The 72089-nt window shown below is 41.3% G+C and overlaps 2 protein-coding genes across 2 annotated transcripts in view; both read right to left on the bottom strand.

Moving 5' to 3' along the window:
• Positions 1 to 22801, bottom strand: part of CUNH3orf52 (chromosome unknown C3orf52 homolog) — a 26371-nt gene extending 3570 nt beyond the window's left edge. The window contains exons 1-4 of the mRNA XM_042676903.1: positions 22643 to 22801; positions 14108 to 14237; positions 5894 to 6021; positions 2100 to 2170 (exon numbers count right to left, since the gene is read on the bottom strand). Coding sequence (XP_042532837.1) covers positions 2100 to 2170; positions 5894 to 6021; positions 14108 to 14237; positions 22643 to 22780 — 467 coding nt within the window. The 5' untranslated portion in view covers positions 22781 to 22801. The remainder of the gene's footprint in view (positions 1 to 2099; positions 2171 to 5893; positions 6022 to 14107; positions 14238 to 22642) is intronic.
• A 4837-nt stretch (positions 22802 to 27638) lies between these two features.
• Positions 27639 to 60190, bottom strand: Tmprss7 (transmembrane serine protease 7). Its single transcript, XM_042676986.1, has 18 exons — positions 60143 to 60190; positions 57718 to 57970; positions 55862 to 55992; positions 50423 to 50490; positions 49181 to 49374; positions 47898 to 47936; positions 46789 to 47017; positions 44733 to 44863; positions 43443 to 43555; positions 42065 to 42171; positions 38638 to 38774; positions 36901 to 37008; positions 34851 to 34961; positions 33639 to 33755; positions 32106 to 32277; positions 31424 to 31692; positions 30032 to 30168; positions 27639 to 27809 (listed from the first exon to the last, which is right to left on the bottom strand). The coding sequence occupies exons 1-18, from the start codon at positions 60188 to 60190 to the stop codon at positions 27639 to 27641; spliced, it is 2535 nt and encodes an 844-aa protein (XP_042532920.1).
• Between the last annotated feature and the right edge of the window lie 11899 nt (positions 60191 to 72089).

Raw genomic sequence — 72089 nt, 5'->3', positions numbered from 1 at the left:
CTATAATCCTAGCTACAGGAAAGGTAGAGATTGCAGAGGGGGAAGATCAAGGTTCAAGGCCAGCCCAAGAAGAAAAGTTTGTGATCTGGAGTCAAACATGGATTGAAGTTGTGGAGTGGGAGGGAAGAGAGGGGGAAAAACAAAGGAGGAGGTAACAATGCTTGATAGGAAATGTACTCATTATCTTGCTCACGTATCTGTAACCTCTCTGTACAGTATTTTCACAATAATAAAACATATTTAAAAAAAGAAAAGTTTGTGATTCCAACTATGCACAGTGGCATGCAGGTGTCATCTCCAGAGACAAGGGGGAACACATGTAGGAGGATCACAGTCCAGGCTAGGTGGTGCAAAAAGCAAGACCCTACTTTAAAAATAACTAATGCAAAGGGCTGAAGCCCGACTCAAGTGGTAGAGTTCCTGCTTAGCCAGCATAAGACCCTGAGTTCAATCCCTTAACACAGGCAAAAAAGTGTGTGTATTATATACACATGTATATAATATACAACATACGTATATAGTGTATATGTGTGTCTATATATAATGTACAAATATGTGCAGATACACATATATAAATATACACATATATGGACATCTGTGTGTACACATATGTATGTATGCAGAAAAATGGTTAATTTTGTAGAAGAGAATGCTAGTGGGGATGCAGGAGAAAGAAAGCAGAACATAGTTATCCTATGTGTCTTTATATTTTTAATAATATTCAAAAAGAATATACTCTTGAATTACTTGTTCTCCTTAAAGGCAAATGGAAGCACATGAATTGTCACTTCGATCACATCACTATCTGACATCTATTTCTACTTTTGCCTTTATTTTATTTGGGCACCTGCTGTTAAGCAGGAATTGTTCGTGTGGGACCTGCTTCTGTTCTCTCCACTGTACCTGAGTTGAATCTTACAATCTGGGTTTCTCTAATCTGGTTTTCTCCCCCCTTTTTTTTTTAAGTATGAACTCAATGTTTTATTAAACATAGATTTTTTTCTGCAGAGCATATTTGCTTTCTTTTTTATTATTATCGTAAAGTAGTTGTAGAGAGGGGTTGCTATTCAACAAAGTTTATGAAAACTGCATCTGGATCAATGGTACCCCTTTCAACATCCTCCCCATCCCTCCCAATCCAACCCTTCCCTAAATTTCCTTAATTTTATAGGATATGCATTGCATTTTTTTTGGAGGGGGGGTCCGGTTGTAGGGCCTGAACTCTGGGCCTGGGCACTGTCCCTCACCTCTTCAGCTCAAGGTTAGCGCTCTGCCACCACGCCACTTCCGGCTTTTTTCTTTTTGCTTATGTGGTGCTGAAGAATAGAACCCAGGGCCTCAGGCATGCAAGACAAGCACTCAACCACTGAGCCACCTTCCCAGCCCATATGCATTGAATTTTATGACTGCATTCTCCACACACTCTCTCTGTATTACCTTCCTCTTTCCCTCTCCCCTCAATCCCACTCTCCCTCTTTCGAGTACCTGCCTTCTGGTGTTTATTTTGTTGGACTGTGAGTTAGCCTTTCTAGATAATTACAGTTTTGAGTTCTCCCCTGAATCTACTATAATTTGGGTAATACACTTATGTACACTTGGATTCCACCCTGAAGCAATTATTTGTATTTTTATAAATTAATTCTAGGTTCCACATATGAGAGAAAATATGTATCCTTCATCTCTCTGGGTTTGATTCATTTCACTTAACATGGGTTGTTTTTTTTTTTTCAAAATCCTTCCATTTCTTTGCAAATGATGCAATATCATTCCTTCTAATGGATCAGTATAATTCCACTGTGTATATATACCACATTTTCTTGATTCATTTGTCCATTGAGGGACATCTGGGCTGATTCCATACTTTGGCTATGGTGAAAAGTACTACAGTCATCTTTTCTTTTTGGTAAAAGAAGAAAGTTGAGCAAGGTGATTCCCAAAGGACATCCCAGGATTGATGCTGCGTGATTCTATGGTTGGTCCCTTCCTGCTTTGAGGCTCAGGGGAGTACTCACACATAAATAGTGTGGGGCAGACAGATTGGTGGGTATGGGTGGTGTTCTTTCCAGAAAAGAGCAAAATGTAATGCTCTACACTCTTACCTGAAGTCTGCTATTTCAGCCAAGATGAAATATCGACTCAGAGATGGTGATTTACTGTACACCTCTGTGAGCTAAACAGGAAGAAAATAACCATGTTACTTATGACCATCATACATATCACCTGGCAAAGTAAAACTACTCTAGAACAAGAAAGATCTCTCTCTTGCTAGGAGTTTACCTTTCTAAGGCTCTGGATGGTATAAGTGAGCCTACAACAAACCAAAGCTCCAGTTCTACTGATTATAAAGAACCTCATTAATAAGGTCCAAGTGACCTTATCTTATGAATTTATCTTATGAGTTGTACAGACACTTCATGGCCTTGGTTCTGAGCATGGGCAGTGATCGGCAGCTAGAACCCACACAGGCCTCATAGGGAAAGGAGGGGAAAAAAGCATGAAAGAGGCTGTGAGAATGGGACATAAGGACAGGCCGCTGAGCACGAAGGCAATCATGGCCATGCAGTCTTTCTGCCTTCTATTAGAGCTTCATTGAAAACAGAAGCAGCCATGTTGGGCCACAGATGCTACTCTGTCCTTGCCAAAGGGATAGAGCAGGGGCTGCAAAGATATAGACTTTGTTTTATGCGTGAAATATTGCACTTATCATACAAATAGTAGAATATGTTAGGAGCATGCCTTTATATTTTACTATACAGGCAGATGACTTTGTAATTTATGGTATAGTTATTTCCCAAAAAGCTTATTGTAAGCTGAAAAATCTCAAAAACTGAAAATACATTTAATACACATAACTTACCCAACACTATAGCTTAATCCAGCTTACATCACGCATGCTCAGAGCATTCATATTAGCCCAAAGTAGGGAAGAGTCACCTAACACAGCCTATGTTATAGTAAAGTGTTGAATATGTCATATCATCTATTGAATACTTTCTGGAAGAAAAAACAGAATGGCTGCATGCATGTGCTATCACACCACCATAAAGACTGAAAATTCACAAACTGAGAGTGGAGGACTGCCTTTGTTAACTTTTTTTTTGGGGGGGGGGGTCCAGTCGGGGGCCTGAACTCTGGGCCTGGGCGCTATCCCTCAGCTCTTCAGCTCAAGGCTAGAGCTCTACCACTTGAGCCACAGGGCTACTTCCAGCTTTTTCTTTTTGCTTATGTGGTGCTGAGGAATCGAACCCAGGGCCTCATTCATGCAAGGCAAGCGCTCTACTACTGAGCCACCTTCCCTGCCACATCCTTTGTTAATTTTTTACTTTATTTTAGGAAACAAATTAAGTGGCTCCAACACATTATTTGATTTTTTCTCTCTCTGTCCATCAACTAGTAGTAACTCACACTTTCTTAGCATCTATTTGTAAATTACTGCTTCTTTATGTAGACATGACAATATATTATTTTCCTTTTTGTGTATAGTAAGGTAAAAGGACTTTCTTCTAAGACTTTGTTATTGTTGTTGAGACAAGGTCCAACTGTGTTGCCAAGGCAGGTCTCAAACTCAAGTTATCCTCCTACCTCAGTCTCTTTAGCAGCTGGGACTAAAAGCATAGGCCACTGTGCCCAGCATGAGATTTTCTTCTCCTTCTTTGCTCAGATTCATTTATAAGATGCATCTCAATGGAGGGAAGTCAGTCAAACTCCTGCACAGATTCCATGAAACAATGATTGCAGCTCATTACACCCCTTTTGATGGCTCTCTGCCTGGCTTCCAAGTTTTCCCGAGTACAAACTTTGCTGAAGCAATCATCTTTGAATTCCCCTCTGCTCCTTTCATTGTCAGTGTAAGAGTTTCCTGGGAGCACACATCAAGAAAAAGGATTGCTGGCTCCAAGCAGCTCAGCCAAGCCATGCCAATGCTCTTCATTGTCCTTTCCTCCCAGCAATGGAGACATGTTCTAAACTAGCCACATCCAATTGCACTATGAAGGTGCAGTGCCATCACTTTATCCAATAGCAAGCATTGAGACATACCAACAGCAGCAGTGTCCTATCAGAAGCTTGCTTTGTCTCTTTCCCAGACCCAAAGGGAATCTGCCATGCACTACCACTCATTTAGCAACTCAACAGCTGACAACTCAGTCTCTCAAAGGTAAAGAAGATGGACTAATAGAAACTCCAGAACTGGGAAAGCTCAGAATGAACGATGAGGAGGATGAAAGATGTGATAAAAAGATAAAAGCTGAGAAGGAAAGACACTGTAAGGAGATAACTGCACTTTTGCTTAGCAGTGCAAAACCCCTACATGAAGAAAGTAAGCAGGAGGTTTCCTCTTGCTTGTTACTGAGCAACTTGTTCTGGGAAGTAGTGGAAGGAAAGAAGGGAACAAGAAGGAGAAGGAGGAAGTTAAACTTGGACTGACCACCATGGGATACAGACTCTTGAGATAAGAGGAGAGAGGAGAAGGAGGAAGAAGTGAAGGAAGAAGAGGAGAAGGAGGAAGAGAAAGAACAAGGTGAAGACGAAGAAGAAGAGGGAAGAGGGAGAGGAAGAAAGAGGAGGAAGAAGAATGTAGAAGAAAAAAGGAGGAGATGAAGGAGAAGGAGGAGAAGAAAGAAGAAAAGGAAGAGAAGGAGAACGAGGAGGAGAAGAAAGAAGAAAATAAGGAGGAGGAGGAGGAAAAGGAGGAAGAGGAAGTCATTAATGAAATTCTAGGTCAGGTATGAACTACCCTGCCAACAGCCCTCATGCTCTGGCTTCAGCACATCAAGGCTCATTCTCCTTCATTTCCCACCCCACAAATGATGTTGCTATCCATCTACCCAACCTCCCACCTGGAGCCTTGGAATATAGTCTCCCTTACCCCGACTCAACCCATCACTGAGTCCCATTGAGTGAGCGTGCCTCTTACATCTCACTTAAATCCTCTGCTTTCCTCTCAACCTTGCCTTAACTCAAGCCTCCCTCGTCTTCATCTGATGGCTATAATACATTCTACCCGGTCTCTTCCTCAACTCTTTCCTACCATTACATAGAAAGGCTAAAACTAGAATCTAGCTATATCAGTCAGCTAATAAACATCTTTTAACTACCAAAGAGAAGGAAAATGTGCATGACTTGACCCCTATTTTCCTCTTCATCTTCACCAGCAAAAGTCCCACCAACAGCATGCTCAGGTACAGCACACAGCTTCACAGAACTCTGTGTGCCCCACATTCTTTGACCTCGAGCATTCCAGCCTCACATTATAGAACTCATCCCAAATACCACCTCCTGCAAAAGGCCCCGCATGCATTCATCTCCACCTCACACAATTAGACACCCCTCCTCTGAGAATGTAAACACAGCAGGCACATCAATAATAGCTTACACTTGTAATCCTAGCAACTCAGTTCGAAGCCTGACCAGGCAGAATGATCCATGAGACTCTTATCTCCAATTAACCAGCAAAAAGCTGGAAGTAGAAGTGTGGTGGTTCAAGTGGTGTAATACCAAGCTTTGAGCAAAAAACCCAAGTGAGAATTGGGCCTTGAGTTCAATCCCTAGTACTGGCATCATCATCATCATCATCATCATCATCATCATCATCCATACTACATTTCCTCACAATGGTTGAATCACTGAGGATACAAACCCTATGCTCTGGCATTTGGTGTGCTGCCTAGCATGTCATAGATTCTCAATGAACACTACAGATTGGAACAGCATGAAAAAACAAAGCACTGTCAGGAGGCAGACAGCTCAATGCCAAGGTTCTTTCCTTCTTACTCTATTTCTACTAAAGTCTAGGGAAAGAAATGAAGCTACTCTGCAAGTACATGCAATTAGTCTAGCAGAACTCAAAGTGTACTGCTAAGAACTCTGTAAATGGCTTGTAAGGCATACTTACCCTTTCAGTGAGCAGGTGAGGCAATCCCTCTTCAGCAACACACTCCTCCGGAATCTTTAGCATCATGAAGAAGGTTTTGTTTGATGATAATTCAAGTGTTTCATGTTCATCTTCATCTACATAAGTTACTAAAGAGTGGGAGTGAGAATAAAAATAAAAGTAAGCACAGAGGAGAATTCATTTCTTTATCCCTCTGGCTTTGCTACTTAAGCCTAATGATGAGTACTCATCATTAACCCAGCAAGCAAGTATACACACAAATGTGTTTTTCACTTCATAAAATGTAACAAAGATAAGAACTGCCTCCTCCATTATGATAATAAAAAAAGCTTGCTGGTTTTGTTCAAAGGGATCTCAGATACTATTGTATACAGGTTGAAGAAAAATCCAGAAGGAAAGACAGGAAAGAATAAAATATTCCTTGTTAAACTGAACCTGTGCCTTAGCTATGTACACAGGTGTCACAGCAAGTGCTGGGAGACATCAAGGGTTGGTGTCTTAGGAAAGTGATAGCCAGCACTGTCACAGAACCACCTTCCAGTTCTGTGTAATGGAAGCGCATGGGAAGAAAGTGGCTTCAATTAGAAAAGGGACATGACAGCATATGCCATGATGACTCCCTAGGAGACAGGGCATGGACATGAAGTCATCGGCTCTACCCTAGGCCCTAGTGGAGTGGAATGTTGACTCACTGTTTGCAGAAAGGAAGCCAAACTGTACTCAGAGCCTGAGGGCCTGCAGAGATTACGTTCGTGGGACCATGGCTTCTGGGTTGCATGTGTTGGAATGACTATTCAGCTAACTGATTTTAAAGCAGTGAGTGTTGGAAAGAAACCACACTCAGCAGAAGCTGGCACTGGTGTGCTCATTCCCCTCCCTGGGCTTCACGCCAGCCTCATACGCTAGGGGGCTGCCTCTCTACTCTGAGAAAGGCGTAGGTGGGAGCAAGGGACCCACGGCCTTTCCCCTCAAGTTCCAAGATTCAAAACTAGCAAAATCAGCCTCTTTCCACGGACTATGAAAAACTATCATGGAATAAGTTGAATGTTTGTAATGGCAAAAAAAAAAAAGAACTATATTTATTCCCTGAGAAACTCTAGAAATAAAAGGTACTAGGAACAAGGGATATGCAGAGAAGAGTTAACTCAGAAAGCCTGAGAATGCCGGCCTTCCCTGAGGAGGGTGGGCCATTTCCTACTTCCTTTCCTGGAGTATGAAATTCGGCACATTAGGCAGAGGCTGCCTCTGTGACCCCCCCCCCACACACACACACACTGCAATGACAACCTGGATACTAGGTATTACCACAACATTATCTCCTATGTGTTGTTGCAGCTTATTGTTGTAAAAAAAAATTGAGTCCTGTTCAACGCCACTGGGAAAGAACTCTATAAAGCTGGCACCTAGTTTCCTTTGGAAGTTGCTGTAATGAAACCGTTGAGTTAATGTATCTTTTTACTGGGAAAAATCTGAATCATCAGCTTAACTTCTGCTAAGTCTTGTGAGCTCTAACACCTCACTGAATCTAGGACTTTCAGGAACCTCAAGCATGGAGATTTATCCTTACATCCTTTCTTGTTGTATGTGATTACATGACTTTGTTTGCTAGTAAGACTTGGACTTTTGTAGAAGAAAAAAACTGTAAACTATAAAAAGCCTAACAACAAAATAAGCTCTGATAACCCTTTGTTATGTTTTGAATCTTAGTCATCCACCAAATGTTCACATATTAAGTCTTCTGCTCTGGCGGATGATGCTTTTGGCAGGTGGTGGAACCTTCAGGAAGCTGGGCCTCTTGAAAGCCAGCCTCCATGTCTGCTAACAGCTTCATCAGATTTCTCAGTCTCTAGAACTGTGAGAAATAAATTTCTTCTTTCTAAGCTACCGGATTTATGGTACTTTGTTATAACAGCCCAAGGAGAGTAAGATGAGATACAAAGGAATAATAGTTTCATACAGTTAATGATTGAGATGATCATAGTTATTTTTAGGTAGAGATTCTAACAAGGAGTATCACTAAAAGAGGAAAATTATGCAATTATACATCCAGGAATTCCCTCCTAGAGGGTAGAGATGCTGCCTTGGTAGTCAATAAGCTTTCCAAGGGGAAAAATGAAGAATGTAATAGAATTGAATCCATGCCTCATGCACCCACCATGAGGAGATAAAAAAGGAAAAATAACAACAAAAAAGATCTGAAGTCCAGGAGTTAAGTACAATGGAGCAAACAGAGAGGAAGAAAGAAAATGGGGGAAAGGTTGGAATTCACAATCAGCAATTGCTAGTACTCTAATGGATTTGATAAGCACAAAATAGAAGCCAAGCATCCATGTTCCATCCTACAATCCTAGATACTCAGGTGACTTAGATCTGAGGATTGTGATTCAAAGCCAGCCTGTGCAGGTAAGTCTGTGAAATTCTCATCTCCAGTTCACCACCAACATGTCAAAAATGGAGCTGCAACTTAAGTGGTAGAGTGCCAACCTTAAGCACAAAAGCTCAGAGACAGTGGCCAGGCCTGAGTTCAAGTGGGCTAGCACAAAACTAAAAACAACAACAAAAAGAACAATGTAAGAGTAATGGATGCAAGAGGTTTAGGAGCAAGCAGGAGACATGATCCAAATATTGATTTCTTTCTAGACGTTTTCTAGTGAAAGGAGTGAGAGAAAACATCTAAAGGAAGAGCAAAATAAAAAGTCCTGCAGAAAGCTTCTTTGAAGGTGAGATGATGCCAACCTCTTAAGACCTGAGAATCACCTACAGATGTTCAGAGATGGAGAGACACCTGAATGTTGCACTGGAAGCTGGAAGAGATTCTGTTGAGGAAAGAGGGAAGGACTTCAGTCTTAGAGAAAGGGAAACCCTTCAGATATGTAAGAGAAAAATGCCCTAGTGAAATGGTGAAGATCCTCCCACGTGGTAGGTCTACAGAATCACCTGAAGAACTCAATAGGATAAAGCTTGTTAAAGCAAGTCTGCTGGGATTTCCCCATGAGTCACCCTGCACCAGGAAGCATGGCCAAGTGAAAACTGTCAGTGTAAAGACTGATCTGAAGGGATGTAGTTCTTCTTCTCAACTGAAAGGGAAAAGAAATCCATTCAACACATTACCTAGAAAGTCACTACTTATACCTCAGTACCATGTCATCTATTTTCATGAGAACACTGTAATTTATTGAATGAGTCAAGCATGTATATATATAATATTATATTTTGAAGTATCTACTGGTTTGTCACAACACTTTCTTTAGCAAGGTGTTTACCTAGAGTATCCCTACACCCAGGCACAGAGAACCCTTAAAGAAGCTGAAATGGGTCTCCAAAATATCCAAAACACACACACACACACACACACACACACACACACACACACACACACACACACACACACACTTCAGTGTCAAGCCAGGCATGGTGGCTGTAATTCCACCTGACTTTTTCAGTGATTTGTCAAAATGATCTCAATATAACCTCAAAACCATAGAGGTAAGCTATAGGATTGTTACGACTTAGATATGGAAAAGCTACACATAGGCTCATGTTGTTGAAGGCTTGGTCCCCAGCAGATGACACTATTTGGGAGGTTCTGGAAACTTCAGAAGATGGAACCAAACAGAGGAAATAGGTCATAGGATGTAGGATCTTTGGGGGTATCTTGTCCTAGGCCTCTTCCTGATTCTTCCATCTCTCATGAAGTAAACAGCTCCCTGCCCCCACAAACTCCCACCATCACGATGTTGTGTCCAAGCACACCAGGCCAAGAGAATATGGACTGGACCTTCAGAAACTGCCAATCAAAATAAATCATTCTTCCTTTAAGTTGTGTGTGTCAGGAATTTTGCCACAGCAATACAAAATTAATTTTTTAAAAGACTATTTCAAAAATCTGATGTTAAATTATTTTTAAAATGCAAGAAAGTGATGAAAATACAACAAAATGTTTCATGTTAGATGAGTTACAGGTAACTGCACATGCATTGTTTTTAAATCCACATTTTTCATTGTACTATCTCTCTCCATGAAGGCCCAAACAACTGAAAGCTGAGATGCCAAGTAAAAGTATTTTCCTGATTTAAGAAAAAAATCACCCCCAGGGGCTGGGAAAGTGGTTCAGTGGTAGAGTGCTTGCCTTGCATGCCTGAGGCCCTGGGTTCAATTCCTCAGCACCACATAAGCAAAATGAAAAAAGCCGGAAGTGGCGCTATGGCTCAAGTGGTAGAGCGCTAGCCTTGAGCTGAAGAGCTGAGGGGCAGCACGCAGGCCCAGAGTTCAGGCCCCACAACTGGACCCAAAAAAAAAAAAAAAAAAAATCACCCTCTCTTACATAAATTCACAATCAAATTAAAAGTGCAATTGCACTGTAAGTATTAAAATTTTGTTCCCTTCCAGGTGCAGATGACTCAGGCCTATAATCCTAGCTACTCAGGAGGCTGAGATCTGAGGATAATGATTCAGAGCCAGCCCAGGCAGGAAAGGCTGTGAGATTCTTATTTCCAGTTAACCACCAGGAGAGTAGAAGTGGCACTGTGGCTCAAAGTGGTAGAGTGCTAGCCTTGAGAAAAAAAGAACCCAGGGATGGGGCTGGGAATGTGGCTTAGTGATAGTGTGCTTGCCTAGCATGCATAAAGCCCTGGGTTCCATTCCTCAGTACCACATACACAGAAAAAGCCAAAAGTGGCTCTGTGGCTCAAGTGGTAGAGTGCTAGCCTTGAGCAAAAGAAGCTCAGTGACAGTGCCCAGGCCCTGAGTTCAAGTCCCAGGACTGGGGGAGGAAGGGAGAAAGGAACCCAGGGACAGCACCCAGGCCCTGGGTTCAATCCCCATGATCCCTCCCCCCCCCAAAAAAAAATTCATTCCCTGAATACTACTGTGAGACTTTTCATGGCTCAGGAAAAACAATCAAGAGCAATGGAGTTCACCTCTACAAACTGTTCTTTGTGAGCTGAAAAAGTCAGATGATTTTTTGAGAATGGAAGACAGATCTAGGCTCTTGGGATTTCGCTCCTGAATATTAAACTCCCTAGATCTGTTTTGTGAGGTAAATCAGCTAGCTTTGAGGATTCATCCACTAGTTGAGATAGGACAAGAGTGCATGGTGAGTCAGCCTCAGTTTCAACAACCCCATGTAGGAGGTGATGTAAAGAGGGAGTGGCCATGATCATAACAATCCATGCCTTCAGTGTGACAGAAGGAAAAGCGTGTTTTATTAGCTCTGCCCAGCAGATCCTCCAACCCACTTAGAAACTAAATAAGCATGGCTCCTGCCTGAGAAACACATGGGCTGTCCTACAAGTATTTAAGAAGTACCAAATCTTGGGGCTGGGAAGGTGGCTCAGTGGTAGAGCGCTTGCCTTGCATGCATGAGGCCCTGGGTTCGATTCCTCAGCACCACATAAGCAAAAAGAAAAAAGCCGGAAGTGGCGCTGTGGCTCAAGTGGTAGAGCACTAGCCTTGAGCTGAAGAGCTGAGGGACAGTGCCCAGGCCCAGAGTTCAGGCCCCACTACCGGACCCAAAAAAAAAAAAAAAAGAAGTACCAAATCTTGAGACAGGAAATTAAGGAATAATAGGAGATTGAAAGATCATTGTGGTCACTCAGATCTGTCCCTAGAGAGACCCTGGAGCTCTGAGTCCTTGCTGTCACTTAGTGACTATATGCTACTGAGAGACTCAGTGCATTCCGATCCCCTCCCCACGGAAAGCAAGTTTCCTTCTTCACTCTTCAGAGATAGAAACAATTGCCCACTGGAGGGTGCTGTGTTTATTAAGCATCATATTTTTTAAAGTTATTAGACTAAATTAATTATTTAAATGGTTTTAATGTGATATGCATATAATGTGCTTCAATCAAATGCAACCTATCTTACTCCTATATATTACTCTTCTTAATGCTTGTCTTCCTCCTTCTCCCTCCTTTTAACAGTTTTCAGTGAGTTTTATTATTAATATATTTTAATCACCTCCACCCACCATCACTCTCTCTTTTTTCCATTCTTTCCTCCCACTGGTCTCTCTCCTGGAAAGTCCCCCTTTAAAATGACATCATGTAATTATTATTTTAGATATAGATTCTACATTTGAAGATAATGTACCACAAACTCCTTCAAAAAGCTAATAATCATTTTTAAAATTGGAAGCACCCTAAAGCAAGGCTACATCCTGCAGCCATTAAAAAATATTATATTCAGCCAGGTGCTGGTGGTTGCACACCTGTAATCCTTATTACTCAGGAGGCTGAGATCTGAGGATCTCTGTTTAAAGCCAGCCTAGCCATGAAAGTCTATGAAACTTATCTCCAATAAACTATTCAGAGAAAGCCAGAAGTGGCACTGTGGCTCCTGGTGGTAGAATGCTACCCTTCAGCAAAGGAGGCTCAGGCCCAGAGTTCAAGCCTCAGGACCAGAGCTCAAGCCTCAAGACCAACTCCTTCCCCTCACCCCCTCCCCAAAAAAAAGGTATTCAAAAAGAATTGTGAATTGTTCCATGTAGCAATAAATAATGACTCGATATGAAATTAAAGTCCTAAAGGTAGGTCATAGTCCATTTCTTAAAAAACTGATCATAAAGTATTTTAAATAATTTAAAGTTAATTAGTTAAAAAGTACTTTGGAACTAGGCACCAGTGGCTCATGCCTGTAATCCTAGCCACTCAGGAGGCTGAGATCTGTGGACTGAAGTTCAAAGCCAGTCAGGGCAAAAAAGTCCATGAAACTCTTATCTCCAATTAACCATACACACACACACACAACAACAACAACAACAACAAAACAAACAAACAAAAAACCCTAAAAGTAGAGCTGTATCAAGCCCCAGGACTGGCCAAAAAAACAAAACAAAACAAAACAAAAAACACTTTGGACTTTTTAATGTAAGAAAAAGAATAGAGGGGGAAATGTTGATAAAACTATTAACTATATGAGTAGGTCTAATCAGTAATTGAATATGTGTTGTCTTTAAATTCAAAATGAATAGTAAAATGAAAGAATATGTGAAGTATATCCCTAGCGAGATTTATTTTTGTTTCATACACATATACAATACAAATACAATTATTTCTAAAAATAAGTTAAAATAATGGCAGCTTATAGACACTCTACAGAATGTTTAAACTCAATATATTACTCATTATTTTATCATATACATTACATGAATGTCATAATCTTTTTCCTACTTACACTAGGATTTCAACCTAGGCAGGTGCTCTATTACTTGATCCAGGCCTCTAGACTGTTTTGCTCTGGTTATTATTGGGAAAGGATCTCATTTTCTGTCCAGGATTGCCTGGACAATAATAGTACAAACCAGGGATGACTGGTGCATAGCACCATGTGCATATTTTTCTGGTAAGATGAAATCTCACCAACTGAACTGCCTGAACTGGCCTGAACCTGGATCCTCCAGATCTCAGTCTTCGGCATGGCTGAGATGGTAGGCATGGACCCCTTCACCCACATGAGACAGGCTCTCATAGACCTTTTCTCCAAGGCTAGCCTAGAACTGTGATCCACCCAATCTCTACTTTTCAAGTAGCTAGGATTACAGGCATGAGACACTGACACTGGGAGAGTTATTTTGACTGAAAAAAAAAAAAAACCAGAAGAAGAAAAGTTCACATAAACAGGTACTAAAATGTAATCATTCAAGCCAGAAATAGTAGGGAACTCAGGAGGCTAAGGAAAGATGGCTGTGAGTTCAAGAAAGGCCAGACCTTACCAGGGTGCCAGTGGCTCATGCCTGTAATCCTAGCTACTCAGGAGGCTGAGATCTGAAGATCACCATTCAAAGCCAGACTGGGTAGGAAAGTCCGTGAGACTCTTATCTCCAATAAATCACTAGAAAACTGGAAGTGACTCAAGCAGTAGCCCGCTCGCAACAACCACCAAAACCAAAAAAAAATTTCAAAATCCAATGATCAGACTACCGTCTCCATACTTCTAGTTATAAGACAAATAATAAACAATATATAAAAACAAAACATATATATATACACACATACACACACACACCACACACACACACACACACACACACACACACACACACACACACACACACACACACACATGTCCTATCCACACAACATAATCAAAGCCAGGTTTCAACTCATGGTATAAAGAGAGAAATAGCAATGAGTGCATTCTTCATTTTAGTGTAAGTTACAAGCATGAAACAAGTTCTTTAAATATGGCAACTTAGACAAAATGAAATTCTCTTACCTCCAGTGAGAAATAGGCCCAGAATGATCACTATAATGAAGCCTACAAAAATGGAGACGATAGCCATCCACAGTTTGCACCGTCCAACCAGGTTCCTGTTGCAGGCACTCCAGGGGCTCTTCTTGGTAGCCTAGGAAGCAAAGAAAGAGAGTGAGGCCGGCATGTTGTTACAACAAACATTCTCAAATAAACAATGAACTGTTGTCAACCAGTTACCCTACTGTGATCACAACTATTCTTCTACTTCTATGGAACCAAAGGATTTTACCTTCCACGTGTGAAACCTTGCAATATTTGTATTTTGTGTGTGCATGAAGAATAAATTTAAAGACATGTCAATCCCAGGAAACAGAGTCTTTAGTGTTGTTTTATAATGGCACTGCCAAAAGACTAGCCTGAATGTGGATGTCAGAGACAAGTAATGAAAACTAAGCTTGGAGAATGGAGGGTTGGCACATATTCCAGAAGATTTATCTGTATAAGTCAATTTTCTCTCACTGTCACAAAATACCCAAGAAAATTAGCTGAAAGGAGGAAAGGTTTAGTTTGGTTTATGGTTGAAGAGCTTTGACTCCATGGCCTCCATTCTCATGGATCTGTCTGTGGTAAGACAGTACATCATGGCCACTGCAGTGTGTGACAGAAAAGGCTGCCTTTCTCATGGTGGCCAAGGAAACAATGCAGAGGGAAAACAAAGCCAAGGGTTGTATGTCCTTCAGGGTAAACCCCTAGCAACCTACTCCCTACAGGTAGGCTCTACCTATGACTAATAATGCCAGGAAATTATGAAACCATCCATGAATCAACCCATTGGCAAGATCTGAGCCATCATAATCCAATCGCTGTACAAAAGCTCCAGTCTGAATACTACTGCAATGAGGATGAAACCCTCAATATGAGACTTTGGGGGGCATTGAGAGCCAAGCCACACCAGTACAACTGTGGCCACAGAACGTTGGGCTTCATTTCATATGTGCTGGTGACCCACTGAGGGTTTCTCTTAATCAATAGAAAAATGATATGTATTTAAAAGCTAAAAGACTGCTGTAGCCAAAATTCTATGTAAAGCAAGGACTAGAAAGAAAAACAAAGAGACAGACTCAGGGAATAGTAGAAAATAGTGATGTAGTAGAGGGTCATAAAAACAAAAACAAAAACAAACAAAAAACTACTCACAGTTGTAAGGTCCACCCTGGGAAGGCAGAGCAGACTCACCCCTCTTCTTGGTTAAGTCTCTACCCAGTACCTGTGTCACCTAGATAACTGACACACTTGGAGGCAGTCACCCCCCCCCCCCCACCTCCCTGAGGTCACATCCACATCCAGTGTGGCCATACCTTCTTCCACCCCTGGCCTTGATAAGTCTGGCTTGGCTGTGGTTTGACCCTTTTTTATTCCCGCTGCAGGGTCGTCCAACTGGACCAGAGGCAGCCTGCAAATAAACCTTTCCCTGCTGCTCTCTTTCCCCGGCTGCCAATTTAATTTACCTAACAACAGTGGCTATGGTTCATGGAGTACCCTGTCACTGAACCCCCACAGCCCTTTGAGGTCTGCACCAGCTCATTTCAAACAGGCAGCGAAGACAGTCGGGATTCATCCCTGTGGTGTTATTACTGCAAACTTTTCATACATTCCCTTTTGCGCACAGCCTCCCAGCATCACTGGATAGATGGCCCAGGTCATGGCATTCCAGGTCATGAGTGTGCCTGGCTGCGTTGAAAAGGCCAGGCAACTCTGTGACTCTTGAATGGCTCTAGGACTTCCCTACTTCCCACTAAGCCATTAGGTGATGCCTACAGACAACCATGGCCAACACCCGGATTCTGATTCAAGTACCTCTTAAAGGTAGACTTCGGGCAAGCTATGAACACCTGCAAACTCTAGTGGTCTTGTCTTTAAAATATAGATGTTTCTTAGTGGGATAATATCCCACAAAACCCACCACAAATTGAGAACATTGTAGATGAAAATTCATTTGATGTAGCTACCCTGATGGCCATCATAGCTTGGCAACACAGCATGATGTGGAATATCAGTCGTTCATGGGAGATGTGCCTGGCTGTGGCTGCCCACCATCGCAATACACTACCCATGCTCTCCCGGCACTAGCGGAGGAAAAGATCAGAAGTCTAAACTCAAAGTGCCATTTCTACTGAATAGTGATGTCATTTTTCCCTCATGACTCCTGTTGCAAATTTACAAATGAAACCATGGAAACTTATGGCCCACTCTATATAAATACTGAAATAGGCTCACATGTCCATTGTAAAAGCTACAGATAATATATACAAAGCATCTGCTAAGCAAATACCCAGGGGGTTGGAAAGACAATTGCTTTTCCAGCATTCTTAGGAGAGCTCATGTATCCCACAAAGTAACAAGTACTCCAGAAGGTTCACTGTTGAACTGACACTTCCTTTCTTTTCTCTCATCTTTACTTCGGTGGAGACCATCATTAGAAACACTAGGACTAACTACATTTCACACTGTCTCAGAGGGTTTTTCAGTGTTGGCACACATCAGAATCCCTTGGGGGGCGGGGGGGAATTTTACCAACAGGCACCTGCATCCAAGGAACTAGAACAAGGGGCAGTGAGAGCAATCCCTGGATTGTCCTTTTAAACCTCCCAAGTGAAGCAACTACCAGGGTGGAGACCCCTGATCTCAAGCCTCCTCACACTTTATGGCCCAATGCAGGCTTCCTCCATTCCCACCCACCCCATTGCTGTCGCCACTAACATTCCTGTCTGGTTTAATGTTCAAATACAAACAGAGACCAGCCTTATCTTCCAGGGTAAATTGAAACCACTTGGAGGAAGGAGTGTTCTTGAACTTCCCTGTTCTGTCTCACCCAGCCAGACTCTCTACAGGGAACAGGCCCTTGAAAAATGTATTGCTTCAAGGCAAAACTTTGAAAATGTCTAGAGAGGAGATGGAGTTCCTAAGGGTTGGGCTCTCAGGGCTAGCAGGTCACAGTGTACAGAGGGACAGAAGAAAACTGTCTCAAGTGATTTTCTGGGGCCTAGGAACAGAGCCACCACTCACCCACACTCAAGACTGTAGAACTATGCCAAAGCAAAGAGCTTAAAAAGACCTGTGGAAAGCTGGGTGCTGGTAGCGATTAAGCCTGTAATCCTAGCTATTCAGGAGACTGAGATCTGAGGATTATAATTCAAAGCCAGTCTGGGCAGGAAAGTCTGAGTAACTCTTAGCTCCAATTAACCATCATAAAACTTGAAGTGGTGTTGTGGCTCATAGTGATTGAGTGGTACCCTTGAACAAAAAGCAAAGGGACAGTGCTCAAGCCCCGAGTTCAAGAGAGATCTATGGAAAAAGAAGTCACAGTGCAAAGAATCAAACTTCAGGAGACAGAGGACCATCACCCTCTTACTCAGCTCCTGAGACCAAATGTCTTCATGTCATTTCCAGTCTTTACATAAGAAGCAGCCAGACATAAGGACTAACACAAAGCATAAACACAAGAATCAAGAATGAATGTCATTGTTACAGGTACCTTCATGGGGCTATCTCAGATATCAAATATTAGGACTCTGATGGTGAGTAGATCACTAAGTACTTCATGGTATCTTGAAGCAACTCAGGTCAGGATTCTACAATCCTCTGAAAGAAATTCCCTTCCTTTCCAGCCCACACTCATCTTCCTATAGCCTGGCAATTTCATGTCCTGTTCCTAGCTCTAAGAGAAAGACCACTGCCCTTGTCCTTCCCCCATAATTAATTTTCACAGATTTTAAGTCATTATAAAACAGCCCACATGCCATTCCCAACAAAACAACAGAGCATAACACTTCTTGGTTGTTTACATATATGAATCAACTGAAAAGACATTATTTGTTAGAAGAATCCCAGGAGATTCCTTGTACTCTGAGAGGGAAACAAAGTCCTGAAGCTATACAGTAGATGCAAGCTACCTGTGCTGTCTGAGTAACCCTTCAGAATTACATCACACAAACTTGCTGCCGCCTTCACTGGCTTCTTCCTCCTTTGCCCAAATTCTAGGTCATAAGAGGACACAGACAGGTTCTTCTACTCGGTTTCTTTCGGAGCTAATACTCAACCGTACCTTACCTCCTAGAACTGCATTAGATAGAGCTGGGATTTTCAGGGCTTTCTTCTGCACACTTCTCTATCAGATGATCACATCTCTTTTCAGGAAAAGGCCTAAATACCAACACATGATCCTGCCACAGTGGCAGTCATCTCTATTGCTAGTATCTGAAAAGTTTACTATTGTGGCTCAATTAGAAGCAGGTTTATACAGATGAGGAAAATATTTCTTAGATCATAGGGCAATCTATATGTGTTGGCCTTCCTTGTGGCATTTAATCCATTTGACCCAAACACCAAAGAACCAGTTGATTCTTATACTGGACAACTAGTAGTGAGATTAGCAAGTAGGGGTTTTAGCTAGCTCATTCAATAAGTCTTGCTTGCTTCCAGACTATCAATGTACTGGTTTGTTATTTTAATGATGCTCCCATCATTTAAAGTGTCCTTGGGAATTCTTGGTGAAGGTTCACATAATGGGCCATAAAAGAAACCAGTTTCTTGGGGCTGGAGGCATGGCTCAGTTGGTAGAGCATAGCTAATGAATGAAAGTCTCAGGTACTGAATTCTAGTCTTGGACCTTAAAAAAGAAAGAAAGAAAGAAAGAGAGAGATAAAAGAGAAAGAGAGAGGAAGGAAGGTAGTAAGGAAGGAAGGAAGGAAAGAAAGAAAGAAAAGGGAGGAAGGAAGGAAGGAAGGAGGTAAAAAGAAGGAAGGATTGTTGAATCAAGAATGTACTTTGAAGGCATAACAAATAAAGAAAAAAAAGGTACTGGTTTTTCAAAAAAAAAAGGAAGGAACGAAAGGAGAGAGAGAGAGTAAGAGAGAGAGAAGAAAACCAGTCTCCCTTTCTGCAGTCTCCCTTTCTGGTTTTTGAGCTAATAATATTGATGTATGTTTGATATAGGAATTGGGCAGGGAATTTGAAAACCTGATGAAAGAGAACCAGTTTGGCAGTTGATAAGGAATTATATATGGGCTGCTGATACTAACAGAATGGCTTATAACATGTAGCAAGGTCTTACTGAGCCTTAGGCTCTGGAGACCCACAGAAAATAGTAGCCCCCAGTCTGACAATCTAACACCAATTCTCACACCAACCCTGACTTGTGGGAGGAATTAATGACAGACAGCCCAGTCTCTGAGAGTTAATGACACATAACCCAGTTTTCCAGACCAGTCATCCCCATCTTTGAAGACCCCAATAAAAGCTTGAGATCTTGGGACTTTCAGTCCAGGGTTCATTCTTTCATCTGCCCACCCTCCTGGAGGAAGACACACTTCTGTTTTGCATTCATAAACTTGCCCCACCCAACCTTCATCTCAGCACAACAGAAACAATGCCTGGGCTCAGCTGCCCAGTGCTTCTCCTAGTAATGTCCTAATAAAGGTGTTGCTTCTTCTACTTGACTGTCTTGGTAAATTCTTTCATCAAACCACAATGCTAATGTCCACAACAATGCTTATAGTGACAGCAGGCCCAATGAAGTTTAGTGCCTTTCCCTCCTAAGCCCTAAAGACAGATCAAAACAGGAAGAAAATTTCTTTCAAATGACTTCATGTACTCCCTTAGTCCAGCACTTCCAAGTAGGAAGATACCCACCATGGGGGTGACTTCTTCCCAGCAACTTTAGGACTGTCCCTTCCCCAGCATCTAGCCACTGTCTGGCATGCAATTGCTCCATCAGCCAACTGTGCCAGTCAACTCTTCATATCTCACTTAAACTATATAACTATAAGACTTATCTCGGGCTTAATGGTAGAGTGCTTGCCTCGCATGCACGAAGCTCTGATGTTTGATTCCTCAGTACCAGATAAACAGAAAAGGCCAGATGTGCTCAAGTGGTAAAGTGTTAGCCTTGAGTAAAACAAGCTCAGAGACAGTGCCCAGACCCTAAGTTCAAGTCCCAGGACTAGCAAAAAAAAAAAAAAAAAAAAAGACTTATCTCAAAAAATTAGTAATACAGGGCTGGGAAGGTGGCTCAGTGGTAGAGCGCTTGCCTTGCATGCATGAGGCCCTGGGTTCGATTCCTCAGCACCACATAAGCAAAAAGAAAAAAGTCAGAAGTGGTGCTGTGGCTCAAGTGGTAGAGTACTAGCCTTGAGCTGAAGAGCTGAGAGACAGCGCCCAGGCCCAGAGTTCAGGCCCCACGACCGGAACCCCTGAAAAAAATTAGTAATACAGTTTACAATTTGTAATTTAGGCAACTATACTGATATATTCATAGTCAGATAAATAAGTAGATAATAGGTAATACACAGAATCAATGGAAAGAACATAGGCCTAAGTCCTCCGAAACCTGAGTTCAAACATCAGAGACAGCACTGGGAGAACCTGAGCATCCGGGGAGTTTTTCTGAGTCTCACTTTCTTCCCTCACTTCCTCTCCTTCATCTGTCAAATAAGAAAACTAACAGTTCAGACGCTATGATAATTAAGTGTGTTTACTTATCCACATGTATTTCATGCACAGTAGGTACAAAACACGCTAAACGAAAACACATGGGCTTAAGCTACATCTCAAAACTGGAAATCATATTCTTACAAAGTTTAAAAATCATCACACTAAATTCTTAAGTTTCCAGCTGGAAATATCTCAAAGCTTCTAGACTCAAAAGAAAATGTTTTTCAAGTATCTGAATCTTGGGTTTATGCTAGCCAACATTGAATGGACTTATGTTAATTATCAAGTTGCAATATACTTTAACTTATTCTCTAGAACCAGAGAATGACTAGAACATTGGGTGAAGGGGGGTTGTTTTGTTGTTTTATTTTTATTCCTTTTCCTTTTAGAAGTTCCCCTGTTCACGTATTTCTAGAATGTTTTCAAAGTTCTCATATAGCCCTTACCTTTGCTCCAATCTGCCAGTCTCCATAGCTTTCCTATTTCGTGACCTACAAATCTCAATTACAAGGAAGTCTATACTATCTGTACACATCTGACTAACAAGAAAGTAATTAGTGCATGAAAGAATAATCTCTGAAGCAAGTGCTAAACAATTATAAAATCCCGATACCCAAGAAGAATTTGGTGTGTTCTACTCCTCACCTGTTTCCTATGTGCATCCAGGATCTCACAAAAACCTGCAATGGGCATGTTACACTGCCACCTTATGAACAATCTTTCCATCAGCAAAGCTATCACCAGAACAACATTTTCTGCATTCAGTCTCAAGTCACAGAACCTTTGGGTTATGGTGGGTCTAATTAACCGTGAGGCAAGAATTCCCCATTGCCGTGACTAGATTACACCCTGAAGGCTCTATCCAGAAAGTTCACAGCTGAGGCTACTTGCACTGCTGACCAGCCATGTTTTCCAACTTCATTCTTCTGTGGTCATTGTGTTCATTCAAATACAAGGTGCTAACTTACCTTCCAGATACCTAAGAGAGCTGACTTTACTGTGCAGTATTTCAAGGTATTGGTGTATGGCAAAAGCAATGCTTTCAACTTTTGAATTTCCTGCTTATCCCTAAGTTATTCTAAGTTGGGTAGCCAATGCAATGAAGGAGGTGTAAGAGAAATAGAAGGCTAAATCTATGTATTATGTTGAAAGCACTTAAACATCAAGCTAATCTCAGGGGTTAATAAAAAGGTGGATGGTTCACCATTCAAACCTTCTAATTGTTTTACAAGTGTTTGATGTGAGTGAATAATATTCTGTCTCTGCCAAAGCTGAATCAGAAACAGGTCAACCTGAAAATTGCCAGAAACTTCCTTTTCCAGATACAAAGGAGACAGAAGCAAACAAGGCTAATCTAGTCCTTTAGGATCAGAACTTACAAATAATTTCCCATCAACCAAGCAGACAAGTTTATGTCCTCCCCATGGGCAGAGGCCAGCCTTAATCCTTCTGGTTTTTTCCACTTAGGCCCCTGTTCACTCCTATCAGTCTTCCTGCAGAGCTTCAGGTCCAAGTTAGGAGAGTTTGGGGGATGGTGAGTCTGGATAGGAGTTAGGGATGGGGGTGGGAGAAGGGTTAGGGCGGGGAGGAATGACAGCCAGTAAATGTAATACATGTAAATAAATACAATAAATGTGAGTCGGAGGAAGAGAGAGAAAACGGAGAGGAGGAGGAGGAAAAGGAAGAGAGGAACGGAAGGAAGGAAGCGAGAGAAGAGAATGAGAGTGTAAAAGTCTAACACTCTCTTCTAGAGAAAGAAAAAAGAAAACACCTAAATGTTATATAGCTTATAAAAGTCAGCTCAGTCCTGAAAGTTCCCACGCCTCCCGGGTGGGTGTGGGGGACTTGGTGAGGGGAGCGGGCCCAGGGCTGGGAGAGCGCAGGGTGGGCTCGGGTCGGAGGGCATTCTTGGCAAAGTTGGAATTTCTTGGGAACATGCCTGCGCATCTCGCTCCGGGCTGGAAATCCGAACCCTGGCAGAGTGGAGCTTGGGCCCTACGATCGCACCCACAGCACGCGCCGGGGGAGTCAGGTGGGAGGAGAGGGGCGGGGGGTGCGTCTCACCTGGTCTAGGCAGGGGTCCTGGGCAGAAGCAGGCAGGAGCTGGAGGGCTCCATTGAGTGGCGTCTGCTCCCCAGGCTGCTCCTCTAGCACCGTGAGTTCGGTCTCTTCTGTAGGCGCCGGGGACGTGGGCTCTTCCATGGAGCGGATCAAGACTGAGAGGTTGGGGTGGGACCTATACACCTGAAAGGGCAGAGTCCAAGGTGCCTCCCAGGCGGGCAGCTCCAACCCCCGGAGGGGCGGGGCGAGGGGCGGGGCGAGGGGCGGGGCGAGGGGCGGGGCGGGGCGGTGATTGGGAGGCCCTCCCCGAGCTGCTGCGGGTAGAGGAAGGCTGGGAGAGCCCTGTGCTGGGCTCTGGAGAGAGAAGGGTGGTTTTTCTGGTTTGGTCGGTGCGCTACCTGCAATGCCTTTTTCTATTGCTGCCGAAGCAAACCAGCTCAGTTTATGAGCCTGGCTGGGTGCAGGGCGGTGGCAAGGAAGGGATGGATGGGCGGGCAGAAGAAACTTTACCTTCTACCCCTAAGAGTGTCTCTGCTGCGACGTATCCCAGTCCTAGCTGTCATTCATTCAATCAACAAGCAACGGTGACGCGTCTATTGCATGCCAGACATGGTGCTAATTTCTAGCCTAGGAAGATGAATGATCCGCCGACACATGCTTCCTCTCCCAAGTCCAGAGTCAGCTAGAGATGGCCTTGAGTGGTACTGGGGCCCACGGACTCTAGAGCCGGGCTTCTTGGGTTATGCTCCGTGCGTGAGGGGTCCTAGCCGTGGGACTTCTCTCTACGAGTCCTCACGTGTCTTCACAAGGTCGATTCCAGGACTAAGCGAATGCGTGTTCCAAAAACTAACTCAGAACAGTGATCTGCACCTAGCAAGAACTTGTAAATGTGAATGATTGTTATTTCTGTGTAAGGGGAGGAGTCATAGAAACCCTCCACCTGAGGAAAAGGCACACGCCTGTGCACACAGGCATGCTAGCTCCACACTGTCAGTGGTGCAGAACTTTGGCTTAGTGAGTTCTTGAATGATGTTTGCAAAGCAAGAACTCAGGTCCCAACCTGTTCAGAACCATCATGAGCCCTACTTCTCACCCTTTCCCCAAGACACACACACACACACACACACACACACACACACACACACACACAAACGTGAAGCCCAATTTTGGAAAGTCAGGAAATGCATAGTTGTCACTTTGAGGCAGGCTAGCCTACAGAAAATGAGACAGGGATTCAAAGACTCAAGCTTAAAGCTTGTCCCTCTACTGCCTTTATGATTAAGGGAACAAAGTCATTTTAGGGGGAATGAAGCTGGATAGATTAGGGGAAAATGAGATATGGTCAGTTAACAATGCAGGAGATATTCCTTTATGTATTTCCCTTAAGATTAAGGGAACAGGCCAGGAATGTGGCTCAGTGGTAGAGGGCTTGCCTAGCATGCATGAAGCCCTGGGTTCAATTCCTCCATACCACATAAACAGAAAAGGATGCAAGTGGTTTTGTGGCTCATGTGGTAGAGCACTAGCCTTGAGCAAAAGCAGCCCAGGGACAGTGCCCAGGCCTTGAGTTTAAGCCCGAGGACTGGTGGGGGAAAAAAAAAAAAAGATTAAGGGAACAAAAGTCATTTTAGGGAAAATAAAGCTGGATAACTGAAGGAAATTGAGGCCTGGTGAAGGCAACACAGGAATATGGTATTTAGAAACATATTTTCTTTGCTTCAAAGAGAGACAACAGGATGCATTCCTTCCTCTGGGCATGCATTTCTCATCCTAAGCATTAACACTTGTCTGACAGTTTAAGAATTAAGTTTACTTCCCCAAACTTAAGCCACCTCCTGCCTCAAAATGCAGATAGTACAGGCCTCCTTATCTCAGGATAAGGATGTTTTATGACAGGATGCATTCTTATTTGTAAACTCAGAAAGTAACACCAGGCATGATTAGAGCAAAGGCAAAGCATTGACATTGAAGCCAGACCCCCTGCCTTTACCGTATAAATACCTCAACAGCCCAAGGAGCTGTGTGTGTGTGTGTGTGTGTGTGTGTGTATTTTCCTCCATGTTTGTGTTTGTGCGTGTGTCTGTGTATCTCCCTATGAAAGCACCCACACTCTGTTAGAATGTCCCCCTGTCCTTCTGTGTGTTTGGCTGCTTTTTGTCCTGCTTATTTGCTTAATAAAGCTCTGCCAAGTTTTCTTACCACCGTGTGACTTGTCCAGAAATTCTTATTCTGCAATCTTAGTCAAGAACCCTAAGTGAAGAGTTCCTGCCATTAAAGGAAAACTTTACTAAGCCTTACCTCCATCTGGTGACAACTTTGGATGGTGTAGATTTGTGTACAAAAATCTGGCACTGTTGGGTGCTGGAGCCTCATGCCTGTAATCCTAGCTACTCAGGAGGCTGAGATCTGAGGACTGCGGTTCAAAGCCAGCCTGGGAAGGAAAGTCCATGAGACTCTTATCTCCAATAAACTACTCAGAAAACCAGAATAGTACTGTGGCTCAAGTGGTGGAGCACTAGTCTTGAGCTAAAGAGCTCAGGGACAGCACCCAGGTCCAGAGTTCAAGCCCCACAAGTGACAAAAACAAACAAAAAACCCTGGCACCTTCATTGACAGAGTTAAGACACATTGCCTCTAGGCCAAGCCTTTCCTGCTTGTTCCAAGATCATCTGGGCTCCATCACTCTGCTCTAAGAGGCAGATTTTGAGGAATCAATCTGCATCCTCAGCTGGGTTTTGAAGGAAGAAGGCAATCAACAAGGAACCTTAACGTACCCAAGACCTAGAATAGCAGGTAGCTGATAGCACTACTAGATCTAAAATACCTGAGAGAGAGGCTGGTCAAGAACAAGAGCTGGGATTGTGTCTAACATATTTATAAGATATTTCTTTGTTGCTTTGTATGTCCCTCCCCCATGGTATAACCCTTGTTTTCACTGTATTTGATGTTGATATAATTTGTGGAGAAGGGAAAAAACAAATTGTTTAAATAGGGATACAGATGGACCCATTGCAACATTGAGATGTACAAGATCTTATGTTGAAAATGAACTATACATCTTTGGCATGAGGGGGGTAGGGGGCTGGGGGCAGGGATGGTGGTGAAGTGGGTATGGGAGGAAAGGGGAAGGGATGGGAAGGGGAAACAAAGGAGGAGGCAACAATGCTTGATAAGAAATGTAGAGTGCTAGCTTTGAGCTGAAGAGCTGAGGGACAGTGCTCAGGCCCAGAGTTCAAGCCCCATGACCAAAAAAAAAAAAAAAAGAACAAGAGTCACTAAAGAAGGAAAAGAGTTCTGACAACAACAAAACAACCACCTGACTTTACTGGAAGCACTAAGAACTCACAAACCCCTGATCCCTATCCTTCCTTAGGACCTAGACAAGTCATCTCAGGTTCTCTTATTTAAACACAAGCGCTTAATCTCAGTGGGAGGTGAGCTCCCACTGAGTTAGCTATCCTATGTCTTCAGCTTTTCCTTTCCTCCTTGAAGTATTTTCCATAATCCTCTTCACTCCCCACGAAAGTCACAAAGCCACTGCTCTAGGCACACAGCCACTCCCACGTGTCTCTTAAACTCTCAGAGTTCTAAGATATAAGGTTTATATACCTTTAATCCAGACTCCATTTTGTGGCCAAAAAACTCTAGTCCCCATGGTACAGTGGGAAGGGTATAGGTTTTAAAGGGCAAACTAAACTAGGATCAAATGAATACGCTCACAATGTACATGTTTTTTGTTCCATGTCTGCCAGATTCTTTTTCCATTGTAAAATGATTTCCACCCAGTAGGGTTAGGAACGGTCAGTGAAATAATTAAAGCATTTAAAAATGTGTCTGGAAATACAGAGTCTTAATAAATGCTCCCATACTTTCCTAAGTATCTTTGTAATTAATGCCTACCAACACCCAGACCTTACGCAGAGTGCTAATACTTCATTAAACGTTGTCTTTTGGTTCTGATGTTTCCTGATCACTGACAGTTGCTCAGACCCAAATTACCTGAACTACTTGAACTCTTCCTTGTAACAACCTGCCCTTGTTTCTGGTAACTAGAAATTTTGTAATCTCTAGCCAGGTGACCTAGAATGCAAATGAAAACCCCAAGCCCTACCTGAAGACTTTTCCTAGCCTGCCAATTAGACTCCAAACTAAGGATTTAGAATGAGTTAGAAAACCAATTTTTTAATCAAAGTTAAATATTTGTAAATGAGGAAACAAACTCTACCGAGACTGTTTTTGCTGTTTCTGCAGTATTGAGTTTTATAGGTGTAGCTTTTTATTTTGAAAGTGTTTTGTTATTTGAATGGAAGGCAATAATATTGAATATATATTCTGCCAATAACTAAGTTTTCCTTTATTTTTATTTGTGAATGTGTGTGTGTACATTGAATTTTATGGGAATCCTAATAGCGAAGAGATGGAATTTCTTATTTCAGTAAGTCAAGTTTGCCTCAATCTTTATAAATGTCTGCATTTAACATGAACACTAATGTGTCCCTGATTTCCCATTTTATTTCATTCTAGTGATTGATTTTTATTTTTAATTTTTTGTTCCAGTACTGGGGCTTGAACTCAGAGCCTCATGGTCTTACCTGGCTTTTTTGCTGAAGGATGGAGCATTATCACTTGAACCACACCTTCACTTTTGGTCTTTTGGTGGATAATTGGTGTAAGAGTTTCTCAGATTTGTCGCTGGGCTATCTTCAAACCAGTCCTCAAATCTTAGCCTCTTGAGTAGCTAGGATTACAGGTGTGAGCAACCAGTGTCTAGCTCCATTATTTATTTTATTTTAGAGGATTTTGTTCAGGACATTAAAGTTTTTTCCACTGTTAAACCAATGACATTTTGATGCCTTAGAATGAATATACCTTTTAATATAAAATGTGGACAATCTCACATTTCCAGTTGAAAAAAGTGATTCATTTTATTGGTAACTGTTGCATTCTCTTTAAAGAATCTATCACATAAATCATAGTTTAAAAATGTCCTTTTACACAATTACAAAAGAGAAGGAACATACTTATGAATCCAGGGAACAAAGTTTGACACCCTTGTGTAAACACCAGGAAAGTTAGGTCTTCCACATCCATGTCCCCAGCTGACAATGCCAGTCAGTACCCACTTCCCATCACTTTGTCTTCGACATGATAATGGTCCACCTGAATCTCCCTGCATGAAAAGACAATGTCAAGTGTGACCACATTTGCCTTATAATCATGAGTTTATCATTCATGTGTCCAATAGATTGTATTCAAAAGTCCTAATCTGATATGTTTTTTCAGGGCTGACTATTCTGTTCAAGAAGTGTCAGGAAATAATGTAACTCTTCAGATATCAGTTAAGTTTTAGAATTCTCCTAATCAAAAAACTGTATTTGGTTAGTCACCTGTGGCTCATGCCTGTACTCTTTGCTACTCAGGAGGCAGAGATCTGATGACATTGGTTCAAAGCCAGCCCAATCAGATAAATCCAAGAGGCTCCTATCTCCAACTAACCAGCAAAATGTCAGACATGGAAAAGTGATTCAAATGGTAGAGCACCAGCCTTGAGCAAAAACCTAAGGGAGATCCTTAAGGTTAAGGGGCATATCACACACACACACACACACACACACACACACACACACATACACACACACACACACACACACAAGCTGCATTCATTAAAAAACTTGATTTTCTAGATTAAAAACAATGTTAGAAGATTTTTGCAGGAGAAAATGACTCTCACATACTGCTAATCCATACCCATAGGAGCTGTAGTAATAGGAGTAACAGTGTATTTAGTGCCGGCTATATGCCCAGCACTGTTTTTGAATCACAACATTTGAATGGGTACATTGAATGGTTACATTGAAAGGTTGGTTTTTAGATCTGGCCCAAGCAATTCATCATGGACCCAAGGAGGGAAAAAGAAACTCTTGGTTTTCTGGGTCCAATGATGCAAAGTTAATATTCATTGGCTCATAGTTTTCACAAAAATTTTCTTTCGGTTGACAGCCTTTCCTGATAGTTCAACTTCACAAAGCAAAGCCTGCAATAATTCAAAGCTTAAACACAGTTCAGGTGCCATCAGGAGCCCAGGTTTATAACTTAGTTACTCAGGAGGCAGAAATCTGAGGATCTCCATTCAAGGCCATCCTGGGAAGGAAAGTCCAGTGAGATTCTTATGTCTAAATTAACCACCAAAAAAAAAGCCAGAATTGGAGCTGTAGCTTAAGTGGTAGAGTGCTATCCTTGAGCAAAAATGGTCAAAGACAGTAGTGCTCAGACCTTGAGTTCAAATCCCAAGACAGGTACAAAATAAATTCATGCAATATTAATCTTTAACATATAATGACTGAATTTTAATTTTAATTTCCTACTTTACAGTGTAGGAAAAGTTACAACCCAGAGGCAAAGACAAGAAATGAATCAAGTTTGCTTCTCTACCCACTCCCATAAATTCTAACTAGCATAGCAACTCATCTCTTGATTTTAATTGCCACTATGCTACTAAGACTAATTTGATGATTAACTTGGTGCCTGTGTGGAACAGGGCCAAGTAACTGGCTAGAAGATACCAAAAACATAGGAGCGTTAGCATTCAACACAAGAGTTTAAAGCCCACCCCAGATGTTTGCACTAGCGGTATGACTTTGGGTAATCCATTCACCCTATCCATCCCATTTCCTTTCTGTAACATGGAGACAAAAGAACAATTTGAATTCATATAAGTAAACTAGTATAGTGCTTGCCACAAAATAGTATCTCCAATGATAATAAAATAAGTTTAATAAAATAGGTTTGGGGAACATCAAGGATAAAATTAGAGAAGATGTGGAAATGGCTTTCCCTGTCTGCTTATTCTCTGAATTATGTTTACTCTTTGGTGATCATGCAGGTACCTGCACAGATGGGAATCTTGAGCTCAAAGAAATGTCTCCCACAAGGTAACTTCCAACTATGCTACTCTCCACAGTATTCACTGTCTCTTCTCCCATTCATCTTTTTTGTTGTTGTTGCTCCAGTCTGTGCTTCAGAAGAGTGAATAAATGAAACCCTGTAATCCCTGCTGCTAAGGATATGGGGGTGCATTTCTGAAGCAAAATGTATATGGAGGGTTGCTTTATTTCTAAGCTTTGGTTTATAAGCATCTCAACAGAGTAATGAGTGCTGATCTCATGCCGTAAATGATGGAGGAAAATGAATGGGCACCAGAAAACTGATTCTCTGGAACCTGTTCTTTCATTACCTTTCCCTGATCTTAGGCAACTGGGTTGTAATCTACACCTGGCAAAAACAAATGAGGTAAGGGAATTACTTGCTCTAGTTATTCCAGGGTCATGTCCATTAAAGACAAAAGTATTCACGGAAAGTGCATGTTGGGTGAAGGGAAGGAAGATGACTTACTCTGCAAGCATCCCTCTTGCCTGACATTAGTCCTGCACAGAGCATCCGGGAAGTGATGATTCCATAGGTGGAAACACAGAGGGTCTGATCAATGAGTTCTACTTCTGCTTGCTGCAAAACAAGGGAGCCTTTGTTGTCTGGAAAACACGTTGGAGGTGGAGAGATCATGGTATTAGAATGATTACGTTTCAAGATTTCCTTCGAATAACCAACTCACATTCTTTCCTATCCTCTTCAGAGCAAATTGTTAGAGATAAATTCGATTTGCATCTCTGTTTTGCTGATGAAGTAACAGAGGCTTAAGAAATGAAAAGACTTGCCCAGCCAAACACAGCTAGCACGTAACTGCAGGATTCACACCAAAGGTCTACCTCTATCACCTGAGCTACTGTGCCTGCTTTCACCAGGATTGTGAGCCGGTAGTAGTTCACACCAGTGTTTGTTAGGCTAGAAGTCTCCCAGATACCATAAAAACTTATTTTTATATGGCTCTTTAACTTTCTTCATAATTTAGCTCAAATAATTTAGAAACATAAACACACATATATACTCATACACACACATATATATGTGTGTGTATACACATATGTATGTACACACATATGTGTGTAGGTGTGTATATGTATGTGTATGTGTGTGTATATATACATATATATATATATATATATATATATGAAAGTATCTTGTGATGGTTGGGTAGCTTCTTTCCTCTTGTGGCAGATAACAATGTAATTAAAGCACTGAGCACAGAGTTACAAGTGTTCAGTTAGTTAGTTGTCTCACGGGAACCTTGAGAAGTCTGCAACAGATGAACATTATTAACTTACATAACCAGCTGAGAGCTGTGAGCACCTGAGAGACTTCCCACGCAAATCAAGGGAAAGTATAAAAGCAAGTTGATGGCATAAATGCTACAATCACAGACACTGAAACTGTCCCAACCCCTTGGAAAGCACTGCCAAGGGATTTGTGATGCATGGGAGATGGAGGTAAAGTATTAGCACTAATCTTTGAAGAGATATTCATGAAACATCTGATTCTTACCCCCACTATATATTCAAACCCTAATACAAATCCTAGATTGTGGAAAACCTCGACAGGATGGATGTAAGAGCTTCTCCAAAATAGAATGTGACCTTTCTGCCTACTACTAGCAAATCCTACATTGTTCATATATGTCCTCTTTCCCTTTATCAGGTGGTTCTTGCTTTTTTTGGTGCAGGTGGAAAAGACTTTTTAAAAAAATGTTAAACCATCCATCCCCACAGTTGTCAGAAGGCCCAAAGGAGATGACAATAAAATCCCCGCCCTCCCCCACCCCGGAACTGCAAGAGAGTGCAGTGCTACCCTAACAGACATTAGGTGGCCGGTAGGGAGGGGAACACCACACACCTGCTTCATGCCTTCGTCCCCAGCCAGTCACCCAGCACTTCTCCCCACTGCGGACTTTCTGGCCAGTGGGAGGGATGCATATTGGCTGAATGAGCTGTTTCAGGGTCTCGGGCCAGGCGATACTGAGCTGTAGCAAGGCAATGTCATAGTCAAACGTCTGACTGTTATAGTACTCATGGACTACGATTCTTCTCACAGGGGAGACAAACTTGGCATTCCCCTGTACATACATCCCTAGATGAGCAGTCCATGGTGTGGGATCTGACATCCTGATAGAAAAGAAATGAAGCACGAGGTTAGTAGCTGAAGAGACACACATGGTCCAAGGAGGAACTGACTTCCCATGGCCCTAACCTAGCCCCTGCCTGGCTCTACCTTAGCCCTTGGTTCTACCCAAAGACATAGCAAGAAGCGTAACTCCGAGCCTCACTCATCACCTCACTAAAACCAGAGATGAAAATAAGCTGTCACAGCAGCGACATGATCTAGGTAAGTTCCAGAAAATTCCCTCAATTATATCTTAAGGAAAGGCCTGTATGGCAGAGAACTGATACCTCCCACAAAGTGAACAAACACAAAAGCCCAACAGACTTGCTTGCCCCTGACCAGACGAGCTTCTTGCCACAGCTTGAGGGTCTACAGGTTGAGTGTGGGGTCTGAGAATAGGATTGGGTTGCCCTACCTGTTTCCATGGAAACAGTGGGCTGCAGAGAGAAGCCATTCCCTGGAGATGACAGAGGCACCACAATAGGCAGATCCAACAAAGTGGAGGCTGACCTGCCATGGCCAGGCCCCTTCCTGGGAGTCAGAGCCCCCGATGATTCGTTGGAGGGAGGAGGAGCTCCTGGGGCAGCCTTTAGAAGAGGAACAATCACATGATTTAAAGGAAAACTGGAAATTAGGTCAGGTTTAATGCTGGTCTGGGAACTGACTCATAAACAACTGAAAATCTGCTGCTTATCTAGATGAGAGTAAATCTATGGTTTATCTGAGACCGATACCAACAGAACACTCCTTCTCGTTTAAGAACACACCCAGACATGGAGTCTCTACAGAATAATGCATGTGGAGGCCAAGAGATCTGGGAGGTGACAGCTGGTGTGGCATAAATGGCAGCCTGTGGAATTCAGTTGCTATGACATGTCCCCAATGTAACCGAACTGAGAATGTCAATGAAGTTGTAATTTGAGAGAAACCAAGTGGGAGAGAATTTGTGGATATAAAACAAATGAAAGCCTACTAAAAAGCAACTAGCCAGGGAGAATTTACTCCCCACTGTGAACAGTATTGGTAAAGAGGTGCAATTAACATGTGGCCATCTGGCAAATTCAGAGGCCACCTGACTAAAATAAACCTGTGACAGATCACAGTCATTGAGGGTTGGCTACAGAAAAAACTAGTGCATAGCACATAATTTTTCATCTACCAAGCTGTACTTTTTGTGGTGTGTGTGTGTGTGTGTGTGTGTGTGTGTGTGTGTGTGTGTGTGTGTGTGTGTGTGTGTGTGTGTGTGTGTGTGTGTGTGTGCCAGTACTGAACTCAGGGCCCAAAATCTGTCTCATCTTTTTCTGCTCAAGGTTGGTGCTTTGCTTTCTGCTTTTTGGTGATCAATGGAGATAAAGGTCTCATGGACTTTCCTGTCCTAGGTGACTTCAAAACATGGTCCTTAGATCTCAGCTTCCTGAGTAGCTCTGATGTGAGCCACAGGTGCCTGGCTATTTCTTTTTCCTTTTTTTTTTTTTTTTTTTCGGTCATGGGGCCTGAACTCTGGGCCTGGGCGCTTTCCCTCAGCTCTTCAGCTCAAGGCTAGTGCTCTACCACTTGAGCCACAGTGCCACTTCTAGCTTTTATTGCTTATGTGGTGCTAAGGAATCGAACCCAGAGTCACATGCATGCAAGGCCAGTACCCTACAACTGAGCCACCCTCCCAGCCCTATTTCTTTTCTTACAAGTTATTTTACCTAAGATCATCTTCCTTGATCAATGTCACTGGGAATAAAAGTTCTCAGTATAGACATCTACAGCATCAATATTTGTTGTGAAGAAAGAATAAAACTCTGGAATTTCAAACTCATTTCATCCATGTAGCCTATGATTTCCAGTGACTTTGGCCCTCATCAGAGGAATTACACAAGACAGGATGAGACTAGAAAAGAGGGAGATATAGGGGTGGAAAAGGGAGGAGTAGAAGAGCCAAGAACGAAGTTCTCCTCACTGCAGCCGTCTTCATCGCTTCCGTCTAGACAATCCAGGATACCATCGCACTTGGCATTTTGCTTCCTAAAGCAAACATCATTGCTGCACTTAAACGTTCTGTTGGTACATGGGACACCTAAAATGAACAAAAGAACCTGATCTGAGCAAATCATACTGATTTGGGTGGATAGGGTGCAAAGGATGGATAGGGATGGAATTGCTATTTGCTGCTCTGGGAAAACCCTAAGTGAGAGATGGAATGATCCCAAAGGGACTCTTTTTCCATTAAGCAGAGTCACTGGAGACAGGCATATCAACTGAGAACCAATCAGACTGAATCTCCATTTACTTACTCTAGGTGACAGGCAAAGGAGCTGGCTATATAAGTATCTTGTGGCCTTAGCCTCTTTGTCATTACTTTGTCTTATTCTCCAAGGGGGAAAAAATGGTGCTACTGTAATCTAGCTAGGGTTTCATAGCTGTTAAGCAGGCATTTTCCCACTTGGGTAATGCTGTCAGCCCTTTTGCTTTGTTATTTTTCAGATATTGTGATTTTTGTCTAGGGCCAGGATTGGACTACAATCCTCCTATCTATGTTTTCCATGTATTTGGGATTGAACCATTATGGGTATGAACCATTATGCCTGGCTTCTCTTTGAGATATTATCTTTCTAACTTTTTTTCCTGGGCTGTCCTCAAAAAATTATTCTCCGCTTTCTGCCTCACAAGTAGCTAGGATTAGTATAAGCCACCGTCTGTCTATAACAATTCTGGGAAAAAAATTCACTGCCACATTCAGACCTTTGGTACCAACTGGGCAGAGAAAAATAAATAGATATCCGAAATTATAGCACAATTGTTTACAATCCTTCAGATTTTCATTTTTTCAGGGCTTAAATTAGGAGATGTCCCTCCAACATATCGGGTAATTCCTTTATGTCAGGTCCTCAATATGCTACAGTAGCTTAAATATGCTTAGTAGTTTAAAGCAAGCAAGCAATGAAAGGTTGTCAGTATTGACAGCAGAACACACACACACACACACACACACACACACACACACACCACTGCCCTGGTTAGCATAACCACCTTTGCACTTTGTCTAGGACTGAGGAGGACTCTAAAGACTAAAGTGGGCAGGTTCTTTTTACTTCACTCTAACCCAGCAAAGGTATTGGGCTGTGCTTTAGGAGCTCTTTGGGAAGGTCAGAGCTGCTAGGGCCTTCCTCACTCTGCGTGCAATTCTGCTCATCCTGGCCGTTCTCACAGTCCCGGAAGCCATCACACACCAGGGTGCCATGCTGCCGGAAAAAGCTGCTGTTGCAGGCTGGCTTCAGGTTCACTAGGATGAAGAAAAACAAAAGTCATGAGCCTACATAGCCAATCGTTCTCTGATGACCAGTGGTACTCTTCTAAAGTGATTGTCCTTAAGGGGGGCAAAATAGAGCTCATATTCCTGGAAACTGTCACTCCTGTGAGGAAGTTCTGGGTAATCAGTAGCACTTGGGTTTGTCAGATTTTATTTTTGTGATTGGATGTGCATTAAAATCTGGTGGATTTGTTTAACTAAAATTAAACGCACTATATAATACTGTTTAAGGTAAATGAATATTATTAGCTATTACCTAAGTTGAATTTGTCTACCTCTTAAAGTAAGTGGAAGTATACGGAAAAAAGGGATTCCGTCTGAGATCTCTCTGAAATTATTTAATCCAGAAAGATATTTTTTTCTGAAATAGGAATCATGATGTTAATCTACCACATCTTTCTTCTTTGGAGTATTTTCTTTAGTTGTCTTTAAATGCATGGCAGGCACATGGATTGGCAAGCACTTTCTGAAGGTGTGATTCCTTAGGCAGATCTATTTTTGGTGAGAAGTTATCAGTCTTTTCATCTGTGTTTTTAAATAAAGTGCTATTTCTTGTCTCATTCTGCTCCTCTAAGCAGTGAAGAGAGAACACTATGACTCTGTAATAAACCGTTAAGTCCCCAAGAATGCCGAGCTGATACCACAAATGACACTTTGAGGAATAACAGTTGCAGAAAAATAGTCCTTATTGTAAATTAATGGCAATCACTTTTGTTGGGAGTATGTGAGTTGAAAATAATGTTTTTTTTTAAAAAAATTCAGTCACTATTTTGATGATTGGCAATTGTTTTCTTAAGAAACAGACAATGCTATAGATTTAGGTTGTCAATACACCATAAGTTAAGAGAATTTTTACTTTGTGTTGTCAATAAAAAAAGATCATTTTGCATGAGTAATATTTTTTCATAGTCATTTGAAGTAAACAGTCTGGACAAAATGTAATCAATGATGCCACATCGTCTAGTGACTTCTCTTCTTTACATTTTCCCCCTGAAACTGGAGATAGAATCAAGTATGAGGTGCACACAATAATGGAAAATTGAGACACAGATTCTCTACCCCAAATAGGCCTTTCTGACACTCTGTCTCTTAATTGTTAGCAGTATGAAGTCAGTGTACTGGTTAAAAACAACTAAACCACTAAACCAACTCTTTTTCTGACAAAACACCCATGCTCCACAAATAAGCATGCTGATCTGATTCTTTGCAGGATCTGAGCATCTCTCTAGATGAAGAGTTTATGTTTTTAGGTAGGATTGTTTAAGATGGTGGTAGATTAAGTTATTATCACAGTTCTTTACTCCTTATGCTCATATTACTGAACCTACCCTTCCCATGTTCACAAGATGCACAGGATGACTGTCTTGCACCTTGACTTTGGCCTTGAGCAATGGGATGTGACATGAGCAATGGTATGTTACTCCCAAGCCCAGGTCTAGGAAGAGTCCTATGTTTCTCCTATCCCCTCCTTTGCTTCTGGAGCTGCCAGTGGCCATTGCACCGATTCAATGAAAGAAAGGGCCACAAACAATAGGCCAGATTCCAACCTAGGAAGAAGCAAGCTCAGAAGACCCAGTGCCTGAAACGGATCCTCCTGGCTGCGCTAGGCCTTAATCACTAAATTACCAGACAATGCACTCTTGCAGGAGGTCAAGAACAAATGATGGTTGATACTTTGTAAGGCAGTGATGGGTAACAGCTACAGAAAATTATAAACAAAGTAAGTGTCATTGTGTTTGCCTTTAATCCTAGTACTCCAGAGAATGAGTCAGAAAGACTACAAATTTGGGTCAAGCCTGAGCTACATAATGAGACACTGTGTCAAAAACAAAACAAAACAGATACTATAAATACACATCAGCAACAATAGCTCTGAGAAGTTTCTTATGGTATGGAAAGCTTGAATACCCACCACAGAAGAGCTCATCACTTTCATCAAAGCAGTCATTGACTCCATCACAGCGCTGGGCCTGAGGGATACACAAACCCGAGGAGCATCTAAAAGATCCAACAGGACAAGCTACAGGCAATGAGAGATAGAAAATCTTGGGTGGGTCCCTAAGAGTCACCAGACCATAGTAGCAAAGAACTATGAACTATTAAGTGGTTTGGTATATGGCAAAGTAGCAGGAATAATTATACACTTTCTACATCCAATTAAAGCTATGGGTCACTAAAAGTCACACCCACCAAACACAGAACTTTAAAAGGGCAAAGAAGATAGCAAATTAATCAAATAGAAGCTCTTAAGTAAATGTTGCACTCACAGCATGCACAATCAAATTTCTATAACCACCAGTGATAGCTTATCAAAGATAAGTAAGAGGTGCTGGCATGTTCAACAGTGGCATATCTATAGATCTGATCTAGACTTAGATCTTTTAGATCCTTAGGGAATTATAAATGGACTTACTGTATCTGAATTCTCTGGTAGCAAATATATATTATTTCACAGGTCTTTCATGCAGTTTTTAAGTGATCTCTGTTCTAAAATATTAGGACCTACGGATCTTACCAAATTGAATACATGTAGATTTAGATTAATGCCTCTCCTCAGAACCAACTATTTCTGCTTCCTATCTCACTGACTGTCATTTTTTCCACTTCAGCTGGACTCTTCATCAAAGATCCATCATCTGCTTGGCCTAAATCATTAGGCGTAAGAGATGCATATCATATAAATAATAAATCTTCTCTTCCTTCGTGCAAAAGAATGGAGGAGAGTGAACGGTCAGGTCAACTACTGCTTTGATGGCATACTATGGAGTGGATATTCTGCTGGAAAATCATCACGATTAAACGAAAATAAAACAACCAATTAGGAATGAAATGCCTGAGTATGCCCAAATCTCTGGCTAGAAATTTTAGTTATCTGTTATTCAATATCCCAGTATCCAGCATTGGAATATTTGGAATCCAGAAGCAGTTATGCTGGGATTGGAAGAGAGGATGTGGGTCCAAAGGGAGCTTTCTCTCAAGTCATATCCTCAAGGACACCTTGGTGAGTGACCTTTACTCCCCTCCTCTGCACTTCAAACAGGCATAGCATTTCTGGAGCAAGTCATTATCTACAGTCAACAGCTCCATTGACTTCCTCCAAACATACTTTTTCTACAAACCACTTCCTTGGCCACTGTTCCAAGAGGTGGTTTTTGGTTTTTTTTTTTTTTTTTAATTTGAGCTCTATTGATCAATCCGCTTGCCCTCATTAACCTAGGACATAGAAAATCAAGACTGTTGGTCTTGGTTCCACTAAATGTTAATGTAAACATCACCTTTACAAATAATTTTGGCTAGCTAGAAAAACAACAAAAAGAAATGGGCTTGTCTTTTTTTAGGAATGATGTGAGTAGTTATATTTGAACTAGGAATCCATAAGGTCAAATTATTTCTGGAACATGAACTATGAATCAACAAGTGAAAACATTTCTTCTATAATTTAAAATATAAAAATGATACGTAACTTTATATACCATTTGGATGTTACACATTTAAGTATTGCCAATTAAATATAAATATATAAATATATATAATAGAAAGTAACAGACATTAGTGTTCATATCTCAAGTGCTCAAGGAGTAGAGATATAAAGAGTTGACCTCCATTCACCACTGATCAAGTTTTTCTAAGGAGTAGATCCCAGACTTACGTTGACTGATGTTATAACTGCCATATTCCACCACAAGTGGTTTGTCTGAGAGCCTTGAACTGCACTGGAGCTGAATGTGAACCAGAGGGCTGGGCACTCGGAATATCGTCTGATGATCTATATAAGAGCCGCAGTACCTGAGGATAGAAGATCCAGGAGGACAGCCAGCTTTAGGTCCCATTGACTGCATTCCTGCCATCTGTGAATTCACTGAGGCTTCATGAGAGACGCTAGTTGTGATTTCCTAGTTTATAATCTATGACTGTGGTTCAGCAACTTCTGCCCCCTCCTCTGAGAAATGGAAAATCATAGTTTGACTAACTTATTGCTTTCCTCACCAACACTGGAGTAGGAACTGTAGATTTCATTCTTCCAGCCCTTTCTCCTCTTTCAGTGTAAAGAAAAAAATGTCTAACAAGAGTAGCCTGCTTTTATCTGTACTCCTCTATAGAGTGGAATCTTTTGGCTCAGGTTGAAAAATCAGCAAAGCATTCTATCAACACTTGAAGAAAAGACAGCAGCACGAATTCATATTGAAATCCGGCATTCATTACAGGTCTGGGCCTTGGCAAAATTTCAAAGAAGTCACACACATCTATGATTTTTCTAGACATTTCCTTTTTTTACATGCATGTGGTGTGTGTGCACATGAGTGCACTTTTATCACCTAATACCAGCAGTATCTCCAATATCCTGCCAAGTAAATGGCACTCTGGTTAATAATTCTCACTACATGAGTGCTGTAGTTAATGGAGTGTTTTATAGTAGGCCTATGGTAAGCTGGTCAGGCACCCTGTGTGGGCCAGGCTTTTTCCCAGTGTGAGACCTGCCAGATCTCTATGGGAAACATAAAATACACGGTTTAGGAATGACATCCCCCTGAGCCTATGAAAGCCAATTGCTCTAAGCCCTCAAAATACTTGGTGACCATCCTATGCCATTGGACAGACACTGGCATCCAGGAGCTCAATCTATGACTTTAAAGTCAAGCCTTAAGGCTTAAAGGAGAACAGCAGCCGGGCGCTGGTGGCTCACGCCTGTAATCCTAGCTACTCAGGAGGCTGAGATCTGAGGATCGCGGTTCAAAGCCAGCCCGGGCAGGAGAGACCGTGAGACTCCTATCTCCAATAAACCACCAGAAAACCGGAAGTGGCTCTGTAGTTCAAGTGGTAGAGCTCTCGCCTTGAGCTGAAGAGCTGAGGGACAGCGCCCAGGCCCAGAGTTCAAGCCCCACAACCGACAAAAAAAAAAAAAAAGGAGAACAGCATTTACATGTTATTCAAGAAAAGCCTTTTGCAATTGGCTGAAGTTCAAAGACTGATGGGCTGAGAGTCCAACTGTGCCAGGTGGGTATAGTCACCTGACCAAGTAGGAACAGCATCTGAGAGGCACCTGATCTGAACCCTGTGCCCTGAAGACATGATTATAGTATCTGGTCTCATTGTGTGTGTGTGTGTGTGTGTGTGTGTGTATACAACCTTCATTAACATCCACAGTTTTCTCGCAAAGTTGAACCCCATTAAAGTATGTGGAAGGGAAATCAGGAAGAAAGAGAAGAAAAGGATCTTTGCATCTATGTTTATGCATGACGGTGGTTTATGGACTAGTAAGAGTAAAGAGTGAGTGGTTAGAGAAACCCAACAAAAGTCCATTCACCGTGTGTATACAGTCATAAGAGACCTAACAAAAAGTGAGATATAAAGAAGTAAAATAATTGGTAAAAGTTCAAATGATAAGCAAATAGTACCAGGATTTGGACATCTGTTGGCCTAATGTTAAACTTTTAACATTTCTGGCACACTAAAGACCTCCCTTTCTTACTTGCTTTTCTATAGTTGTAGAAAGGCCATTATTTCTTGAGGATTCCCATCCTGCATCTCAGCTGCCCTGAGTGTGTTCATGCACACACACACACACACACACACACACACACACACTCCATGTGCTCTGCATCCTGCTTCAGGAGACCTTTAGACTTCTCATTAGCATTACTTTTCCTTTTTCCCCAATGCGGTCCTTAAGCTGACTTGTTGGCAAAGTGTCTCATTAGTTCAATTAGAACTTTTTCAACACAGGGGAAAAGACTGGTAAGGGAAGGATAGGTAGTTTATGTCCTAAGGGCATCAGAGCAGCCAGTGGATATCTGGGACAAGAGAGCTTTCCTGTTATTGCTTGCAAGCAGATCCTGATCGCTATGCTCCTATGGGCAGAAAGACATTCTATGCATAGAAATATCCTTTATTCTTTCCCAAGAACCATTCAACCTTAGGCTTACAACTTCACGAAAAATTTTCTTTTGAAAAGATTGGTTTTCTGGATCTCTACTTTTATTAATTTCTAAAATACAACATGGTTAAAGCTCTGGGCACAATCTATATCATTTCTCCATCTAATGTCATTTTTTAAAAATATATTAACAGCTGATTTTTGATGTATGCCTTACATTATTGGATGTTTACCCAAATAAACCAAATTGAAGGTAAGTAAGAATTAATATTTTATTTTCAGCCTGAAAATCAGAGCTTAGGTAATTTGTCCTACTTAAATTAGATATTAAATGACAGGGCTGGAATCCTAGCCCGGTCCTTCTGACTCCTACACAAGAGACCCTTTATTTAATAATACTCCCCAAAGGAGTAGAGGCTGCACTTGACTAACACATCCAGAAACACCTTTAAATCTGATTGGGTCTCTTCCAATGAAGACAGGATAGGAGCAAGGGCTGTTTTGCAATTAGCTTGCCTAAAATAACTGAAAGAAGGTTGTGGGTTCACAAAAGTATTCCAAAGGGGGAAGATTTCACTCATGGAATGACAGCAAGAAAAGAATTAGGAAAAGCCTTTAACTTCTCAGGATACTGTTTCAAATACTGATTTGTTTGAGTGAGTGTTGAACTCATACTATAGTTTTCAGAAGAAACTCAACAGTAACATCGAAAGAATAAATTATAAATGAAAATGAAGGGGGCTCAGTGGTTACACACATGCTTAGCGGGTGCAAGGCCCTGGATTCAATCCTAGGGAGAAATAGAGGTAGCGAGCTTCTGGCCCTGGCTAGTTTGACTCAGGAAGCCCAAATACCTCTATCTCTCTGCTAGCCAGCATTAGGATCTAGCAAACTCCATTAGCCTTCTCCTAGTACAGAAAACTGGTGAATGCAGCACCAGTCCCTCTTTCTTATTTTCCTGAATGGCTCCTGAGTTTAAAAACTTTATCTTCTAGCTGCTTTTGTGAAACACAGAAAATACACACGGAGAGCAGAGGTGAGGCAGAAGCTCCAAGACACAGATCAATGCCCGAACTCAGATTTCTTAGCTGCTGTCTCCCTCAGCTTCCCTCTGGGAATAGTGAAGTGCAGACTCTTTGGGAACACAGCACCCAAAATTGTGGACTTTTCTTCTGATTCCTCACATATGAAAATCACTTACATATGCTCATTAATTTCCCACCATCCGTGCTCACAGCCTTTCATAGTCTTCTTAGTTATTGAATAGTTGTGGAATTTCAGTGCAATGCCAAATGTTGACAGGGGACTCTGAAAAACAAATCTGAAGTCAGAATAATGCACCTCTAAGGAGGTGTTTTAGAGTATAATTCCCTTGTTCTTTCATGGTTTGTGGTCTTAACAGTGATCTACAAGTGTGTCCCATGGTCTCCTGATGAAGGAGACCAGTTCTCCTAAACAGGTTAAAATAAGGAGGAAAGCATGTTGGAGAGTGGAGTGTGCAGTACGGAGTGTGCAGCTGGGTACTCAGAAAGAAGCTGTGAAGTCCCAGGGGCAGAGCTAAGACATAGGAGTGTCTCTGTGTGCAACCTTCCTCCCATTAGATGAATCTCAGTTTTTAAACACTCATTTGGCAGTATAAGCAGTTTCCTCTGTTGAGAAAAACAATGTCATGTCTATTTAAAGCATCATCCAGATTCTTTAGATAAAGGACAAATGAATCAGCGTCCTCTTCATATTATACCTTAGTATCCCAAAAGTTATTACTCACTCATGTCTGGGTCTCCTCAGAAGAGGTCAAAGGAGCAAAACTTACCTATGGGTGTGAGCAAACTCACTCACTCACTCACACACACACACACACACACACACACACACACACACACACACATTGTGCACCTGACCTTTTTATTGCACAGTGTAATATGAATACATTGCATCAGATATGCAAACTTTTAATTTCATTTTCACTTTGATCCAGACATTACATGAGAGAATCTTTATGTTGGGTTTGGCCATTTTCAAGCTTTCTAATTCCATTTTAATTGAATTAAAAAAAATTCCGGTAAGTAATGCTTTTTTTTTTTTCTGCCCTCCATCTCTTCTTCCCACCTTATTTCCCCAAATCTCAGACTTGTCATCGGAGGCCTCAAAGCCTGAGAATCTGGGAAACAGCAAGGACCCAGCACTTTTATCTGCTAATTATTTGGGAAATAATTCTAATCACAACATGAAAGATGTGTGTCATCAGGACTCAGCCATCAAATACAGGTTTGGGGAAAGTAATGATATTGTTAGACTGTTTAACGTATGACTGAGCACAAATGACTATATGTGCATCAGTGTCCCAGCTTTGGTATCCTCACCTCAGCTCTGCAAAGTTCTCCCAGCTCTCCAGTTCTGTTCCTATGTTCCCTTGTTAACACTGCTTTCTCTGACCACACTATGTAAGAGAACAGGACCCTACTTCCCTTCATACTCCCCATTCAGATACAGAACCCACTTTCTGCTTCATTTTTCTCAATAGCATTGTATCACCCTGCCACCGATTTTTTTCTAAGGTATTCATAAAACTAGGCTACCTGAAATTTCCAGATGCACTTGCATTTTGGAGGATAGTAGCTTGGGTAATACGGACTTAAAATTTTTCCTTCAAAGCCAGTGGTTTCTTTGACTGACACTGTGTTTTCACATTCTGAAAAAGATATTCACACACAGGGATTTGTAGCTGTGAGACTGTAGGAAAACTAGATTCACATTTCTCCAGTCACAAATGCCCTTCCTTGATTAACAATCTGCAATACTTTTTGAGCTTTGATTTTTTTTCAAAGAAATAGCAGATTGTTAGCTAAAATATTTGTCCTCAAATTCTTTGCTTTCAAATCCTGTATTTTCATTACAGATCTGTAGGATGCCTTTTCTTTATTTAAAAACATAATTCTAAACATCACCAGCAGCAGCTGAACAATAGCCCCTTTGAAGAAACCAGAGCCCCATTCCACAGATCCATGTTTTAAACTGTAATAACTACAACCTTTTCTTTTGTTCCCCATATATAGATAATTCCTAGGTGTTCACATTTATAATAGCTTTTATTTCTTTTTTTTCTTTCTTGATACCATTACATGAAGTTAGCAGTGCCCTCCCCTCTTTCTCTCTCCCTCCTCTCTGTCTCTGTCTCTCTCAACTTCTCCCTCTCCCTCTCTGTTAGTTGTGGGCATTGAATTCAGCCTGAGGGCTGACTCTGAACTTTTATGCTTAAGGCTAGCACTTGACCACTTTGAGCCACAGCTCCACTTCCAGCTTTGTGATAATTAATTAGAGAAAAGAGTCTCAAGGACTTTCCTAATCAATCTGACTTCAAAGCTTGATCATCAGATCTCAGCTTCCTGAGTAGCCAAGATTACAGGTGTAAACCACCAGCACCTAGCAACAGCTATTATTATTATTATTACTATTAGTTATTAAATTCATTGTTATTTCTTCTGACTGGGCCTGGAGTCAGGATCTCTATCTAACACAACTCCAGTGAAGCCTCAGCCAAAAGAAGACTACAATATTATAATATTATATATAAATATTATAATAAATATTTACCAACAGGACTTCGTTTTTTGTTTTTGTTTTTGTTCTTTTTGGGGGGGGAGGGGTTTGGTTGTGGGGCCTGAACTCTGGGCCTGGGCGCTGTCCCTCAGCTCTTCAGCTCAAGGCTAGCGCTCTATTACTTGAGCCACATCACCACTTCCGGCTATTTTTTCTTTTTGCTTATGTGGTGCTGAGGAATCGAACCCAGGGCCTCATGCATTCAAGGCAAGCACTCTACCACTAAGCCACCTTCCCAGCCCCAGAACTTTGTTTTTTAGACGACTTACTTTGTTCGGGAATGACCTCAAAATATGCCCGGATTCCTGAGAGCCTCCGTATATAAGGAGACTTAAGAGTCACCAACATGAGGTTGTTTGTAGAAACAAATGACATTAGGGTTCTTGTAGGCTCACAAATTCTGAAAACAGATAAGAAAACAAAAGTCCATGAATTATTAAGTTATTTGAGGTATAGCTTTCCTCCTGCATTGAACTCACATATTTTCACATCTTTTCCTGAGTTAGCCTCTGTCAGCAAGATGTTTAGCAGTTAGTAGCTGCATGGGGACTACAGACAGCATGGGGGTGGAAAAGGTTCAGAAATGTTTGTCTCAAAGAATTGTCCTAGCTGGCTGTCCCTGGACCCTCTTTGAAGGCACATAAGGTAGAAAAGCAGTATATGAAGTGCCCAAGACTCTGAACCAAAGCAAGCCAGACTTCAAACTCAGCCTCATCAATTCACTGGATAGTGGTTGTTATGAAAGCAAAGCAATCAAATCCATGCAAATGCTAAAGTTTCTCCCATGAACTCCTATGATGCTAGTATCATCTAATGATAAGATTATTCTCACCATGAGGCATTGTGTGTGTGTGTGTGTGTGTGTGTGTGTGTGTGTGTGTGTGTGTGTGTGTGTGTGTGTGGTGTTAGGGATTATATCCAGGTTCTTGTGCATGCTAGATAAGCACTCGGTCACCTAAGGTATGCCTCCAGTCCTTCAGTGAAAATTTCACTGAGATAATAAGTAAAAATAATCTGAAAAAAATTAGAAGAAACTGAAAATCACTAAAGAATAGGAGCAAGTAGCCAACTTATTTTTCACTGCATAGCTTAATAAAAGGTTTGAAGTTTTAGCATACACATTTATTGCCAATATAAGTACATATGTGTACACATAAAGCAATGTATAATATATAAAGATGGATAAAAGTAAAACAATTCTTATACTTTTTAATGTGGTGAAAAATAAATAACTTATTGATAAAGCATAATGTCATTAGATTTTTGAATATTGAGCACTCATAAACAGATACCTACTAGTAAGTTAAAAAAAGAAAGAGTGTCCCTGGTGTCACTGGCTCACACCTGTACTTTTAGTTACTCAGTAGAATGAGATCTGAGGATTGCAGATCCCAGCCCGCTCTAGCAGGAAAGTCTGTGTGACTTTTCTCTCCAATTAATCACCAAAAAGCTGGAAGTAGAGCTGTGGCTCAAGTGGCAGAGCTCTAGCCTTGAGCAAAGAAACTCAGAAACAGCAATTGAGGTCCTGAGTTCAAGCCCAGAACTACACACACACACACACACACACACACACACACACACACACACACACACACACAGCATATGAATAAACAATACAATACAAATGAACAGATTTATGCTGAAACGCAACAGAAATTTGCTCTGTATTGTGAGAATGTAAAGTAATTACTATTGTTTCCTCTGACCTCATTTTCTATAGTGAGTATCAGTTATCTTAGTAATAAAAAAATTGTTCTGGGCTGAGAATGTGGCTTAGTGGTAGAGTGCTTGCCTAGCATGCATGAAGCCCTGAGTTTGATTCTGCAGTACCACACAAACAGACAAAGCTGGAAGTGGCACTGTGGCTCAAGTGGTAGATACTCGCAAAAAGAAGCTCAGGGACAGTGCCCAGGCCCGGAGTTCAAGCCCCAGGACTGGCAAAACAAAAACAAAAACAAAAAACAAAAAACTTTTACTAATACTATGTAATCACCATAGAATGATTATTGCCACAGTATTGAAACAGTAAAATTTGTGGTCACTACAATAAAAGTAAAATAGAGTGACTATCCTATTTCATATATAACAGCCCAAGTCCTTGCTGTACTGAGCTTGAGGGGCTGATGTGCTACAGGTAAAAAGTAAGTCTGAATCTGCCAGTCACAGATAGGGGTAGTATGGAATTAGGGCTATGTAATAGTGTATGGATCAGTCTTTGGTTCCATGAGTGTGAATAACACATAGTTTTTTAACCCAATGGGTACACAATAAAGCAGAGATTATAAAAAATCTTCTTATTTGCCAACAAAGGCACCTGTAAGATACCTGTACAAGATGGTGCTGCGGATTGGCAAGAGTGAGTCATAAATGGTCAGCGAGTCGGTCACACAATTATCTGCCTCAAGCTGGATGGACTCAATGGAGAGACGAATCAGATAGCCCATGATGGCCACCAGCTTGAAGTGACACATCAGCCTCCCTGAGGTGGCAGAAATCTCCAGAGGGTAACGGAGAGACAGGTGATCGGCATAGAAGTACTGAGAGCAGCCTGTTTCTGTGGAGATAAGACTTGTCTTTTGTCATCCCTTCCTTCTCTTCAATTCCCTTCCCTTCCCATCCTTTCCCTTCCCTTCTCTTCCATCTCCTCCCCTTCCCTCTCTTCTTCTCTCCATTCCTCTTCCTTGCCTTCCCTCCTCCTCTTCCCTTTTCCTTTTCTCTTTCTCTTTCTTTCCTTCCTTTCCTGTCTTTCCTTTCTCCCTTCTTTTTTCGGAATGATTTCTTTCTACAAATGTTTACAAGAGAATAAAGAGCCAAAGAGGACATGGATGATCACTTCAACTTTTGCCTGCCTACAGCCCATGCTCCAGTCTTCAAGTTAGAGCATCTAGCTGTTACCTTGAGAAATACTTTGCCTATATAGTTCAATGGGGTAAAAACAACCATCAGTTTCAGAGGTGAACAAATGACGTGGACTGGGCCAATAAGAGTCCAAGAAGTTTATTCTGGAATGACATGGCAGCCAATTTGCACAATAGGATATCAGCCCCAGGACTTCTGCAAGAACTATCAGGAAAATGTCTATGGGATTTTTCTACCACAGTAGAGAATATAATAAATTATATTCTGGGGTCTGCTGGTGGCCGTTTTTGCTATCATGATAGAAGAATATATTTGGGAATGAGGGCTTGACAGAGGAAATGTAGAATTTGTATAGTCCTGATAATATTTATTTTAGAACCTTGGCCTCTCATGTCTGAGACCAACCTCCCAATGACATTAGCCACTCGAGTTCCTTTTGGGCATGAGCCAATTTGAATACATTTTTGTCACTGTGCAGCTAAAAGAACACTAACAAACAACCATCATTAGAAAACTAAAATCATGACCACCAAAGGGGCTGATGAGGGGTGAGGGAACCACATTGAAGAATTTACCAGATCCTATGGTTGAAGAGTAATCTGACCGAAGTCCAGCTGCATTGAAAGAATATATAGGAAAAGAGAATATTAGGCTCAGTATTTCTTTTGATTAGCATTTCACTTATAAAAATTGTTTTCAAGGTGGGTGCTGGTGGCTCTTGTTTATAGATCTTAGCTGCTTAGGAGGCTGAGATCTAAGGATTATGGTCCAAAGCCAGCCCAGGCAGGAAAGTCAGTGATACTCTTATCTCCAATGAACCACCAAAAAAACTGGAAGTAGCACTGTGGCTCAAAGCAGTAGAATGTTACCCTGAGCAAAAGAGCTCAAGGACAGTACCCAGGTCCTGAGTTCAAGGCCCATCACCACCAACAAAAAAAAATGTTTTCAATCCTACTTTAAAACATTCAAGTACACCTGATGTTGTGCTGTATAATAATTCATTAAGGACAGAAGATTTGTTTTCTTTAGTTAGAGATCAAATAGGATAGTCATGACTTGACAGTTGTTGAAGCTAAGGATCTATGAGTTTATTATGCAATCCTTTTCTGTCTGTTTCCTTAAAATCATCCGGAGTTACAAATTTTAAACATTAAACAAAGATAGGATAGTAATAATAATAATATATTAATTATATTATTAACCCTATTACATTTAAGTATATATAGATATATATGTGTATATAGCTATGATTATAGCCCTACAACTGAAATGGTAAAGCTGGTGTGGACTTTTCCACTAGAGATTATTTATTAATTCATTTGGCAAGTATTTATCAGTGACCTATCACAGATCTAGCATATATTTATATATGTGCATATACAAAAGTTATATGTATATCATATAAAACATACCCAGAGAGAAAGCTGTGGAAGGCTTGGGTTAAGCCATTTACTTCATTATTATGAAATATGATGAAATTTTCAGTTCTAAGGGCTTACTCTTGGCAGCTGTGTCTGTACTACTAATGAAAGGATAAGATAAATGCTGCAAAGGCTTCCTTTTCTGAGACTTCGTTTCTTGGGGGCTTAGAAAATGCATAAGCTGAATAAGTGTGTAGAGGAATAGAGTTTAATAAATTCAACTTTGTATCTATTTATTCCCAGCTCTATTTTCTAGAAATGATACTATATGTAAATTTGGCAGTTTCCTTAACCGCCTTCAACTTCTGTGTCCTTAGCTAATCCTGTCTCTGCCCTTGTGGGAGAGGAAATGTCACTACCATGTTAACTCCCATAACTGGCCAACATCAAGAGTGCCACAGGAAGAAAGGCTGGAAAGAGAATTACCAGACAATCACCGTTTAGCACCACAGAGTCCATGTCCACCGCCAGGCCCTGCATGCTCCCCACAGAGGTCCGGTTGATGATATTGGTCTGGATGGAGTCCTTCAAGATGGCCGCCACACAGTCCTCACAGAAGAGGTGGCCTTTGGCATGGGGCATGACAAACACAATCCAAAAGTGAACAAGGAGGCCGCCTTTGTTGTTGCTGCTATAGTAGAAAGAGAGATGTTCAAGGATACCACTCAGGAAGCAGACTTTCCCAGAAGCCAGAGACCAGCTTGGAGACTCAGGACCAATGAGCAAATCCTCCCACTAAACTCCCTTCTGAAGGGAGCCATTGGCTCCCATTACGAAGTTAGATAGAGAAAGCATCTTGATACATGTATTTTGATTATTATGTTGGGTTCAAATCTAGAGCCATTTCTACATAGCTGTATCTCCACAGACAATATACTATTTTTATGGGTAGCAAGGATTACTCACTGTCATTGAAAAGAAACAAGTTATAATGTATAATTCTTCACCATGTCCAAACACTGTGCTAAATGCTTTGTCCTCATCCAATATAATCTTATGAGACAGATCCTATTATAGTTCCAGTTTCACAGACGAGGAAACAGATACATACAATGCAAAATCCCACAGTTCGTATGTAGCAGATCCAGGAAGCATGTTTATTGTGACTTTCAAAGCCTGTGACCCCAAAGCCTGATCACCTGACTGTATATATTACCAAAGCCTTAGGTAATGAAAATAAACATGTTGTATACTCAGTGTGGATTCTGACTCTCTACAGATATATCAGGGGTTAAAGGATGGAAAGGTGGAATATGGTACTTACTATATAATCTTTCCTATAAATTATTTTTACATGAAATCTTCTTTATTCAGGAGATCTCCAGTGACTTGTTTTATTTTGTTGAGACAGGTTCTCTTTATGTCATCCAGGCTTGCCTTTAACTAGCTGTCCTCCTCACCCTGTCTCCCAAGTATTAGGATTACAGGCACACACCACCACACCTAGCAGTGACTGATTTTTCACTGAAAACATTTTGAGAAATAGTGGTCTGAGCTTTAGTTTCATCTCCTCCATCTACCCAGTCTGGTGGATGGGGCCTTGTCCATTTCTGATACAAGATTCTAGCAGGTGTCTGGGGGCAGGAGGGAGGGAGATTGTGGAATCTCAACCTTCCACAGCCAGTGGGAGAGTTTATAGCAGTGCAGGTAGAAATCCCAAGACAAGGCCTTTAAATTACCTGATATCTGCAACGACAGACTGCTTATAAAATTTGGAGAAGGCAGATGTTGTATAAACAAGGTTTACCTGAAGAAAAAAAAGAATTATTAAAGCATTTGAACTCTTCAAATATGGCTTCGGATAATCGTACCTTGCACTCTGCAGAGCTGGCAGCTAGCAAGGAGAAAAGCAAGCCACAAATCCACACTTTCTTTCTTATTTTCTTTCTTTCTTTCTTTTTGTTTTTTGGTACTGGCACTGGGGCTTAAATTGAGGGCCTCACACTCCTACTTAGCTTTTCTACTCAAGGTTAATGCTTTACCACTTGAGACACACCTCCACTTCCAGCTTTTTGCTGGTTACTTAGAGATAAATGTCTCTTAGAATTGTCTGTCCAGCCTAGCTTTGAACTGTGATCCTTAGATCTCAGCCTCCTAAGAAACTAGGATAAATGACATGAGCCACCAGCACCCAACTCATACTTAAGTTCCTGTAGCAATCCTTTTATTTTTAAATTTTATTTTATTGTAAAGACGTTATGCAGAGGGGTGGCAGTTACATGAATAAGGTGAGGAGTTCATTTCTCGTTGAACATTGTTAACCTCTCCTTTATCTTCTACTATCCATTCCCTCCCCCTTCTCTCCCCCCTCCCCCGAAGTAGTAAAATTCATTTCCAACATAGTGTCTTGTAAGTCTTATTGTTGCAATGGGTCATCCTGTGTCCTTGTTTCAACATTTTGTTATTCCCCTTCCCCTCCCCAAATTAGCTAAATGTATATACAAAATGCAGGCTATCAAAATAAAATACAGTGACAAAAGGGGATATACCACAGGGGGAAGAACATACAAAAGAAACAAAAAAATCACATGGTATATTAAAAACAACAACAACAACAAAGAAATACTCGTGTCCATATCTTGGGGTTCATTTCATTTAGCATCATCTTATATGCTCATATGTATATAGCTTTTGAGCTTTTCTGCCATCTGATAAGATTATCCTAGACACATTCTAATTATTGCAAATAAGGGAAACCATGGGACCTATATTTCTTTTGGTCTGGCTTACTTCATTTAATATATTTTTTCCAAAGAGAGACTTTAAGAATGGCCAATAGAAACATGAAGAAATGTTCAAAATGCAAATCAAAACAACATTGAGATTCCACATCACTCCAGTTAGAATAGCTATAATCAAGAAATCTAAGCCGGGCGCTGGTGGCTCACGCCTGTAATCCTAGCTACTCAGGAGGCTGAGATCTGAGGATGGCGGTTCAAAGCCAGCCCGGGCAGTAGAGACCGTGAGACTCCTACTCCAATAAACCACCAGAAAACTGGAAGTGGCGCTGTAGCTCAAGTAGTAGAGCGCTCGCCTTGAGCTGAAGAGCTGAGGGACAAGCGCCCAGGCCCAGAGTTCAAGCCCCACGACCGACAAAAAAAAAAAAAGAAATCTAATAACAACAGATGCTGGAGGGGATGTGGCCAAAAGGGAATCCTACTGCACTGTTGGTGGGAGTGTAAGCTTGTTCATCCACTGTGGAAAGCAGCATGGAGGTTCCTCAAAAGACTCCACATAGAGCTCCCTTTTGATCCAGAAATCCCACTTCTGGGCATTTATCCCAATGATCACAAACAAGGCCATACTAAAGCTAGCACAACTATGATTATTGCAGCATTATTCACCATAGGTATGATATGGAACCAACCCAGATGCCCCTCAGTAGATGAATGGATCAAGAAAATATGGTACACACACACACACACACACACACACACACACACACACACACACACACACACTGGAATTCTATGCTTCCATCAGAAAGAATGACATTGCCCCATTTGTTAGGAAATGGAAAGCCCTGTAACAATTCTTTGGGCTACTTCCTTTTATCCTGCTGGCTGGAGAGTCATCAGTTACCCCATTCATTATTGCTCTCCTTAAAGACTGTAGTGAAGTTTAACTTCTGTGCTCTGCCCACTCCTGAAGTTAATTCTCTCCGTCACTAACAAAACATTTTCATAGATTTGACTCAACTTTTGTTAGCACATCACCATCATCCTTTTGTATTTTTAGCTTGCATATCTTAATAATATGAGCGGGCTCCTTGTGATGAATCTATGGATGCACAGTGTACTTGCTGAGCAAGTTCACCTCCCTGCATTCTATTCCCACACTCCCTTCCCCCTTTCAAAGAATGTTTGGTGTGTTTTGTGATGCTCTGGTCATACATGCGCAATTTCTTAAAGACATGTTCTTCTATTAGCCACAAGGGGGAGCCTGATGCCCATAGCCAGATCTACTGTCGCTCAGTTCTGTTCCTTTTGTATGTTCTTTCCCCCTATGGTATAATGGTATAACCCCTGTTGTCAGTGTATTTGATTCTGGTGCCCTGGATCTTGTATGTGTATATATATATATATATATATATATATATATATCTTGTATATACATTTGGAGAGGGGAAGGGAAATAACAAAATGCGGAAACAAGGATACAGATGACCCATTGTAACAATGAGACGTACAAGACACTATGTTGAAAACGAACTTTACAACTTTGCTGGGGTGGGGGGGAGTTAGGGAGATGGGGAGGGAAGGGGTAGTAGGGGAAGAACAAAGGAGGGAGTACAACAATGTTTGATAGGAAAGGTACTCATTACCTTACTCATGTGAATGTAACCCCTGTACAGTATCTTTACAATAAAAAATTAAAAACCCAAGATTGAATCTTAAAAAGGAGAACGTTTTCAATACATTTGCCATCTCTATCTTCACTTAGCATATAGCAAGATAAATTCATTCATCTTCTCGTGTTCCCTTTCCTGAATTACATAACAAAACCATCTACAAATGACTCAGAATGAAAAAGGTGAAAACCTGAACAATTATATAGTATCGTAGGAAAAATATGTATCTGCTGTGGATTTTGGCTTCACTGGGCAACACAGAACATAATCGCTTAAGTTTGGTGTGCTTATATTAACTCTTCCTTTTCTTCTGTAAAATGGTAATAGGGATCTAGCTCAAGGGGATAATCAGAAGGATGGTTGATGCTCTAATGTGCATTAGAGTAAAGCCTTTGGTAATGCAGCAGATTCTCAGAGGTAGTCAGTAAGTGAGAGGTAGTCTGAAGGCTTCTGTCTCTCAACAATCCCTCCTCCTGCTACATTGTACTCCAGGGCACTGTCAGCAATTCTCTCCCACAGCATGAAAAGGAAAACAAACTTTCCAGTGGTAACACTGCACCAGTGTCGCATAGCTACAGCGTAATTACACCTTCCTTGATGAGAAAATCACCTGAGGAAGCCATTGTCAGGCATGCCCGCTACTAGTAGTTTTCTTTTTAGGGTATTTTTTCAGGTAGGATGTTGCATTCCTCCCCAAAATCCTACTTGCTCCCTCTGCTGGCCTGGAACAATGTTTCTCCTGTTTGTATCATGTAGCTGGGGTTACAGGCATACACCACCGTGTGTGTGTGTGTGTGTGTGTGTGTGTGTGTGTGTGTGTGTGTGTGTGTGTGTGGGTGGGTGGGTGTGGGGGTGGGTGTGTGTGTGGGTGTGTGTGTGAGAGAGAGAGAGAGAGAGAGAGCGCAATACACATGCACCTGTGTATTTGTTTTGTGTTCAGAAACAAGATTTCACCAAATAGCCCAGGCTAGAACACTCAATCCTGGTGCCTCAGCCTCCAGGTATGTACCACCATGCCCTGATATGGGGACAATTTTGATGTTGTAGTTTCCACAGTAGCAAAAAATGAAAGTGGTTAAATATCCAATAAAAAAAAATAAAACACTCATTTAAGCTCTTATGCAATCAGAAGTTGCATTTTAAAAGAATGTTGAAGCCGGGGGTCGGTGGCTCAGCCCTGTAATCCTAGCTACTCAGGAGGCTGAGATCTGAGGATCACAGTTCAAAGCCAGCCCAGGCAAGAAAGTCTTGAGACTCTTATCTTCAATTACCACCAGAAAACAAGAAGTGGTACTGTGGCTCAAGTGGTAGAGCCCTAGCCTTGAGCTGAAGAGCTTAGGGACAATGCCCAGGCTCAGTGGTCAAGCCCCACAACCGACAGAAAAAAAAAAAAAAAGAATATTGACTTGGCTGGGCACCAGTGTCTCATGCCTGTAATCCTAGCTACCCAGAAGACAGAGAGAGCTGAGCATCCTGGTTCATAACAATTTTAGGCAGGAAAGTCTTTGAGACTCTTATAGTACCTCCAATTAACCAGCAAATAAAATATAAAAAAGTGGAGTTGTGGCTCAAAGGATAGATCACTAACCTTGAACAAAAAAAAGCTCAGGTTCAGTGCCCAGACACGGAATGCAAGCCCAGGACCTGCACCTCCCGCCCCCAAAAAGAATATTGACTTACATAGAAGCACAATGTCAAACCAAAAGAAGAAAAGACCCAGTGTTGCTTTATCCCCATGCTTAGGTAGTGCAGAATAATGAGAGGTTTTAACTCTGGTGATGTCATCAAAGGCTTTAATGTTTACTTTTATGGTTTTCCAAGTTTTATTGATTTTTATAATAAATATTTATTATTTATAGATTGAAGGTTTTTTTTCCTTTTTTTCCCAGCAACAAGGATTGAGCTTAGGGCCTTTGGGTGCTGAGTTGATGCTTTACTACCTGAGCCACTTCTCCAATTCAGTTATTTGCTGGTGATTTGAGATAAGAATCTTTTGTATGTTTTTGCCTGGCTGGTTTCAAATCTTGATCCTCCAGATTTCACCCTCCTTAGTAACGAGGACTATGGGAATTAGCCTCCAGTTCCTGGTGAGATGCATTTAAGTGCAGAAATTGCAAGTGCATCAAGATTGTAATAAATATGTATAATCACTAAACTAATCACAGTCATGGAACCTAAGAACTGGAAATCATTTGGTCCAGTTTATTTTACAGAACGTTAAAACAGATGTTGAGCTATTCATTTTCATCAAAAAAAATTGGGGGCAGTACTGAGCTTTGCCACTTGAGCCATACTGCCAGCCTGTTTTGCTTTAGTCTGTCTTTAGAAAGGGTCTTAATCTTCCACTTTTGCCCATGTCATTCCGAGACCATGACCCTTCTAACTCTGCCTCCTATTTAGCTGGGATTCCAGATGTAAACTATTGTGCTATGGTTTCTTTTGCTTGCGTGAGTGCTTGCTTGCTTGCTTCCTTTTCCTTTTTCCTTTGAGACAAGGACTCACTATGTAGTTATGTAGTTCAGGCTGATCATATGGTCCCAGCTCCCAGAGTTCTGAAATTACAGGTGTGTGTCACTGCCTAGGTCTTACATTAAGGGGAGGGAGGGGAAGCAATTCTGTTTTATAGCACAGACCAGCTAAATTTCATAATTTTCTTTGATGGCTTTCTTATCCACCCTGCCCTGTAGTTTCCTCTACCCTGAGCCGCCCCCCTCCCCCCCTCTCCCTCCAGCCCACCCTCCACTCCTCCATCCGCCCATCTCCTCACCACTTGTTGCACGGTCCTGGCCACCGAAAGAAATTCCCTGGACTCCTTCTGCCGGTACTCAGGAAGAAACTCAATGTTTGTGATGCGAAACACCCCAACAAAATAAAACGCATCTCTGCTCTCTGTCTTACCTGAAAAACAGAGGAGAAGATGATGGGGGAGGGGTCCCATCTGAGCAGCAACAGGGCATCGCTTGGCCTGTGTCCCTACGAAGCTCCTTAAATGATTTATGTACTTAAGGACGTTTCTTCCCCACTGTGTCTCCTTGAATATTCTATCAGCTTCTGGCAAATGGCTAAAAGCTATACTTCTCAGCCTTTAGCGTCTCTAGAGGGTTAAATAACCAAACGCAATTTTGGCAAATCCTAAATGTCTCCCACATTGACTATGTATCATCAAGTTCACATAATAGGGAAAGAAGGAAGAAACTCGTTGGCTCTCACAGAGACCATGGGTAAGAGCCTCTGGGGGAGAGAGAGAGAGAGAGAGAGAGAGAGAGAGAGAGAGAGAGAGAGAGAGAGAGAGAGAGAGAGAGAGAGAGAGAGAGAGAGAGAGAGAGGGAGAGAGAGAGAGAGAAATATTCCTGTTAGCACAAGACCCACCTCCCAGAGAAGGCACCCAGAGAAAGAGCAAAAGGCCTGAATGAATCACTTAGATTTGTTTTTTGGGGTTATGATCTTGGCCCTTCACCCTATCAAACAATAGTTTTTGCTCTTCAATTTCTTTTTAAAGTTGTAGACTCAAAATTTGAATAAAAACCACAGCTCACACATCCTTCTCAGATGAAATACATATCAGGTCACCACAGCAGCAACACACAGTCAACTTACCATTGAATCTGTTCACATTTACCTAACTTTGATTTTTTTATGCTTTGGTGCTACTGGAATTTGATTTCGGGCATTTGTGTTTGTTAGGCAGGTGTTCTACCCCCTGAGCTGTGTTCCTAGCCCTTTCTGCTTTTATTTTTCCAACAGGATCCCTGTGTTTTATTTTTTGTTTTTCCCCAAGTCAACTGGTTGGTTCCACTGTATTCCCAGAAGCATTCAGCCACCAGTCATCATCTTATTAACATTTATTAAAAATACTCCCAGAAGTTCTGTGATAAGAATTGATACCAAGATTAAGCATTAAAACAAAAGCTGTTTCTGTCACACCTAGCACTTGGGAAGCTACAGAAGCGTTAGAAGCCTTAAACCAGAAACCACGAGCAGAGATCAACTATGATTTCATATTCTATGATAGTACATGTATCAAACATATTAGCACGTGGAGGATGGGAGCTCCAAGACGCCAACGAATGTTCTCGAATGTCTCGTTACTGAATTGAGTGAATAAGCACTCTAGATGAAAAGAGCTTGGTGATTTCAGTTGTCCAAAAGGATGTCAGGTTGACAGAAACATATTCAAGTTGAGAGACAAAAAACAAAAAAGCATTTGCGGGGAGAGCAAGATGTTTGTGTAAAATGGAGTTCAGGGAGCAGGAAATTTATGGTTGCCTAGAAACAGGCAGTGGGTGGAATGAGGAAGTGAACCAGCTTAGCATTCCACTCAGCTACAAATACATCACATTTCCTAGCCAGTCGAGATCCCTTGAGCATCTTCCTAGCCTCTCTCCATAATCTTCCCCCTGCCCCCTCCCCTGCTTGCGTAGGGTAGAAAGCAGTCCTGGGGGAGGGGGGGAAGGAGGCAAAATGAGAAAGACAATTTACGGTTCCTTTCTCCTTAAATACTGCCTCATTCTGGGAAAGAGGACAAGTCCATCAGAATTGCCTGAGGGCCAGTGGGGCCTGGGTGAGGATGACGGGGTTCCCGCCTCATGCTCTGACCCAGAAGGAATATAGAATTGAACTTACTGATGTAGAGCCACAAAAGCGTCCAGGCTATGACCGCTAGGATGAACAAAAACACCGTGAAGACAATGATTTTATTTTGGACGTTCCAAAAGGGAGTCTTCTTCTTGGGCTGTTTGTTAGGTTTGGCTTTGCCAGTGGGTTGGCGAGGTGGTCGCAGCGGCCGTGGGGGTCGTGGGGGTCGAGGGGGTCGAGGGGGTCGTCTCCCTGGAAGCTTCCCTGGAGTACTGACCACCTGAACTGAGATATTGGATATCTTAAATTCAAAGAGAAAAGAAAAGAAAGGCATGGAATCAATCAGAAATAGTCTAAAGCTTAAATGGATGTCCCAGTTAGAAGAGCATGTTGGGTGCTGGGAGCCCAGCTCTGTCTGTTAACATTCTGTGAGCCAGTCAGTTAGACACTGTACCAGCCCCAGGGAAATGGCTCCCAGACCCTTTCCCCATTGTGTCCACCCTGATGAGCAGATGCTGTGGAGCAGAGGCCTGAATTTCATCGGAGCCAAGCAGACTGAGGAATCTGAAAGTCAGAGGATAGATCTACACATAGACACGTTTATACATATAGCTCTCTGCATGGACTTTTTGTAATTTGTGTTTATTTCACCTACTTTTGTTTTGTGCAACAAAATATATATAGTCCAGGCTGCCCTTGAACTCACAATCCTGATGCTTCTCTGCTAAGTCCTTAGAATATAGTCATGCGCCACCATAATCAGTTCTTTCCGGACTGAGGCAGGATTGAAAATAAGAATGTGAGTTCCCCCTGCAGAAATACATTGATTTTTCTCTCTATGACTTCCTGACTGAGTGGGTAGGGAGAAAAAGCTAAGATGTTATGATGATTTAAAGGACAGGAATCCAACCTGATTATCTCATCATTGCCAACCACCAAACTAGTAACTCAGTTTCTCAATCATAAATGGAAAGATAATTTAAAAATAGAACAAAGCAGCTGGATCTGGTGGGTCACCTCTGTAGTCCTTCCTACTCAGAAGGCTGAGAGAGATCTGGGGATCAGGGTTCAAAGCCAGCCTGGGCAGGCTGTGAGACCCTTTTCTCCAATTATCCATCAGAAAGCCTTAATCGGAACTGTGGCTCAAAGTGGTAGAGCACTAGCCTTGAAAAAAATTGCTCAGGGATAGTGCTCAGGCCCCTAGTTCAAGCCCCATGGCCACCACCATCCCACCACCAACAACAAAAAATAGAGCAAAGAGCCAGGTGCCGGTGGCTCACACCTGTAATCCTAGCTACTCAGGAGGCTGAGATCTGAGAGTAGCAGTTCAAAGCCAGCCCAGGCAGGAAAGTCCGTGAAACTCTTATCTCCAATAAACCACCAGAAAACCAGAAGTGGCACTGTAGCTCAAGTGGTAGAGCACTAGCCTTGAGCTGAAGAGCTGAGGGACAGTGTTCAGGCCCAGAGTTCAAGCCCCACGACCGACAAAAAAAAAAAAAAAGAACAAAGAATAAAATAGCAGACTCAATAGGTTGGAACATTTTTGATTTATGTATATTGATGTATATTGATACAAAATGTTAGTTGTAAGAAGAAAAAAAATTACATGGTTTAACTGTTTCCCCTCCTCCTCCTATTTTCTTCTTCTGTCATTTGATGCTGTGAATTATTTAATAATGTATGTGATAGTTTAGCTTCCTTAACAAAGAGATTTATGCATGTCAGGGTAACTAAACTCCAGTGATGAAATAACTTTTAACCACACATTCTTTTAAGGCAAGGGCCTAGCATACTACTTCTGAAGAAATCATCTCTTGTGTTGTTAAGAGTTCTCACATCCTTTCTTTCTCTTCCTCACTCTTCAAAATTTATGACTTCTAGTCTTTAATCCTGAGAATTAATGGGATAATATGTGGCCAAGTGCTTTTGAATTATTCATGACTCCTTTATTCTTTTTGCCAAATACCCTTGTCAACCCTTGGAATGAAATATAGGTCTTATCCCTCCTGGTGAAATTGAACTAGATTAGACTTCATTTCATGTGGTTTCCTGCAGGAAGGAGGTGGCAATTCTAAAGAGAAAGATACTCCATCACAATATAACTTGACTACGGTGTCATGCTACTTTGAAGCATTTTTCCACAGAACTAAAAGAAATGCTAAATGCAGATAGTTGGCAAGACCCACATTGTAAGAACACATTCTAGGCAGTTTCAGTTAGATTAAATTTTAAAGTGGAATTTGTGTAGCAGTCAATACAATTTCCCTGGAGTTTTAGAAAACCAGTTGCTAAACACTTGCCAAGGACAGTACTTTACAACAAACTCCCATTTGTAAATCCATTAAACACCGCGTAAACAATCTCTTCTTTTTGTCTCCTTTATTTTTATAAAGTCATGCCATCTTGTTTTACTTAGCAGAACAAACAATAAATGGTTTTGAATTGAGAGAGAAGGACTTCCACACTTGCTTACCTTTAGCTCAGCAGGTTTAGAGGTAGGATCACTGTTTCCATTATCCATTTTAAAGTGTTTCTGAATGTGACCGTTTGGGAATGTCTACAAGTCTGTGTTCACCCCTTACATGTTTGCTGGGGAAGAATGGAGAGCAGAGTCAGAGCATTCAAGCTAGCTTTCAGAGGAATGGAATCAACTTACCTCCATCGGGTCCAATTCAGAAACTGAAGCTGCCTCATCCTTCTACTGTGAGTGTTAAAGGGACACTGCACTCTGCTCCGTTGAACCAGAGACTTCCTAATGTAATGAGGATGAGTGAGGATCTTCTCAGTCCAGATCCAGTGCAAAATTTCCAACAGGAAGCCCCATCCAACAATCCAAAAATATTGGCAAAAGTCACTCAACTTGTTGCTTGCCTCTCTTGAGGAAAGGGAGCAGGTCTCATTTGCAGCACTATTTCTTACACACCCTCACACTGCATTTCTCTTGCCTGAGTCTCTTCCATACTTCCTAGAGTTCTAAGCTACTCTCCTTGGAAAACTCTCACTCAGCAAGATTTTCCTCCCAATACTCTTACAGTCCTCATTAGACTTTTGGGTTTTGTTGTTACTTGTTTGATTGATTAATTGATTGGAATGATTGATTGATATTTTAGACAAGGTCTCACTATGTAGCCCAGGCTGGCCTTTAACTCAAGATACTCCTGCTTCAACCTCTCTATGAATTGAATTACAAGTGTAATTCACTTATAATTCACCATGCCTGCTCAAAAGTAAGTTTCCACTCCACACCGGTGGCTCACATTTGTAATCCTAGCTACTCAGAAGGCTGAGGTCTGAGGATCGTGGTTCAAAGCCAGCCCAGGTAAGAAAGTCCAGGAGACTCATCTCCAATTAACCACCAGAAAACCCAAAGTAGCACTGTGGCTCAAGTGGTAGAGTGCTCACCTTGATCTGAAGAGCTGAGAGACAGTGCCCAGGCCCTGAGTTCAAGCCCCATGACTGACAAAAAAACAAACAAAAACAGGGGAAAAAAAAGCATGTAAGTTTCCTTCTTTCCTTTCCTCCTTCCCTCTATCCCTTCCTTCCTTCCTTCCTTCCTTTCTTCCTTCCTTCCTTCCTTCCTTTCTTTCTCTTCTTCCTGCAGAAATGAGGTGGTAATTCTAGAAAGATATTTCATTGCAGAACTATGGTGTCACATTACTTTCAAACATTTCTCCAAAGAACTAAAAAAAAAAATCACAGAAATACCACACATACAGAAGTTAGTTTCTCTCCTTCCTTCCATCTCTTGCTTGCTTGCTCGCTTGTTCCTTTTCAACAGATTCTTGCTAGTTTGACCTTGAACTCACAATCCTCCTACCTGAGGGCACAGTCCTAACAGTTTGGAATTATTGAAACCAGTTGAGCTGACTTGGGGCTTAGTCCTTGTCTCCATCAAGCTCTGTTTCATTCAAACAGAAAACCAGAAGCTGACACAAGCAGAATCACACAGTGACTATAAAGATAAGAATAAAATTTCAATTATTTCATGTCTGTCTTCCAACTGACTATTCAGAGTTGTGCTTAAATTGTAGTATAGTTACATAGAGTGAATTGAAAGGTGTTTTTATGTTTTCTATATGTCACATATTGTATTCAGTGTCTATTTATTTTTATTTTTTAATTTAATTTTATTGTAAAGATGCTGTACAGAGGGGTTACAGTTATATGAGTGAGGTGATGAGTACATTTCTTGCCAAACATTGTTACCCCTCCTTTGTTTTCCCTACTATCCCTTTCCTCTCCCACCTCCCCCACTTCTCCTCCACCCCATCTATTTTTGTTAATTTTGTTAACAATCATACATACAAACTGGAGTAAAATTTTACACTATGCACTTTCCTAGCCATTATAATATTTGTTTTGTTATATGATTCTTACTCAGAATAGTTACATTGCATAACGGAAGAAGTTGTTTTAAAAATCCACTCTAAGCTGGGCACCAGTGGCTAACACCTGTAATCCTAGCTACTCAGGAGGCTGAGATCTGAGGATTGTGGTTCAAAGCTAACACAGGCAGGAAAGTCACTGAAACTCTTATCTCCAATTAACCACCAGAAAACTGGAGGTAGCATTGTGGCTTAAATGGTAGAGTACTCACCTTGAGCTGAAGCCAGAGTTCAAGCCTCATGACCAACCAAAAAAAAAAAAATCCACTCTAAATGAACAGAAATATAATCAAGAACATACAGCAAAATGTTAAGGATAGAATCTAAATTCAGTAACAATGTAAAATTAATATTGTTTGAAAATTTTCCAGACAATGTATTTTTTAAGCCATGATGGCAAAGACAAAAAAAAAAAATCTGGTCTTTGAGACAAACAAGCTCAGAAAAAGCATGGTGTGCAAGTATGCCGCATGCCCTTGTTGTTTTTACTGTTGTGAAAATTCTGATACAGAACTCTTCCAACCACAGAGAAAATCACAGTGACCAGCACCTAGCTGGGTATTTCCAGGTAAACATCTTGAGAGCTTGTGGAGAGAACTCTACTCCCCTTTCAGCAGCAAAGGCAATGATGCTGAGGGAAACAGGAAGATAGTGTGCAATGACCTGAATCAAAGGAGAAAAAAAAATCTCTCCATAGGCTGCAGCAATGATCTTGGAGAACACATGCCTAACCAAGATGTAAACTCAACTTATGAAACTATTTTAAATGTTTCAACCTTCCCTGTTCAAATTAGTTCATCATGAAGACCTAGATGCATGTCCACGTCATGCATTCAATATGGGTCAAGTTCCTGGCCCCTGGCATAGAAGATACCTAGCAATGGGTGGGGGAGGTGCTATTTCCATCTGTGCCAGCTGGTAAGTGCATTTCTGCCACTTAGGATCCGCTTCTCTTTATTATGATGAATGGCCACACACAAAGTTGCCATCTGACTACTACTCCCTTCTGAGCTCCCTGTGGAGGGAGAGGATCAGTCCTGAGGAATCACAAGGTTAGGGGGGTCATCCTTAATGGGATGGACTAAACTGGCTCAACAGTGATCCTAGCTTCTCTTTCTCTGGTGACTCAGAGGATCATCATCTTAATGGTTTGTGTCACATCACAGGGAGCATTTTCAAAAGTGAAATTATCTAAGATCATCTAATAGCCCCTTAATGTCTTTGGAGCCCAGTCCTCATAAAGAAAAGACCTGTGTGTTCCTTATTGCTAAATAAACCTTCCTAAAATAATCACCATGATCTCCATTCTCTATAAACAGTGACCACAACCTGGTATTCAAGGTCCCTTTCAGTATCACCAGGCCACCTACTGCCTCTCCTCCTGTCACATACACTAACTGCTACATCGACTTACATTTTCAATCATTATTCCTGCATGTATTCATTCATCCATCTGGCTAGATTTATTGTGTGCCTACTATGGGACAAGGAATAAACATCATGCTACATTTTAATAGTTCTCACTAGAAGGGACAGGCATTTGAACTGCTGCTTTTACTCTCTTATGTAATAAGTACTCTCACAGAGATGTGAACAGATGACTTTAAAATATAGAGTGGGCTGCCAGGCACTGGTGCCTCATGCCTGTAATCCTAGCTACTCAGGAGGCTGAGATCTGAGGATCACGTTTCAAAGCCAGCCTGGGTAGGAAAGTCTGTGAAACCTGAATATCTCCAATGAAACACCAAAAAAGCCAGAAATGGAGCTGTGGCTCAAGTGGTAGAGTGCTAGCCTTGAGCACAAAAGCTCAGGGGTAGCACTGAGGTCCTGAGTTCAAGCTCAGGACTAGCATGCACACTCACATTATACATTGTATATATATATATACACACACACATATATACACACATATGTATATATTATGTAACACATATGATTAAAATAGTGTATATATGTATATAGATACATATATAATAAACATATAATAAATGCAATACACATACAGAGAGATAGGAAGAAAGAGAGCAAGCCAACAACAACCCCTCTCTCCTGATCTTGTGCCCTAGTCCACACTATGACTTACTATTCTTCTGCTCACTACTTGCAGCTTTCCTGAAAGCTTTTGTACCACAACACATGGAACTCTCGTCTTCCTCCTAAGTCAGAACCTCAATGGTGTATCCTAGTGCTTTGGACTTGAATAACCTTAATAATATTATAAACATTGGAAGTGGCGCTGTGGCTCAAGTGGTAGAGGGCTAGCCTTGAGTTGAAGAGCTCAGGGACAGCACTCAGGCCCAGGGTTCAGGCTTGATGACCAATAATATAATAATAATAATGTTATATTATTAATAATAATAGTAATAATAAATATTATAAAAATAATATTATAAAGATGTTATTACTTTGGACTTAAATACTACCTGCTACCTTATTATATCTCTTGTGTTACTCATCAGTTATTTAGCTCATCCTCTGTACAGCCAATCTTCAACCAAACTCAAGCACTCTGAAGACCGGTTTCTTTGTATTTTCCTCTTTGATAGAATAGATTCAATGAGGAGGCAGGAGATGAGAGCTGTTTTCAGGAATTACAGGGGCTTCACCTTATTTACAAGCTAATAACTTAGCCTATTACTGTTTCACTTGTGGTGACAGAAGAAATGAAATGCATGGCCAGAAAGCTGCCTGTGTGGCATTTAATTGGTGTTGGTTCTCTTTCCTCTTAAGTTGAATGGGAGTGAAACAATATGATCCAGACAGATATATCAACAGTGAGTTCACAATCCGGCTGAGGAACAAAGAACTTGTGGATCTGCTGCTTTTGTAACAAACAATAAGAACATCTGATCTTGTCAAAAATGGAGATGGTACCTCATCCCCCGTGGAAGTTCCTACAAAGGCAATGTGAGAATTGAACAAGATAGAGAAAAGACAAGAGAGCCCAGTCTTGGGATATACTGTGTACTAGTTTCTCAAGACTGCCTTTAGAAAAACAACAGACTGTGGGGACTAAAGGAGTAAACACTTGCCATCCCATAGTCTTAGCAGCCTAAAATCGAAGTGTTGGCAGGCATGGCCATACTTCCCCTGAAATCTTCCTTTCTTTACCTTGCTCTTGGTGGTTTATCAGCAATCGTTGGTATTCCATGGCTTGCACTTCAGTCTCTGCCTCTGTCTTCATGTGGGGTTGAACTTCAGGAGTTCGAGTATCTTCTTTTCCTCTAAGGAAACAAGCCATATTAAATTAAGTGCCCACCCTACTTCAGTAGACCTCATCTTAACTAATTACATCTGCAGTCACCCTATATCCAAATAAGGTCACACTTGGAGGCAGTAGGAATTAGGACTTCAACATATCATTTTTGGAAGATACATTTAAACTTTTAACACCCAGAAAGCCCTCTAAGCACATGACAGACCTGTGGAGGCTTGTCATTGTCAATAGAGTAAGCCTGCTTCCAGGATTACATTGAAAAATTATAAAGCTTAGTTATAATAGTCTTGGGTGATGATAGGTAGCATTTTAACCATTTTTTTCTAGATTTTATACTAATACATTATCTTTCTGATTACCTTTTTCTCTGTGATGAGGAAAGGAAAATGATGGTACAGTATGAGTCCAGCTTGGTCCAAGAATAGCCATCATTTTCAGTCAACCATATTAGTCCCAAAGGAATTGGTTCCAACAAAATGGCCCCAGTAGACTACTAATGGAAGAATAGAGGGAAGGTGGCTAATGGCCATTCTTCTTCTACTTCAGTAAATCCACTACAAAGCTCTTGTTTATCTTTTGTTTTAATTGCTTGGTATGAAAAGCAAGTCAGGAGCTGGGTAAGGAACAGTGTAGTAAAGTGGTTAAGAGCTGTCCTACATTCTGTTTTTTTTTTTTTGTCTGTTGTGGGACTTGAACTCTGGGCCTCGGCACTGTCCCTGTGCTCTTCAGCTCAAGGCTAGCTCTACCACTTGAGCCACAGCGCCACTTGTTTACTGTGATTTATTGGAGATAAGAGTCTCACATACTTTCCTGCCCTGGCTGGTTTGACCTGATATCCTCAGATCTCAGCCTCCTGAGTAGCAAGGATTATAGGTGTGAGGCCCCGGTGCTCGGCCCTACCTACATTCTTAACCAGTAAAAGTCTAGGAGGCCCACAGTGCCCATGGCAAACAACAGTCTCACAGAAAGCCATCATCATTCTGAGCTAGTGTAGCATCTGGCTCCCAGTAGGAGCCCCATTGGCTTAATGTTTGGTCAAAGGATGTAATTGCTGTACTCTTAAGTATTGACTTTGGAAATTATGCAAAGGTCACAGGATCACAAAGGAATATTTTTTTTTAAATCAACATGAAAAATCATATTAGTCAAGATGACAAGATAAGATTGTGGAACAATAGAATAATGAAAAATGAGAGCAATTATCATAGGATGAAACAAAACAGAAGAATAGAAATGAACTTAATACAGAGAAATACAGAGAAAAATGAGGGATAAAACTGAGAGAGCACTGCCAGGTGATGATGGCTCATGCCTGTAATCCCTTCTACTCAGGAGGCTGAGATCTGAAGATTGTGGTTTAAACCCAGCCTGGGTAGAAAAGTCCATGAGACTCTTACCTCCAATAAACTTCTCAGAAAAAAGCTGGAAGTCAGCTGGGCATCGGTGGCTCACGCCTGTAATCCTAGCTACTCAGGAGGCTGAGATCTGAGGATTGCGGTTCAAAGCCAGACTGGGCAAGAAAGTCTGTGAGACTCTTGTCTCCAATAAACCACCAGAAAACTGAAGTGGTGCTGTGGCTCAAATTGTAGAGTGCTACCCTTGAGCTGAAGAGCTGAGGGACAGCACCCAGGCCCAGAGTTCAAGCCTCAGAACCAACAAAAAAAAAAAAAAAAGCTGAAAGTGGTGCTATAATGTAAGTGGTGGAACACTAGCCTTGAGCAAAAGAAGCTCAAGGACAGCATCCAGGTCCTGAGTTCAAGTTCCAGGACTGGCAAAAACAACAAGTACAAAACCTCAAGAGAACACATAGAAAACAACAAAGACAAATACATCATTTTAGGTATGTGTTCTGGATTTAGGTTGCCCCAGAGACCATATGAAGAGTCAAGTCTTATCGTGACCTACAGTGAGTACTGCTCAATGCTCTGAGGTTCTGGGGAGTTTAGGCATTATTGGGTCAAGTTTTCCACAGACTGTGCATATACTGAAATCTGGAGTAAATGATATCCAACCCTTAGCTTATTATCCCAAGTTACTCAACATAGTCATGTAAATTAGCACCTTGATGTAGATGATAAATGGTAAACAAATAAATGTCTATGTTCTGGTCCTTCTTTCCTTCCTTGACAATTAGCTTAAGGATCTTCTTCCTTCTTGCCCTTCCTTCCTTCCTTCCTTCCTTCCTTCCTTCCTTCCTTCCTTCCTTCCTTCCTTCCTTCCTTCCTTCCTTCCTTCCTTCTTCCTCGTCTTCTTCCCTCCCTTTTCCCTCCCTCTCTCCCTTTCCTTTTCTTTCCCTCTCTCCCTCCCTCTCACACTCTCTTTCTCTCTCTCTTTATTTCTTTTTCTTCTTTCCTTTCTTAATGCTGTTGGGCCTGGGCACAGGACCTTGTACTTGCCTGGCAGGCATTCTACCACTTGAGCTATACCTCCAGCTGTCCTAGTTATTTCTATCAAAAGATCAGATACCTAAAAGTGGTGAGATGAAACAAATCTTCCTCCATTCCACTTCTCCCTTTGGAAGATAGAAGCATTTCTAAATAAAATCAGACCTTTTCTATTTAAAAATACACTTGGTTTTCCCACATTGCCTGTCTTAACTGGAAAGTTGGATAGTACTGGGCAGTTGGCTCTTTTCTCTTTCCCTTTTAATAATAGGTTCAGCTTTGGTTCAGCTTTGTTTCAGCTAACACATTCAAAGCCTTTGTGGATTGTGTAACATTAGCTACTAATTTATTTTTTATTTATTTCCATTGCAATCTCTTTTTAATTAGGCACCTCAAACCTTGGGGCATCTAGTAGCTACTTACTTGCAGACAGTCTCCTGCCTGTCACATGGTTACTGATTTCATAAGAAATACAAAATATGGTTGGTTAAGCCCACGGGCTTAGGGATGGGGAGAGCCTATAGTGGAATTTTACTCTTTCTCCAACAGGCCTCTGACTTCATAACAGCATTTGCAGGCATCTGCTTACTCTCTTCAGGCATAAAGGGCATATGAGTGGACCATTCTGTAAATGATCTTTCAGCACATCAGTTTGCTCCAATGGACTGGAAAGAATTCTATCTTAATTCATGGTCTGAATTCCACTAGAAGGCTTTGCTAGCTGCCAGTTCTCCTCACTCAGACATAGGGCTCTTGACATTTCTGGTCTGATATGATGCATGGTGCTTCAGCAAACTGGTAGAGGATGGAAACTGTCTATAAGACTGGTGTCAGACTGAGAGTCTGTTCTACCGTAATCCAGTCTCCAAGTATGACTAATCAGAGATGTTGCTTCCTGACTCTTTTTATAACAGACTTACATCATCAAGGGGTCTCCATCCTTTCCAATACCCCAAGAGTAGCACAGAACCTGACATACAGTAAGTGCTCAGTAAATCTTGAGGTATTGATTATTAAAAAAATAACTGCTACCAATTACCAATTGTCAATTCATATAGCATTGCCAAAGACCTAGTTTTATCATCTTTATTCCTTTTGTTTAATGGGAGCATTACACACTGACTGGCTTTGTACCCAAGGAGACTGCATCCATCATCTTACCCTAACTTAGGGTTGGTGAAAGTTGTCAGAGGAAAAGAAAGTTGTAATAGCATCTATGTGACTTGGCAGGAATAATTCTGACTCAGAATCACATTTTGGTATTCAAATATAAAGGCAGACTATATTAGATATTGGCTATTCATATACATAAGAGTGCCTTGAAGTCAGGAAAGAATGAAATCCATCTTTTGAGTTGGGTCCAGAGAAACGCACACACTTGAGCCTTCCTTAATTTTAGTCAGAAGAGTTCTTTGCAGTAAGTTCTTCCCATGTTTTCCAGAGTCCAGCACTGAGCATAATATGTAGAAAGCAGCATTATATAACAGAATTCATAAAGCTTTGGAATCCTAGCATTCAGAGTTCAAATTCCACTTCTCTCTTATGAACTCTGGGACCTTGGACAACACTTGAGCCTCTCTAATTCTCACTTTCTTTCTTTGATCTGGAAAATCATGTAAATGATTCCCTTAATGGAGATATGTTCTATAGAGAGCATGACTTTTAGCATATACTACTAAAATGGTTGGACTGAATGTCACTTGATCATGCCATATGTTAAAACTTAAACCTCAAGAGGCTGTTATGAAGAATTAGAGCCTTTGGAAAATGATTAGGTTATGGACAGTCTTCTGTTACATATGGGAAGAATGTCTGGATAAAACAGACTTCAGAGAGTTGCCTAGTCCCTTCACTTCTTCAACCACGTGAAGAAGATAGGGTTGCAACAAGGCACTATCTGAAAGCAGCAACACCAGACATGGAATCTACTGGTACCTTGATCTCAAACTACCCAATTCCAGATCTGTGAGAAATAAATGTTCACTATATACTACCCACAATCATGTATTTTGTTATCATAGACCAAAATAAACCAAGACAAGATCCTGTAGATTATGCTTACCATTCAGTTTATTCTGCAGTCAGATCTCTTCACAGACAAAATCTATCATTTTGAAAGCTATGCGAGCTGAGATGACCCCATTATAGGGCTGATGCAATGTTCTCTCAAAGAATTATTGATCCAAGAATGTGAAACCAGGATAGGTCTTTAACCATTCCATATCTGCTTCATTAAAATAAAGGTCAGTAGGACAATATTTGCTTTCAACCCATTTGAACCATAGTAAGATTTATCTTTGCCCTTCAGAATAGCATTATTTTCTCAGCTTGGGGCTATAAAAGTTGCCATGGTTATTTTGAGAGTATATTACTGACTCAGCGCTAAATTGGGAACTTTGATTTGGTTGAGTGATAAATCAATGAACCACAGTTTACGTTAGCTCTACTGCCTAAAATATTCAATTGGAAGTCTGGAAACAATAATTTCTTTTCTGGTGTCATATTTTTGCAGTTTTATTTTTACTAGTCAACCTCTGCCTTTACCAATCCTGTCTATTTCATAGGCTTGTTCGCAAGTGCATGGTCAAAGATTTAATGTGTTCCGTGGCACCTATGAAACCTGTGGCTCTGTGACAGAACACTCAAACATCAGAAAATTGTTTTGCAGCTGCCCAGGGACAGCAACTTCTACTAATATGCTAGCATGCATGTTCTGTTGTTCAAAGCATTCACAACTTTCTCAAAAGTGGCAATTCTGATGATAGCATAGTTTGCAGGAAAGCCTGAAAAGTAGTAGTGTAAAACTAATTTGGCAATTTTAATCAAAATAGATAGTTAGCACCTAGAAAAATTATCCTAAGCTAATTATTAGCTCTATATAAAGATATTTATTATGTCATTAAGTTTAATGGTGACGTTTGAAAACATTCTACCACCCAACAATCAGGGCTTAATGAAGTGAGACACACCCATTCAATGGACTTCCAATGAAAAATTATTTGATTCTTTCTATATTGAGAGGATCAGTTTCCTCTTCTCATCTTATTGGGATGTTAGGAGTCATATCCTCCCATTTCCCAAGAAAATATTTGCCCTCCCCTTGTCTGGGAATCTCTAATGGTGTGTAGATTACAGCTGAGAGAAACTAGTATATTACAAAGGGATCACACAGATGGGAGTTGTTCTGTGCATTCCACTGACTACATACACATCTAATAGGACAGGATGACAGGCACTAAATCATAGATAGTAGTTATCTTGGAGGATTTTATTGGATAAAAGGTCTGTTTTTAATGATTGCTTTTTTATTTTTATTGTTTCTGGCTTTTGTTTGTTTCATTTTGTTTTGAAGGTACTAGGGTTTGAACACAGGGCTTCATACTTGCTTAAGCAGATCTTCAACCATGCCTTCAGCCTTGTTTTTCTTCTCTTTTCTTTCTTTTTTTTTTTTTTTGGGTCCGGTCGTGGGGCCTGAACTCTGGGCCTGGGCGCTGTCCCTCAGCTCTTCAGGTCAGGGCTAGCACTCTACCACTTGAGCTACAGCGCCACTTCCGGCTTTTTTCCTTTTTGCTTATGTGGTGCTGAGGCATCGAACCCAGGGCCTCATGCATGCAAGGCAAGAGCTCTACCACTGAGCCACCTTCCCAGCCCCAGCCCTTGTTTTTCTTATGAAATTAATTATTTTTTGTTTTGTTTATGGGAACTAAGAATATGAGTTGACACTTTCCAGGCTTTCTTCATTTTTCTAGCCAAGAAAAAAAAATCTCGGAAACCTATGCATCTTAGGAATATTTTAGTTTTAGGCAATGCTTGAGATTTAGATTCAATAAATGACTTAGGAGAACAAACAACATAGTCTATAACTCCTGGATGTTCTGTAAAAGTTTTACAAACAACTATATGATTGTGAGAATCAGGTCAGACTCTGGCCTACAGAGGACAATTAATGGTAGAGAAGTGCAATGGCTGATTTATTCATCAATCTATCCACTCATCTATTCATCCATCCCTCCACCCATCTATCCTTCCATTACTCTGTTCAACAACCATCCACTAGATACTCGCTGCATATGAGCTCCTTAAGAACTGGTGCATTGGAAGTGGCGCTGTAGCTCAAGTGGTAGAGCGCTCGCCTTGAGCTGAAGAGCTGAGGGACAGCGCCCAGGCCCAGAGTTCAAGCCCCACGACCGACAAAAAAAAAAAGAACTGGTGCGCTGCTTATTCCTGTATCCCTTACACTGTCTAGCATAATAAACATAAAGTAGGTACTAAAAAAAAAATCTGTGAGGTCAACAAACTCATTCTTGATCTCAAAGATCTAAGCTTGTTAGTGAGTAAAACTATACATTTGCTAATGCAATTACCAACACAAAAATAATCTTGTAAAAGTTTTCTCATCTAATATATATATTTTATTTTTAAATTTTTTTCTGT

Source organism: Dipodomys spectabilis, unplaced genomic scaffold (genome assembly GCF_019054845.1).
Source record: "Dipodomys spectabilis isolate Male_0828 unplaced genomic scaffold, ASM1905484v1 ptg000032l, whole genome shotgun sequence".
Taxonomy (NCBI): domain Eukaryota; kingdom Metazoa; phylum Chordata; class Mammalia; order Rodentia; family Heteromyidae; genus Dipodomys; species Dipodomys spectabilis.
This window is presented reverse-complemented; position numbering and strand designations above follow the sequence as displayed.

Excerpts from the sequence above, each read along its gene's own strand:
- Tmprss7 (XM_042676986.1), bottom strand. The coding sequence starts at position 60,190 with ATGGATAATGGAAACAGTGATCCTACCTCTAAACCTGCTGAGCTAAAG. Across the intron at positions 43,556-44,732 it reads TGAGGTCATTCCCGAACAAA|AATGTGAAAACACAGTGTCA; the intron begins GTAAGTCGTCTA and ends TATCTTTTTCAG. Across the intron at positions 37,009-38,637 it reads CAGTTATAACATCAGTCAAC|CTTGTCCTGTTGGATCTTTT; the intron begins GTAAGTCTGGGA and ends CATTGCCTGTAG.